The 72089-nt window shown below is 38.1% G+C and overlaps 1 protein-coding gene, 1 long non-coding RNA gene and 1 pseudogene across 2 annotated transcripts; all 3 read left to right on the top strand.

Moving 5' to 3' along the window:
• The first annotated feature begins 27884 nt into the window (after positions 1 to 27884).
• Positions 27885 to 31122, top strand: LOC105223004 (uncharacterized). The gene is made up of 4 exons (XM_011200588.3): positions 27885 to 28714; positions 29404 to 30455; positions 30511 to 30665; positions 30763 to 31122. Exons 1-4 carry the CDS (start codon positions 28324 to 28326, stop codon positions 30821 to 30823), a joined length of 1659 nt encoding a protein of 552 aa, XP_011198890.3. The 5' UTR covers positions 27885 to 28323; the 3' UTR covers positions 30824 to 31122.
• Positions 31123 to 31630: 508 nt separating this feature from the next.
• On the top strand, positions 31631 to 33331 carry LOC105223037 (uncharacterized). Its single transcript, XR_007422504.1, has 2 exons — positions 31631 to 32941; positions 33024 to 33331. It is a non-coding gene; the product is annotated as an uncharacterized LOC105223037 (long non-coding RNA).
• Positions 33332 to 45231: 11900 nt separating this feature from the next.
• On the top strand, positions 45232 to 50150 carry LOC105223039 (uncharacterized; annotated as a pseudogene).
• Positions 50151 to 72089: the final 21939 nt, after the last annotated feature.

The raw sequence follows: 72089 nt of genomic DNA, 5'->3' as shown, positions 1-72089 counted from the left end.
AGGCTCTGATGTCCATCACGACGAAGGATTTTTCCAAGTGTCATGATCACTGGTAAACTCGTTGACATAAGTGTATTGCAGAGGGAGAAGATTTCTTTGAAGGAGATGAAATGAAAAAAATTCACCTTTCAATTTGACAGTAGTATATATTATATAACCTTATCAAAAACAAAAAAAGTCCACATTCCATAAGTCTGACACTTTTTCCCCAAGTGTTAGTGCAAACTTTTAAGTCACTTCGCATGCAAAGTAGTTAGTAACTTACAAAAACAATTTAATTAGCCAGTTGAATTCGTTTATTGCCCAAGGTCATTCAAGGAAAATCATCAAATAAACTTGTTTACAAATGTTTACCGTTATTTCGCTTAAAACTAACCTAGACAAGCGCATGAACGTGCTTTTGATGCAAGATGTGCCAATAACAAAAACAACCAGGCAGCAACAATTGCAGTGCGCTTTCAACACTTTCGCTTCCATTTGTTGGGAAAAAACACAGAAACGCAGCTGACACACAAAGAGCGTCCAACATGCCTTAAACAGATGAAGTGCTGCCATCCGCAGCCAATGGGGTCACAACAATTATAGTTGCCGTTACATATTAACGGCATATATGAGCATGTAAATTGGCGTTGCGGGAAATGGCATTTGACAATACAAAACCGAAAAGGCAAGCGACGCATTTTGAGTTATGAAAAGTTTCGGTTGACCCGCAAATTCAATTGTTAGATAATCGCCGCGCTTTTGGGTAGGTAAAAAGCAATTAAACCGTTGCAATGTGCGTTACCTTAATCGATCAATCATAAGCGCCACTGAATATGGCTTATTGCGATTATACAATTCGGCTAACCGGCTGTCCGGCTGTCAATGAATGGCAGAAAATTCGGCGCTGTCAATTGATTGCACGTATCGCCGAAGTCAACAATAATAACAATAACAACAATGTAATGAAGCAAATAATTGCACAAAAGCTGATTTGGCGCGAGATTTAGCAAACAAAAGACTTAAGGCACAAACCGCATCCTCATCAGCGCATCGCAGCCCAGCAGCAGCGCAAACACACACAGCAACACACTCACACGCAACGGCGGCAACACATGACCTTTATCATAATTTCAGCGCGAGTTGATTGTAAATCAGCCGTCGCTGCGCTGGCAGTTTGCCGCTTTATGAGCGCCGCGTCGGCGCTTGGTTTTTGTCTTCCTCTTCTCTGCTGCTTCGGCACGTTTGCTTGGAAATGTAAGTAGTAGTTGTTGTTGTACATGCATGAGTGGCGCGTCTTTTAGCATGTAAACCGCTAGGCTAGCACTTTGTTGCTTATCAAGTCACAGACACCAATCAATCAAGTGTTGTGTTTTGCATTCGCAATGACGCTGCCAACAACAACAAACATAACAGCGAAAAGGTGTTTACATGCTTGTTCAAAGGTTACGGAATGAAGTCTTGATTACCATTTGTTTTAGAATGCGAATATTTCGGTCGGCGGCTGAGTCTTTTGAATTTGGACCGAGGTTAGCGAAAAAATCGAAGAAATGCAAATGAAGTAGCCGAGCAAAATTCGTAGTTGCACCAAAAGCCACGAAATACTTGTCAAATTTGCAATTTTACCTTAACCCTTTCGCGGACACACAAAATTTAGTAAATGTTATCAGAATGACACATGCATTTATTTGGCTTATAAAACCGATAATTGAATTCCGATTTCAGTTTTGGGTTTGTGGTTTATTGAATATTTAATTAACAAAAAAACAAATCGAATTGGGACACTAACTTAAATCTGATTGCTTCTACAGTGGCACACAATAAGCTACTACATATAAAACCAATGCAGTAGACGGCGCCTATGTCCGACGTGTTTAGATACGATTTTTTTTCTATGTCGGCATACACCGACGTGTCCCCATTTAAGCCACTCGTTGTGCCGGATTATGCCGACGTGTCCGCGAAAGGGTTAAGTTGTCTATATTATCTTATGTACATAGAGATTTATGTATATGAAAATGTCTTAAGCAAGCAAATTTGATTTTAACCATAAAAAATGTCTAAAAAGATGCTTTTACGGCACAGCAAGAAACGTTGGAGACCTTATAAATTATACATATATATAAACTAGCAGCCCGCCTAGGCTTCACACGGGTATTAAACAATCATTTCAAAAGTTACGAGTATAATTTTGTACACACTCTCCCGCACATACTTTCTCGTTCTTGCGTGGGGTCATTAAAAATAAGTAAAATAAAGGAAACTGGAGCATTGGTATTGTTATATATATTTTACTTTCTCTGCTCCTGAAAAATAATTTATTGAATAAGAGCTTCCTTGTAAACGATATTTAATATTAATGTATTTTGTGGCAGCAATATAAATTGATTTTCCGGACCTCCGACCTGCGACAGACCAACATACCGTTGGCCACGAGTAATACATACTTTTCGTTGGTCCTAATAATTCGAAAGTTTGGCCTTGGATTGTAGTTAGAGCGAAAGATGTTTTCACTGGAAATTGAAGCCGTTTAAATGGGATTGTCAGATTACTTGGGATTATCGGAATCCTCGGTGTACGGCTAGTTGCTCGGTTGATGACAATGGTTAAAATTTAGTTGCATATGCTTGATGGACTTATATTCCTCTAAAACGTAATTGGATTTCCAATTTTTAAAGCCAATTCATTTGGTGTCAGTCCAGAAGGGTTTAATGAATTTAAATACTCTTGGGGATAATGGACTGCGTCCTCGATATTAGTCCCGGTGTCTATCGATTTGTATTTTTTTATTTCTCTGTGAACTTTTTCGTTCGTTTTGCTCTTTTTCTTTCGTTGACACCGTTGTTCCTGGGTGACACTATTGCCCAGAACACAACCAATGAAATTTCATCTCGTGCAAGTTATCGATGTCAGGGTATGCTGCATCTATTAAAATTTCTAATCTTTCTTTCAGAAGAATATTACAATTACTGCTTAAATTTGGAGTGGGAAAAATTCCTTCTTAAAGTTTAAGCAGTTGTTGTAGAAAATCACTATCAGTGATTCCATGAAGATGAGCTCTCATATTCGTCCGTAATTTTAATCGAAGTCCATAAGGGCGACGATATTATTGAATTGATGATACCACTGTTAATGACAGGAAAATTCTGTCACAAATCTCCAGCAAATACGAAAGTTATGCCGCTCATGAGAGCAAATGAGTTTCTTTTTAATGTTCTGTCTACGGCCTCTGTATGTGCTTTATGGCTCATGGTGGGATGACATAATCAATGAATCGTATTGTAATACAAAACAAAGAAACCCATTTTTGCGGATAGAACATACTGTTGTTCAAGATTTATGGATAACCGAAGTTTAAATAACATTATCTGTCATCCGTCTGCTTGTGCATATATGCGAACTAGTCCCCTAGTTTGAGACATCGATCTGAAAATTTCCTCACGTTCTTTCCTTACCATACAATTATTTTTTGGAACCGTCGATATCGGACCACTGTAGCATATAACTGCCATACAAACTGAAAAATCGTAATCAAATGTTTGTTATTGGAAACTTTTTCAGTTATAGAGACAACAGGTCAATTGAAAAGACCCCGTGCTAATACAAAGATGACACTATTAGAATTAAATACATATGATTAGTTCAAAAGTTGTTGTTAGCGACGACAACATCAAAAAAGTCCGCGAAATAATTTTGGATGACCATATAAGCTGAACGTATATGTCATATCATTCAGTAATATTTGGGCATGAGAAAGCTCTGCGGTGGGTGATTCGAAGTTGTTTTTGGAGATGTTTAAGCGTAAAACACCCGAGTTTTCGCCTCTAGTATATGTGGAAATTGGTGAAACATAATTTCATTCCGATGTCCAATCGACAGTCATCCGAGTGGACTGCATACGATCAACCCTCTCCAAACCGTGGAAAAACGAAACGTCTGTATTTCGGAATGCACTTGGAATAATAATTTCCTGAAACAATAATACATTCTTTGAAGAAATTCTTCAGATCGGATCAATATAGCATTTAGCTGCCATACAAATTGACTGATCAAAATCAATTTCTTGCAAGAAATATTTTGTATTTGTGAGGGGCATTATGGCTTCCGTGCAATTGAAGTTAAGGGATCGTCTCAGTGTGAAATTTTTGAAAAATCGATTTTTTTGTTGCATTATGGAATAGTATAGTTTTGCATTTTAGGTGACGATATACTATATAGTAATAAACATTCTCTCAAATTTTGAAATCAAAATTATAATTATTATGATCGCTACAGCGTTTCTTGTAGAAAATAAACAGACTGGGGACCGGAGCGAGACAATTTTTAAACGCGTTTTTCTCAGAATGGTATTTTTCAAAACGGTTTCCACTCTGGAAGGAAAAAATTTGAAGATATCTAGTTCCAATTTGGAGGGAACATTTTTAACATCATTCTCTATCGCGCTATGGAATCTTAATATTTATTTGTAATCCCCGAAAAACTGTCGAAAAAAGCTCTCCATAGCGACTTTCCTACAAATTAATAATCTCATTTTTGTTTTAGATCAAATTGCGGCCGCAATCGTGGACATGGTGCAGGACCTTTTTTTAAGTACCATTTCAACAATTTATTTAACTGTACACTCAATTAATCAACATAAAAACAATCATTTTGTACTCGTCATGAATGTATTTATTTATAAAAAAAAAACGCGGAAATCTGTGATTTTTCGGAGGGTCACACTGAGACAAACCCTTAAGATTTTTCGTGGTTTTTATTGTTGAAGGTACTACTGCGATGAAAGATTTTTTTTCCTGTCTAGAGATTATAAATTGGCAACAATTTAATTGCTTTCGATGCATTTGCATTTTTGTCAATAAATTGATTTTAAATTCTTTGAGGGCTTTCTTTCAAAGAGCAGAAATTCTGCGGCTACACTGCATCAAATACTTTCGCGTTCCCACAAATGAAATAAAAAAATATTTTTCTTTTAAGGTTGATAAGAAATTTACGACGAGCGATAACACTACCTTACAAATTACAAGGAAAAATTTGCGCCTGATGTGCTAAGAGATCTGTGGGATATTCGAGGTGTCTTGATTACGAATTCGAGTGGTGGTTTGACCCCAATACCCTTTCGCTATTACACAAAAACTCCTACCTATTAGGAATGTTCAACTATCATTTTTTGTTTTAGCAACCCAAAATTAGCAGGAATCAGCCTCTAGCATCACAGTCACAAAACGAACATAAACTGGTGTAATTAATGTAGTCAGTGAAACTTGAAAACCAACCTCTGTTGAGGCTATGAGCTAAATGAGTTAAAAATATCCGCAATTCGAGTAGAGTTTTAAAAATAAAATGTGATATACATATAAATATGTCTAAGCAAATTTATAGCGACTCCGAAGTTCAGGTGGCATTTTTTCTTTCTCCCATTTGAGTCAAGTTCAAGTTTCTTAATTTATGCATTAACACCACCCTTTCTTTTTCATAAACTTAACTCACCTTTCAACTAAAATTATTATTTACCGCCCAAAAGTATACAATAAAAAATCACTGCTCTCCAAAACCTGCTCACATAACTGAGACTGGGTGAGCGAATTCGATGCTCATTTCAACGATTGTTTTGCTTATTCAAGCGCATACAATGGCACTCAAAGCCGATAATCGCTCATTGCTGCCGCTTTGTTTAATTGCTTGTGTTTTTGTTCTTTTTTCTTTGCATTAATTCGATATTGCTTTTGTTGTAGAGATTACAAGCTTGACAAAATGCAAGCGGATTAAAGCAATGTGTGCGCCTAAAAGCACATTAAACGCCAGCAATCGGCTTGTGCCATTACCATTTCAATTGCAGACACACACACACCCACGCGCCCAGAAGCAAACACATTTGCATGCACATTAATACACACATACACATAAAGGTGGCTAAGCGCTCACTTCTCTCACATTACTTAATTCAATTGCCTGCGTTTCTGCTGTTTATGGCGTCACTTTGATTGTTCGCCACCCGCATGGCTCACCATCATACAAGTACATACGAAGCCACATTCAAATTCACACATACCCACGTACACAGTCGCTTAGCCGGGCTCATTAGCGTAAATACATTTGTGTTAGCTTATTGCCTAGACAAATGTGTTAAGAGCATAACGGAAGATTGTGCCAGTTGAGAAGTGGTGTAAAAGTGGTTACTTTGGGTATGGTTACTGGAACCCTTTTAATCAGAGATTTTTTGTTAGAGAATCCGTAATAGTGGTTTCTGTAACTCGTTTGCTGTGTACGAGTTGTTGTAATTTTCATTTAATTCCAAAAACGATAATTTTGTTGAAAATATTTGGGAGACTTAGGGATAGTAATTTATTTTAGAAACATTTTAGTAATATTTGGGAATTTTTATTGAAGAATCTACCACATACACATATATACATATATATAATATATAGTATATTCTCTCTTTTACTAAGTAAAATATTTTTCTCTAGACTTATCAGTCACCTAGTCAAGGAGGCGGCTGATTTCGTACGCATGCATTTCTCAGCAGCTGACATTCAATTATTTTCTTTGGTATTCATTCACACTGAGTTACATACAAACATACAAATGCAGTTGATGATGTCGGTAAGTTCGCTCTTGAATTTTTGTTGTAAATGTACGTAGCGTATGCGTGTATTCTGTATTAAGTGTGAGACAATTTCCTTTCTCGCTTGTTGCTAATCCAATATTAGCTGATGACCTTTTTGCATATTGAGCACACATACGCTAAAACCGAAAAATTTTTCTTACATTCATTACTTTGATAAAAGATTTATTAATTCCTCAATAAAATATGATTATAGGGAGACTTATGTGTTATTAGAATTCTCCTAAGGAAAATGCTTCAGAAATTATCAAAAATTGTATAACCATAGGATTTTTTGAAAACAAGTACAGTAGCCTTTGAGACTATCTTTTCTATCTATCTATTGTCGCTAAATGTATTTTCGTTGAATATTCTCTTGTGCTTTGATAACAGAAAAGAGTCACTAGGACCAGGGAGGATGTTTTTCCTACAGTTTATTGTACGGTTTGTTTTATTTTTCAAGGCGTTGTGACACTGTGCATTGCCTCTAAGAAAGAGCACATTTCTCTGTTTCAAACAGTGTTTTTACTCGATCTCGCTCTTTAATTGTTCTCTAAACTCAATATCAATGCGTTGATGGGTTTTCGCATGTTAAGATATTCAGTGAAATTATAATCCCAAAATTTATACACCTCAATTTTTCCAGCTGATTGCTTCCTCCTCGAAAACTCGGAGTTAGGTCGATGTCAGAGTGAAAGCGAGCCGCGATATGAAGACTGAAGCGATAATAGTCAAGCGAAGACCCATGCTATACGATGTCAAAATGAAGGCTATAAGGCGAGACGAGCTGTTAGATGGCTTTTTGAGATGAAGTTCTATATTTCAAACGGTGGTTAACAATGCTTTGGAATACATTCAATTATTGAGCAAACGAATTTAACATCTTATCTCTAAAGTTGCGCCAATATTCAGATAGAAGAAAGTATAAACAGTTTCTTTTTTACAAAGGGCTCAAATTGCTACAATGAAAAAAATAAGTATATTAATCCAGACGCGGGTCGCTGGCAGCTTGTTGCTTAATCTTATAGTTCAGAGAAGCACAAAAACTATATAAATTTATATATGTATGTACATACTTATATGCGTGTTGAATTGCGACACTACTTTTCACTCCCACTTTTCTCTTTACAGTATATGAGTACCACACACATATGCACATACGAGTATAGAACTGCAAGCATATGCACAAAAACGCCGCGGCACCGGCAGGCGCTCACACACAATTGACCAAACTGCCATTTTGTTTTTATCCATGCGTTGACTGCATTGCCCCCGCTCTCTTTGTTACATCCTTTGCGGACAGCTTGCTTTATGTGTGTTTTAAACAGCGCATGTGAATGCGTGTGTGTGTGTGCGAGAACAATAAGCAGGATAACAAAAAAATCGCAACAAAATTTGCGCACGAAATTTACTTCGCACTTAAACTGGACACTGCAAACAATTTACTCGCCGAGTTGTGTCCAACTTGCGCCTCACACGCTCCCCCTCACCCAACGCAGTCCGCACACGACGCTGCGAACGCTCAACCGACATCATTTTACTTTACAGCTATTTTTCGTGTGGCGTGCGGAGGTTTTTTTTCGCGCGCCAGCAAATGTTGCACAGATTTAGTTTGTTATTGCCACGAATGTTGTTGTTGTTGTTTGCTGTTGGGTTTTTTCGTTGTTGTTGCGCCTGTAGTTCGTGTAATTTAATGAATTTTAAATAAGCGTGAGTTATTGTGTGGGCGTCGCAAGCAACTCACTGCGTGCAACACGACTTTCGCTGCTTTTTTGGCGCGTGGGGAGGGGCGTTGTAATGTGCGCGGGTGCATTGTGGGTGCACTGTGCATATGCGTGCGTAGTTGCCGCAGCACTTGGTCGAGGCGTAGTGGTTTTTCGTGTCGGCGATTTTTGTGTGAATTATAAGTCAACTGAAACGTCAGAGTTCTTCTGTGCAAAAAGCAAAGGGCAAAGCAAAAAGCGCAAAGGGTACGGGGTAAAGGGCACTGGGTGGAAATAAGCGCTCAGATTCTTGTAACAAGTGCCAGCTTTTGTTGTTGCTTATATAATTAGTGTCTTACGGGTTCATATGTAAGGTGATGTAAGCATTTCCTCTCTGAAATTAAGTCATGATCTAAACGGACTAGTTTTTAGAAGTTTTTCCTAAGTATTTTAATAAAGAAATACCATATCGTTTGTATGTTAGTGTACAATTTATAAAGTTCTTATAGTTCTAGGAAAATATGTGCGAATTAATTTTCGTTTTTTTCAAAAATTCTTTGCCTCTATTCACTTAGACCTTTCCACTAATCATCAATGTTAAATAATTTCTTAATTCTTTTTATCTAATGATAAAAATGTAATAATAAAAAAAATATTATAAGTACTTTTAACATTTCCATAAAAAAATTGATAGGATTTACTATTCGCTGTTTCCAACTCATGCCTCTTGTACTAAAATTCTGTTACAATTGCTGTAGAGACAGAGTAGTGTTACAATTACAGTACAGAGCACTGTAGGCAACATAACATTTTTCACACAGCTGAGAGACATAACTCTATTCAGCTCTTTCGCTTAGAGCGCGCTGAATGAGAGCGAGAGCAAGTTAATATGCAATATGTTGCGTTAAAATAATCTGGCAGCATCGTCCATTCGATACTACTTTGACTTGTGAGGAATCACTACGCAGAAGCATTAAAATTGTAAATAAATGCTCTTGTGAACTGTTATTTTGACCGGCAACTTTAGTGAGCTTGAAGCGGTGCGACTCACGTGTTGTGGTTACGCTGACAATTTTTAATTTCTCTAAAGCAGGCGTATTAAGTAGCATAAATTACGTTTTCTTTTCGTATTTTTTTATTATTTATAAATTTAGAAAGCGAATTTGCTTAAAAAGAAAGCCCTTTTCTCACAGTATCTCTTCATTGGGAACGAGTCTGATTATCGTCTTCTGGCAGGTTGCTGCTGAACAACTGACGCTGGTTTGATCTTGTCGATTAGTTGTCTATTGTTAGTAGTACCGACATCACAAGGGTTTTCTGTTAGAGATCTAAGGACGGAAGGTTAAGCTTTTTTTAGTTCCAACCGAGCATGGTCCAATGATTGTTAATATATTGAGGCTCTAAGCATTCCGAATGGTATTTATTGTAGTTTTTTGGAAGAAGACGGGATGCGATTATGATGCTCTGCCTTCTCCATTTAGTTTTTGATAGACAAGGGTTCAACCTCTTAGGATCTTAGTACGTGTTAATGGTGTTAATGGGATAAGCAGGTTTATGATAAAGCTAAGGTCTTTGTGGCTTTCAGGTTCCCAAGTGTGAACTCGTATTCCGGATCCGTTAGAACTTAACTCAAGTAATATTTTACTATAAAAAAATTAAATAAGACAGATGTTATGAAATGCTGCACTGCTCACTAAAATAGGCTTCATGAAGTTCAACTAGCAAGCATACAAATATGAAACCACCGTTCCTTCTCATGACTCGTTACTTACTTATGAAATTCTCAAAATATTGGTCATCACTAGCCATCTTTTTCCCATCTGTGTGAGAGCTTCTGAATTCCTCGTCGAAAAAATTGTTTGTCTTTTGATGCGATTGATTCAAGTTTTGACCTCTTTGTAAGAACGAGAGCGCTGTTCGGGCAGGTCATGCGTCATTAATCGGGATAAGTAGAAATCAGAAAATATGATGTAAGGCGAGTACGGCGGGTAGTGTGGAATGTTCCATTTAAAAGTTTCCAAGTATGTTTTCACAAGCTTGGAAATATGTGGCCGAGCATTGTCATGTATTATCTTGTTGTGTGGTTTCGAATATTGTCGACTTTTGACAATACAACAACGACAATGCCTCAAATGTTTCAGTTTCATCCGAAAGAGCGCTCCTGTAATGCTTTCGTCTGGTTGCAACCGTTCATAGTACCCTACGTCCAGCAGAGTTCGAGACGTTCCTTGTCTTCGACGTCATATTTGGAGTACATATGAAAAATCTATATCCTATATCTCCGAAAATAATTTGAATTTTGAAAAATCCTCTTGTACACATATTCTTGAATAGTTAAACTTTGAAAATATAAACAAAAAAATTTCGATTTTTTTAAATTTCTAGACCAGAATATCCCCTTAAACTAATTTCATTGTCAAAGGTTAATCATATTTTTTATCACTGTCTCCTTTACCTGATAGCAATGCAGTCCTTGATCACTAAAAAAACAATAATAACAATAAATTAATTAATCGGATTAATCTTACAGGAATTAAAATTAATATATTAAATATCATAAGAACACTTCGATTCAGCACTCCATCGTCCAAGTGGCGCGCAAATGAATTAATTGGAAAATGCGGATGAAAAAGTGTTCGAAATTCAATTGTTATTCGAGGGATAAACGCGCTAAAGCATATAAAAGTGAACGAGTTCACGATTACAACAAAAAGCACTGGATTAAACTGGACAAAAAAAGCGAAATGAAATAAAAATAAATTGCAAACTACAATTGAAAACACAAGAGCTTAACGTTTTCAGCGGCATTCAAAAGCAATTGCAGCGCGCGCGCGGAAGCGTAAATGTCCATGAAAGCAGCGAAAAAGTTCGCACAATGAATTTTGCATTTCGGGAAATTTCCCCTTTCGTCCAGCTTTTCGTGTATTCAATTTGTGTTAATTTTATTTTTATGTTTTGCCGCCGCTTTTATTTGCGAAGAAAATAAAAATTGTTTTCGAAGCGTTTGTAATCCATGGCGATCAATAGCAAGCATCGATTGCACACTTTTTCAGCGCTACTGTCCGTGCAGGCTTGTGTGTGTATGCGTGTGTTTGGTTAGGTAATGGTTGCTGTAGCCGAAATTCGATTAAAAGTGAAGGTTGTTTGCTAGGTTATTTGGTTACAGGCTTTTTGCTTCCTTTGTTTTTTAATTTTTTTTTTGATACACAAACTTCAAATTTAATGGGGAATGTTTATTATCATTCGAAGGAACATTCTTTAGCATTTGTTTTTTGAAGATTATCTCTTCCAAACGTTGGCCGCGGCTACATCTCACATGGTCCATCCGTTGAGTACAATTTTCAATGACTCTTTCGAGCATTTCGACTGGTAACTGCCGCATGACCCGCGTGATGTTTTGCTCCAAGGCCTGAATTGAAGCGGTATTGTCCGCATAGATTTTAGACTTTACATATTCCAACACGAAAATGCCTGACGATGTGATATCACACGATCTTGGTGATCAATCGAGCGGCCCAAAACGTGAAATTATCTGCTCACCGAAGTTTTCTCTTAATAAATCCATCGATTGATGAGATGTGTCGGAAGTGGCGCAATTTTGTTGAAACCTAATGTCACCGAGGTCACGTTCTTCAATTTGGAGAAGCAAATAGTCGGTTATCACGGTGCCATAACGGTCGCCATTGAGGGTTAGGTTGCCATTTTCGATGAAATATGAACCGATGATTCCACCGGCCCACAAAACACACCAAATCGTTGTTTTTTCTGGATGAAATGGCAGCACTTGAATCTCTTCAAGTTGGTCTTCGTCCCAAATGCGGCAATGTTGCTTGTTTACATACCCATTGAGCCAGAAATGGACCTCATCGCTGAACAAAATTTGGCTCGAAAATGTCGGATCTTCTTAGAACTTTTCAAGAGCCTATAGAGCGGAGCTATGTCGCTTAGGAAGATCGAGCGGCTTCAGTTCTTACACAAGCTGTACTTTGTAAGCTATATATAAGAATTCGATGGAAAATGTCGACCAATATGTCAGACCGAGTTGCTGCGAACGGCACCGAATCAACTCTCCATGGTGTTTGTGTATACTCTCTGCTACGGCTGCTACATTTTCTTCACTGAGTACTGCAGGTGGTCTATGCGGTAGAATATTATTCAATAATGAATACTGGGTCTCAAGATGTTAATGTTGTTGCCAATATTACGCTCAGTAGGCCAGTTATTTTGACCATAAGTTGAGCAAAGCTCACAGAACACATTGTTTACATGACGTGGATTTTCGTATTAAAGTTAAACTATTTGTAAACGTGTTTCAGGCGTATGTCTCTCCAAAAAAAAGCTAATGGAAAAAACTACTTGAAGCACCCGTTAGATATGGACGTTAACCTCTTCGTATCAGAAACAACGATTTTCATATTTCTATCTTTTATACATATATCTGGAAGAGTATCTAAATTTTCGGTTTCATCGGAACTCAAATCCTCCTTTTTATTTCCTTTCATTATTAGATCTTTTAGTACTTATGAATGCTTTTCAGATTTAGAAATGACTACCAACCATTATTTTTAAAAGACAACTTTCAAAGCCTCCGCTGTGTTGCATACGTGCAGGCGCGTAATTCACACAAAAAGGCCTTCGCAGCGATGAATTTCTGAACATTTTGCTTCTTTCATTTCCAGTAAATTCCCCACGCTTCATGTGCGCTTTTCTTTGGCTTCTTGCAACAACTTATGAACAGGGTGATTTACCTAACGTGAAAAGCCCGTGGCGACAAACCTCAGCCTACAACACAAAAGCACACACCCACCCGAACACACACACATAGACTTTGAATTTATGTGAACACATTCGTTTTCAATGAGCGCTGCAAGCAACAGGACTCCAGATAGACTCACATGCCAGCCCCCCTCATCGCCAACGGCACGCGCCACGTTGCTGCCACTCACCGGCAAAATTGCGCATGCATTAATGCTCGGTTGCTTAGCAAAAGGCGGCGGCGGCCCTGTTGCCAGTTGCTGCTGATGAGCGCATACTTTTAGGCATTCACATGACACTGCTTGTCAGTCGCTGACGAGTCACGTGATGCACAGCTCTCCCACGCACCCCTCCCCACAGTCATTCACTCAATCAGCGGCGTTTAGAACGGAGCTTTTGCTTTTGTAACTTTTGCATATTTTCTTTAGCGTTTTCAGACTTGGCGACCACTTTACTTAATGCATTTACATTTTCTACTCTCCTTTTGACTTTGTTCAACTTTTTTTTATGTCAATCGACGTAAACGCAATTTATGTTAATTATACACTTGTTAATTTCAGGCCGTGGGGGAATGCTGCGATCTCCGCCGCTGTTGGTGCACCAAATGAAAGCGACAATGGCTTTGATAAGAATACAATTTTTAGCTTTGAACGGCTGACAGATCTGCTTTTAGATATGAAGTTAATAAAAGTAACAATGTTGCCATCTGTTTCAAGATTTATATCAAAAAAAAATAAAAGTGTTTGAATTACTAAGGAAATCTTTAAGTGAAATATTTTTTGAGAAGAATTGCCATTGAAAGTAAGAGATACATAAATTTTACAATAGGATATTCCCTTTTCTTCATATTGGTGTCTGCCTGCGATTGAAGGGAATTTTAACAGATTCTGCGGCCTCACTAGCGATACCTCTTCCAGTGTATCATATTATCATACCGTGAGAACGCCAGATGCTTACAGCATAGTCTTGCCAATGCGTTACAAATGCGCAAGAGATACTCCGTTGTTTCCCTGATGCCCTGTTCTAGACATTTCCTGAAGTATTCTCGACCTGTCAGTCCCATCTTCCATGCGTATGTCGCCACCAGACATTGAACAGTTAGTATTCCCATCAAGTTCCTACAGGCACTCCCATCGAGTGCCAATAGGAATTTTGTGTACTTCCGATCTACCGTTTTGCACATGATTTTTACAGTTATGGACCCAGCTAGCTCCTTCCATTGGGTTTTGATTTTCTTTACCATGCTTCTGTTGAGTTCGTCGTATAGACAATGCATGGGTTTGCCGATGTTGATCACTTTTTGGCCGTATGTTGGCCGTACATCATTCGTGGCAATCTCGTTGACTATTGCATTGCCCTCGATGTCTTTGTGGTCTGGCATCCTGCCTGCAGGTGCATTAGAGGCCAGCTCTTCGGTCGGTTCGCGTTCGATCCTAATATTTAATAATTTAAACAAGATGGCAACGTTATAAAAAATAATTGTGATGCCATTTATTTATTTATTTCATTTTACATATATTCCTTCAATTTGTTAATTTTTTTTTTATGTATAAGTATGCATTTGGAAATTACATTAAGGTGGCAACATCGTTATAATGCATACTTTTTCTCAATCGGTTTTCAAAGCTTTAAGTTCCATATGGACACCTAATTCAAAATTTGCAATAAATTATTTTACTTCTAGCAATTTTTTCAACAACAGTTGGCAACTCCATTCACTGATATTTTTTTTAAAGCTTTTGTATTTGCATCAATATGATCTTGGCGAAGCTCTTTAATTTGTTTCTTTCATTGAATTTCTGAAATAGCGATATGTGGCTACCTTTTTCTCTCATATTTTCGTCTTTCAAGACATTCTAGTTGTTATCATTTTGATAATTTTCTAAATACATATATTATAATAATTCAGTAAAAAAATATAATATCGAAAAATGCAACAATAATTTTAAACAAAAAATGCTCTTTTAAATAAATGGAAAACTAAACACATTTTTTCTCTGGAACAAACATATTCACATAAGCACATCGCAGCTTTATAACAGTTTGTTGCTCTCCCTAAGGGCTGCCGTTAGATCAAAGAACTTTCGGCGCTACAAAAGCTAAAACACACATATGTATGTATGTATGCGTGTTCGTTTGCATTGCCGAATATTGGCATTGTCGTTTAAACAGATTTTCCAATCGGATTTGTTTGATTTTAGTCAAAAGCTGCAAGTAGCAAGCGATATTGCTTTTTACAACGGCGCCGCCAGGCAAGCAAGCAATATTGAAAGTGTCATTTCCACCAGATTACTTACGAACCATAATTTTTTATCGCTCTCCCGCAATGCGAGCTCGATTAAGCGCGGCGCTCGCTTCCATGCTTTCATACAAAAAATGCAAAAAAAAATGTAATATTTTTTTAACTTTTAACTCTTCTATTTGATGCGGATTCCGCACATATTTACATGCAAGGGGGATGGGACTCTTGCTCGTATGTGAAGAGAGTGTAAGGAGGCAATGGAGAGACCGTTCCGTTTGCGGCTTAGCTGATTTCTATTAAAACCGTTGACAGTTGATGCCCTGAAGCCACGCTTTTTGCTTTTAATTTAATTTTATAGAGAGTTTGCTCAACAGCTGGGGTTAACATATTTTATTTATATAAAAGAGTGTGAGCAACCAATCCGTTTTAAAAGTACAAGTACATATATGGTTTAGATTTACAATACTTAAATATGTACGAGTATGTAGTATATCGAAGGGTTTTTGCTTAATGAGTCACTCATGTTTTGATTTGGATCTGCATGAATGTTAAACAAATTAGTTACTCTTCCTGAGGGCTGTGGAGCGGTCCATATTAAAAAGGTATTTGAAAATTTTCCTCAATCTAGAGGTAAAACGTTTCACCAAAATCATAATATTGTGATTTTAGTCATTAATTCCAACACAATGTCCCTTGTAATATCCATTCGTGCATAAAATTTGCAAGTAATGGTAAATTGGTTTTGAGAAAAATTTGTACTCATGCGCCATTTGAGTATATAGGAATTATTTTCGACGAAATTCAATATGCCATATCAAAATTTTATCTTTAGATCCAAATACGAACTAAAGGAATATTAGGTATGATTTTGAATATTTTCTTTCCAGACCTACATACGTCCAAAATTGTTTGAAATTAATTCAGACTCCGATCTAGACCTTGGTCATGAATACCTAAATTAAATTTTAAATTGACCACTCTTTTCTGTTCTATTGCTGAATATGTTATATGAATAAAGTTTTCCAATAAAAGGGATATAATTTTTTAAAGACAAAAATACGCTAATGGTTAGGGAAATTCAAAAACTTTTAATTTAATATGAATTACAATCGATACAGTTAAGTTTTGACATCATTCAAATGGCCTCCACGATTTCTTTTGCAGGAACGAATTCGAAGAACCCAATATTCGAGTACTTTTTCTGCTAAATCAAGTCGTACTACTGTGATCAAATTGAAAGGTGAATCTTTAATTTATACTTCGCGTGTGTTCCTGTAAGTTGGTAGTACTGCTAGTGACATCTATGCTAAATGTCACGTCAAAATATTTATTAATATTTGAAATACGCGTCGGTTTGTGAGACTCTAATAGTGATTTCTTCGATTTTTAGTATGACTATGTGTGAATTTATTGCATTACATATACACATTTTCAACTAATATCGTGATGCAGCCACTCCGAGGACACCGTTTTGACTCAATTGAGGATATAAAAGCTGATTCGATGAAGGCGCTGGTGGACATCACGACGGAGGATTTTCTAAGTGATATGATGACTTCGTCGTTCGTTGGCATAAGTGTATTGAAGCGGGAGGGGATTACTTTGAAGGAGATGAGATGGACAAAATTCACCTTTCAACTTGATCACAGTAGTATGTCATGAATACCATGTTTAATATTGACTTCTAAAACTTGAAAAAAGTCTGGTTTATTGCTCAAGACCATTGACTTCAAATAAACCTGCAAGAAGTATTCTAATGGTGCTAAATTACAACTTTTTGGAGGTCATTCAATGTCAAAATTTCTTGACAAAATTGGATGTCCAAACTTTTCTTGCAATAATTCGATTGTTACACGTGCTGTGTGGCACGTTGTCCCGTCTTGTTGGAACTAGATGTTGTCAAGATCAACTTTTTTCAATTGCGAACATCGATCTATACTTCACTCCATCGATAACGTTGTCACCAGCTTCATTTTGAAAGAAGTACGAAGCGATGATGCCACCAGATCGACCACCACCGCTTACGCGATTATAGCCGAGTTAACAACCGCGCGCCAGTCGTTTCTTCTCTTTGCTACGTGGCGCCAATTGGATATTCCAAGCGAAGTGGAGGTCTTCCTCTTCCTCTGCTACCCGCGGCGGGAACTTTCAGAGCGGGAGTGTTTTCATCCATCCGTACAACATGACCTAGCCAGCGTAGCCGCTGTCTTTTAATTCGCTGAGCAATGTCAATGTCGTCGTATATCTCGTACAGCTCATCGTTCCATCGAATGCGATATTCACCGTTGCCAATGCGAAAAGGACCATAAATCTTCCGCAGAACCTTTCTCTGGAAAACTCGTAACGTCGACTCATCAGCTGTTGTCATCGCCCAGGCCTCTGCACCATATATGCGTTGGATTTCGAGGCTGACATTGTTATTGGTGTTAAAACTGGTTCCAAAGTATACGCAACTATCTACGACTTCGAAGTTAAACTATCAACAGTAACGTGAGAGCCAAGTCGCGAGTGTGACGACTGTTTGTTTGATGACAGGAGATATTTCGTCTTGCTCTCGTTCACTGTCAGACCCATTTGCGTTGCTTCCTTGTTCAGTCTGGAGAAATCAGAACTAACGGCGCGGGTGTTGTGGCCGATGATATCAATATCATCAGCATAGGCCATAGATTGTACCTACTCAATTAAGTTCTGCAGATCGATTTATTTTCTCCAGCAGCAGATTGAAGAAGTCGCACGATAGGGAGTCGCCTTGTCTGAAACATCGTTTGGTATTGAACGGCCCGATCCTGACCGAGCTTTTGGTATTGCTCAATGTCAGTTTACACAGCCGCATTAGTTTTGCGGGGATACCAAATTCAGACATCGCGGCAAAAAAGCAGCTTGTTGTCGTGCTGTTGAAAGCAGCTTTAAAATCGACGAAGAGGTGATGTGTGAAGATCCTCTTTTTATGGGTCTTTTTCAAGATTTGGCGCATGGTGAATATCTGGTCAGTTATTGATTTGCCAGGTCTAAAGCCACACTGATAAGGCCCAATCAGTTTGTTGACGGTGGGCTTTAATCTTTCACACAATACGCTCGATAGAGCCTTATACGCGATGTTGAGGAGGCTTAACCCACGATAGTTGGCGCAGATTGTGGGGTCTCCGTTTTAATGGATTGGGCATAGCACACTTAAATTCCAATCGTTGGACATACTTTCGTCCGACCATATTTTGCAAAGAAGCTGATGAATGCTCCTTATCAGTTCTTCGCCGCCGTGTTTGAATAGTTGCTCTGCCGGCAATCCATCGGCCCCGCCGCTTTGTTGTTCTTCAGACGGGTAATTGCTATTCGAACTTCTTCATAGTCGGGCAATGGAACGATTTCTAATTAGCAGATAAAATTATTCAAATCTCGCTTCCTACTGCTTCAGAATAAGATCGTTTCATAGTTTTCATAGGACATTGAATGCTTTAAACAATTGTTTATAATGATTTTTTTTTGATAAACCTGACCTTTTGAAAGATATTAACGGTTGAACTTTGATTATTTTAAGGCAACATTTTTTTTTTATAAATTTTTTAAAAGAGGTATTTCTTTAATTATTTTCTATTATTATTTATGATTTTGATCGATTTTTGACGGTGGATATCTCGTTGACGCTTCACTTAATCGAACAATTTTAGAAAACCATTTTTGTACAACCATAAATTTCCTAAGAAACTATGAGCTTTGCAATTTAAAATATTTTTTCCCATTGAGTTATAAAATTGATCGGAATCTAGAAATTCCAGAGTATAAAATTCTCGCCAGCATGCTCTCGCCTGTTATTTGCTATTTTAGTTATTGTGTGTGTGAAAAGGTATAATGACGATTCAGTTTAAAAATTCGCTTCTGATCGCACTGACTCAGTGTGTAAGCATGCCATGAAGTTGCATCGTTTTATTTTTAGTTACTACAAATATACTTGTATATCAATAATGTTGATAATTACAATCACCATGACAACGTAAAAATGAGATTAAATGATATCAAGCGCCTCTACGCTCTCGTTAGCTATAAATTCATTACATAATTTCTGTGGCGAATTGAACGATCGATTATCGCATCATGGGGGGGTAAGAAGCGAATTTGATGAGAACATTTACACTTCGTGAATGGGTTACTCTGAATATTCCAACATAACAATAACATTTTAATACAGTATAATAACAATGTAAGCAAATAATAGTAAGACCTTTAAATTCAGATTTCGCGTGAAAAGCCATTCGTCGATATATTCTTTTTCTAGGTTGGTTGTGACATCTGCGCCAATGAAGAAGTTCCATTAAATTTTATATGTGGAATCAAATTTCTGGTGCCGAAACGCTCAGAATGTTAGAAAAGACTTTCGGTGATAATTATTTGACGCGAGTAAGTGTTTTTGATTGGTAAAAATTATTCAAAGAGGGTCGAGAACGCATTTACTGACGAACTACGTCCAGTACGGCCATAAACATCAACTGATTATCAACACGTCAATAAAATAAAGGAAATGGTGCTTGAGAATCGACGACTAACAGTCAGAATTCTTACTGGCATCGTTGGAATATCAGAAAGATCAGTGAAAACTATTTTAAGAGGTCATCTGGACTTAAGAAATGGTAAAGCACGGTTGGCTCCAAAATCGCTACATTTTTCTAGAAACAGGGTCGGGTTAATGCCTGTGGAAAAATGCTTTCCGACTACCAGGACCCAGAAACAGATGATCAATCGGTCAAATGTCGTAATAAAGGTGAACCGAAGCTGAAAAAACCACCTCAAAACAGGTCAAAAATTAAGGTTATATTGAGGGTTTTCTTCGCTTATGGAGGTGAGGAATAATCCTAATTTCTTCCGTTTAAACTGTCAACAGGGAATACTTTTTTAGTGTTATGCGTCGTTTGAGCGAAGACCACTGCGTCAATTGAATTCTGTAAACGTGAATTGCTACGTGCATTGGGGGCTATTATGTTTCAAGGATTTGAAAAAACGTTTGGCACATATGTATTGTGGCCAAGGCGGATTACTTTGAGGGGATGCAACTTTAAAATTATGATTAAACTCTTACTACTTATAGTTTATAGTAATAAACCCAGACACCTATAATATCTATGTTTCGCCGGAATTACGAATAATCTTTAGCTTTTCACATCAACTCTGGTTCCTTGCGCGAAAGCGAATTCGTTGATTAAAGCAAAATTACTTCGAGTCCTACGTTGGGTGGGTCCTCAAACGGTTTTCCTGATGTTTATTGTTACTGTTTTTGCTTCTGTGAGTGTGACATATTTGAGTCCTTTGCCGAAAATTATATGTGAAACAAACGAAAGCTTCTGGAATCCACATCCAAACTTCCTTTTCTAACGTCTAGTTTAAGCTGAAAGCACTCACACGCATGAAAAGCTTCTAAGTAATGTGACCGGATTTTATTAAACCTGCCAGCAGCTAAACTAATTAAAATTTCAACACCAATTTCTGGCCTCAGCTCGGCTCAGCAGCTCAGCAGCTTTCACAGTTTTAACAAACACATTTCGTAGAGCTTAAACCCCGAATGACGATGACAACGACTATTGTTTAAGGAGTTCAAGTCAGTGTGTGCCTATATGTGTGTATGTATGTGTGAAGTTGCTTTGCTGATGTATGAGTGTTGGCATAAGTGACGTTCTTTATTTCCTTTTGTGGCTGCAAAGTGATGTATATGCTTTTATGTGTGTGTGTGTGTGTGCAAGTTATTTCAATGTTTGTTGAGTGCTGCCCCATTGTTCGACACTAACATTTTAAATTAAGTTGGAGTGCTCTCTGGAGTGGGCATTTTAGTGGCATTTTTAATTCATTCTTTTTCTACTTTGTTTCACCGAGCCGGAGTGGTGATAAAACCTCTCAATTCTAAACACATCACATACACACACTCCGAAAATGCCTGCGAGTATGCGCTTGTGCGCATATGTGTTAGTTACATTCATTATAATTCTCCTGATGGCGGTAGTAAAGTTGCTAGTGTTAATATGGGACCCACAGGAAGTTGTGGCGGCACAAGCATTGTCTCGCCATCGCAGGCAGCGGGTGCTGAGGCTTCTGCGAGTTTTAGGCTTCCGTGCTGAATTTTTGAGCCATATTTACTTTCGGTGCTGTGGGCGAACGCTTTGTGGAACGGTACGTGCCTGCAGAAAATCAAAAAGAGTTGAAAATTAAAATGATTGGATTTGGCTGTCGTCCGGATTTTTAAAAAAATATGGGATTTCTAATCCAATACATGAACAATGAGGGTTCCCTTGGAGCGTTACTGCTAATTTTTGTTTTTACTTTATATATCTTTGTTCTTTATTCCTAAGTAAAAGTAATATTTGAAAAACTATGATAATCGAGATGACATTGTTATTGTTTTTTATTTTTATTTAAAATGTAAATATTTATAAATTATTTAAAAGATAAAATTGAATTTTAATATAAAATTGGTGATTTCTCCCAAATAAATTTTTGAAAAAAAAAATAAAACATAAAATATAATTTTTTTTAAATAATTAAAATAGTAGCAATAGTACGTGATAAATATAAACGATATAATTAAAACAAATTACGTTTATAGTTATTTAAAATCAGTTAAAATGATTTCATCAGATGTAAATGGCAGATAGAAGTCTTTTGTCTCAATAAATGAATAAAAAAAGCAAAGATAAATTAAATTAATAGAACAAAAAGCCATTAATTATAAATATGTATAAACGATATGAGCGACGTCCATTTCACACAGCAGACACACCAGTTTGTTAAAACTCATCTTAAGGCCAGTGGGTAGACTTCCAGATGGCTTCAATGAGTTTAAAAATTCAACTGTGTCAAAAAAAATTTCTTGGTTATTAAACAATAGAATATGGTCATAGTAAATAATAACTGTATTTGGCAGTTTAAAAAAAAATGTGCTCCGATCGTCGCCAAACTTTAAAGGATTACTCGTCAGACCTATCTAAAGATTTCCTGCAAGTTTCATTGAAATTGGTCCAGCCGTTTCGGAGCCTATCCGGAACATACATACATACTTTCATTTTTATATATTATATGTGGATTATTTCTTATGCATAAATTATAAACGACAATGCCATCAATACTATTTAATATGGAAATCATATATTGGTAGTCGAAAAAGTCATTTGAATTTTGCCAATAGATGTCGTTACAGTCGTATATCTCCAGTGCTACCAATCACATTGCGTCATACCGTATAGTACTGAAAAGGTGATATTTAAAACTTCACTAAATCAAAAATTAAATTCGGGGAAGTTGAAAAAAAGTTACAGCTATTCAAAAATGAGTGAAAATAATAAAGAAATTTGCTATATTTTGAAGTTCTTGTAGAAAACAGGTAAAATGCTATGAAAACTATGTGAAAATCATGGAAATTTCGACGTGAAAGATGGTCGCAGACATCATTGATGACTCGGCAAAAATTGGAAGAGCTTGGCTAGAAAGTTTTGCAACCACCATATAGCCCTGACCCTGCACCATCGGATTATCATTTGTTTCGGACAATTCAGAACTTCCTTAAGTTCGCTTTAATAGAAGCCAAGGAAAATTACTTTTCGCAGTTTTTCGCCGAGAAACCAGAAAATTTTTACACTGATGGAATAATGTCTCGAGAAGAAAAATGGCAAAAAGTGGTCGACCGAAATGGTACATATTTTTATTCATTAAAGTTCATTATAAATAAAAAAAAGAAGAAGTTGAAGTTTGATTAGAAATACGAAAATATTTTTTCGACAACCCAATATTATGATATGATTATAGCCACACAATTTCTCACCTTTTTTATACTCTCGCAACAAAGTTGCTAAAGAGAGTATTATAGTTTTGTTCACATAACGGTTGTTTGTAAGTCCTAAAACTAAAAGAGTCAGATATAGGGTTATATATACCAAAGTGATCAGGGTGACGGGTAGAGTTGAAATCCGGATGTCTGTCTGTCCGTCCGTCCGTCCGTCTGTCCGTTCGTCCGTCCGTCCGTGCAAGCTGTAACTTTAGTAAAAATTGAGATATCATGATGAAACTTGGTACACGTATTTCTTGGCTCCATAAGAAGGTTAAGTTCGAAGATGGGCAAAATCGGCCCACTGCCACGCCCACAAAATGGCGGAAACCGAAAACTTATAAAGTGTCATAACTAAGCCATAAATAAAGATATTAAAGTGAAATTTGGCACAAAGGATCGCATTAGGAAGGGGCATATTTTGACGTAATATGACGTAAAGTGGGCGTGGCCCCGCCCCTTTCTAAGTTTTTTGTACATATCTCGGAAACTACTACAGCTATGTCAACCAAACTCTACAGAGTCGTTTCCTTCAGGTATTTCCATATACAGTTCAAAAATGGAAGAAATCGGATAATAACCACGCCCACCTCCCATACAAAGGTTATGTTGAAAATCACTAAAAGTGCGTTAACCGACTAACAAAAAACGTCAGAAACACTAAATTTTACGGAAAAAATGGCAGAAGGAAGCTGCACCCAGGCTTTTTTTAAAAATTGAAAATGGGCGTGGCGTCGCCCACTTATGGACCAAAAACCATATCTCAGGAAGTACTCGACCGATCTCAATGAAATTTGGTATATAATATTTTCTTAACACCCTGATGATATGTACGAAATATGGGCGAAATCGGTTCACAACCACGCCTTCTTCCGATATAACGCTATTTTGAATTCCATCTGATTCCTTCTCTGTATAATACAATATATACATTATGAACCAAAATAAACAAATATGTAAATGACGGATAATTAAATCTCGATTATCACTTTATCATGCGAGAGTATAAAATGTTCGGTGACACCCGAACTTAGCCCTTCCTTACTTGTTTTTTTTAATGACGACACTTGAACAACACTCAGATTTTAGGCTTTATGCATTTGTGTGCGATACTGTCAACTTTTACTTCTTGAACACGGGAGCAATTCGAAGCCCAATTCATGGATTTTTATCATGATTTTAATTGAATTAGACTTAATAGCACTGTTTTTACTTCACATTCGGCCTTTTTCGGTGATTTCTTCCTTCAAACGGTCCAATAATGCTATGTAATAATAGCTATTGATGGTCCTTCTTTTTTCAAGGAACTGTACTCAATAAAAATTATTTCATGCTCATCCCAGGATACAAACGCCATAACCTTGAGATGGAACTGTTGCCTTTTCCCATTTTTTAGAGGATGTTCATAGAGTCCAGTCCACTCGAATGATTGATGATTGGACTTCGCAGTGAAAGGAAGGAGTCAAATTTTATTTTACATTATCGCTTATCGATGAAATACTTGGGTTTATTACGCTGGAACTCCTTGAATCTCCAAACAATGGTCTGAATCATCAACACGTCGTTGGTTTTGAACAAAAGTGAGCTCACGTGGCACCTACTTTGCGCCGAGTTTTTTCCAGCCCAAATATTCGTGAATGATGTAATAAACACATTCAGTTGATATCTTAGGAGTTCCTGCAATCTCAAACAACTTCAATTTACGGTCATTTAAAACTATTTTGTGGACATTTTTGATGTTTCTGTCGTTACCAACTTTTTTTGGGCGTCCACCGCGTTCATCGTTTTGGTGCTCATTTTGTCGCGTTTAAACTTAGCAATCCAGTTTTCAACAGTTGATTTCTCTGGAGTAGTGTCCAATTAATGTTTATCAGTCCAAGTCTTGGCTTAAATAGTATTTTTGTCCATAAAAGCAAGGCTTTATTTACATGCGAAATTACTTTTTATCCATTTTTTCACAATAATGAAAGTTGCTTCGCTCAAAATGAGAGAATTCACAAACCATTGATCCGACAGATGTCAAATTAATGAATATGCCTTTGAAAGGTAAGGGATAAATAAAAATAATATGGATTCAATTTTAGTAGCTATGTATTAGGCCGTTGCCTCGTTTTAAATTCACCTGTACGGTGTAGCTTTCACCATGTCAAATTTACTGACATTCGCAACGAAGTCGATGAAAACGTGTCAGGGTCAGTTCATCTTTATTGAATATCTGACAGAAATTGGGAAATTGGTGAAAAAAATCAGATTTTGTCGCTACGGATACCTGTGTCATTTGTGCTTTGCTGTTTTCATTTTAGCGTCATTGAATTTGACAAAACGAAAGTGATTTAGTCTGAGGTGTATTCAGTATCCAGTACTTTATAGTTACGAGTATTTGTGTTGTTTTTAGACCTTTGGCTTTTTCTAAGCACAAGTTAAACTTTTTTCGACAAAATACTAGGTCTTGTTAATATTTTCCATAAATCGTCAAAAGTTTTTAGTGTCAGTAATGATTTTTACCTTATGATATAAACTCAGGATTTGGCACAGATTTCAGCATCCATGTGGTAAGGTTAAGAATCTTGTCTAACACTAGTTTCCAAAGCTGTATGGAAGAGAGTAAGGTGGAAATATCTAGGCACTTTCTCCACCATAGTCCACCGTCTCAACAAGTTTGTGATAAGCTCACTGCGATTATTGGATATCACCATAAAACCCTTAAATGAGGAATACACCGCGATCTTAAGTCCATTGTGCCCGCTTAGATAGAGTACATAAGATCCATAAACCCAGTATATAGGAGTTTTCGGGTACCACAACATACCAGGGTTGAAAGCGGTTCAAGTGAGATTCCTGTTCGGATCGACCTCGTAAATTAACCTGACTTAAGTAAAATTGGAGATAAATAAGGTCGTTTCCAATTCATATTAGCATCAGTATCTCTTATCGGTTTTTACGTATTTTAGCAATTCAACCACCGAACTTCGTTTTCGTTCCACGATACCAGAAGAGTTGAATTTACGCAATCGTAGGATCCTTTATATATTTAGTTTGGTAACTATCTACTTTCTGTCATGAATCAGTTTATACTGAAGTCATTTAAATCATTCGGAATAATCACTTTGAATATCTGTAATCCATAATCTTCTTTGTCGCTGATTTATCTAAACAGATTTATTTAAAAAATCCGTTAGAAGTTCAATTAAGCTTTTGATCTGTAACATATAAATAGAAATTGATGTTTTTAACCCAATTTCTTGAAGCACTATGAAGCAGTCACGCAACCAGTTAGCTGAGATCCGTGCCTTACCTAACATTAATTCCCATAACACATCAATCTGAGTTATTCTGCTTTCAAAGAATTTTACTCGCAGCTATGATAAAGGTGTTTCTTGGGAAATCCACTAGTTAGAAGAAGAGGAAATTGGCAAGCATATAGTATAGTATTTTCACATAAATGTTTGTTGGAAGGGAGATCGGCATAATGCAAGCGAAAATTTAGAGTTGATTTTGACAACGACTTTTCGAAGGGCTACAGCCACTCGCGTACTATTCAATATGTGTTATGGAAATTCGCAACAACCTACTGAGAATAATGCTGCTCTCCGTTCAGTGCTGCTCTCATAGGGTGTTGCATCGGAATAATCACAACAAAAAGCTCTACAAGCGCTGCATCATTAATGATAGGTTTGTGTATATTGCTGATGGAAGTGACAGGCGAATCATCTACGAGAGTACTGTGAGTCTTATAGCAGAACCCGTTAAAAACGCTACTGCCTTCCTTCCTTTTCCTTCCACAACGGCAAAATGTGTGCACAGTGAAAAACGTGGTAAAAACGCAGAAATCAGCCATCTTTGTTTGTTTTCATTTGAACAACGTTGCCATTGCCCAATACGCATATATAGTTTTGAGCACATCTATGTTTTCAATTACAATTTTTTACAATATAAAATATTAAAACTGAACACAAACTATTAAAAATAGTTTATATATTTATAAATAATAGCATTCCACTCTGATTTTGAGTTATTTTAAGAAAATTTCAAACATACGAACATCGTATTGAACAGATTGAATTATAAAAGTTGATAATTACTGCAGTATATCGATATTGGCAACCCTGCGTTGTGAGAGAGCAATCAGCTGCGCCGTTTCTGCGGCAAAAATCCAAATGTCGTGAATTGTCACGTCATCCCACGTCAAAGAGAGAAGGGAGTAGCGTTTTTCACTGTTCAGTTACATTGCGCGCCCATAAGATAGATCGTGCCAGTTGTCTCGGGCCACGATTTTGCATTTTTCACTGGTTCTGCTAATAATGCGAGTCTCACTACAAAGCGCTGTGAGTCTCAGTGAGAGCCTCACCTCAAAGCGCTCTCCCAGATGATTCGTTGGTCACTTCAAAAAACTGATAACGTCTGCTTAAGTTAGCTTCTGTATGTGCAACTAGCTTTAGCATGGATAATATGATACGAGACTCTTTGATTCGAAAGAGTGCTGTCAAAACTCGCATTTTTTATAACATTTGCCAATGATGCCACTGCTGAAAAATATTAGATTGGGTATATAATAAATTATACAAAACACTGAATTAAACACTTTGAAAATGCATACATATATAATTCTAAAATGCAAAATCATTAGTTAATTTACATAAACATTTATTTTGCCAAAATATGTTCGCACAGTTCAATGAAATTTTATTTCCCACTAATTTCGTCAAGTAATTATAGCGCTGCCCTTCTGGCATCCCGCCTTTTTCACTAACTGCTGGGTGACGGCACCCTGATAGTGTTTTGTTGCCAGCACAGGGTGCCCTGCCAGCTGACAAGCGAGAGAGCAAGATAAGAAATTCTGATCAAGTTATTTATGGCTTTAGTTCTTGAAGCAAAGCCAATAGTGTAAGCAGCTTTTTGTTGCACTTTAATTAATTCTCAATATTAAGAGTAGTGCATTGAAAGTTCGAAATGTGAAAGTGTATTTAATTGTAGTGTTTTATCGGTGACCTATTAACTATACCGTCAAGCAAGTTGACAAATATTATTGGGCTGTGATGATAAAGTCCAACTCTTGTAAACAAACACGCGATTTCCAACGGAGCATAATATTTGAGTGAGAGCGCTCAAGCGGTAGCTCATTTCCCAACACACAGACTTGATTTTGAAACATTTCGCCATAAATGCCAATAGCACAGAGTTTGATGATATTTTATCAGTAAATGCTGCTCAGCTTTTAAGGAAACAAAATTAAGATATCCTAATGGATTCCATACTTAAACTACCGGATGAGGTCTTGATACGGATTTGCAAAATGTTGGACCGCGATGTGCAGGAATACCGCTGGGCTAATGTTTGTAAACGTTTTCAGTATATCTACTTTCAATTCTTCCACAATTGGGCTGAATTAAATGACAATTTGGCGCAAAATTTCGGTCACCTCATCGGCACCGACGAGTTTCCGCTGAGCATCATAAAGACACTCAATTTGTCGAAGTCCAAATGTACGAAAGTCTTTTTAAACAAACTACGTGATTGCCATAAGGAGATTGAAGAGGCGAAGCTCTTTTCATTCACCGACGAGTTCTTGGCTGAACTTTTACCATTGCCAAATCTGAAGAAGCTGATCTGCATCGGCACTAATGATTTGAGAGGTAAGCTCCATATTAAGTAACATATATAAGATTTTGAAGGAGAGATCGAACTATAGTTTTGAAGTTTATGCCTGTCGTTGGGTCTTATTGCTATATCTTTAATGAGAGGGGACGAATGGATTCTTATAAAGGTCGACTTTTAAGCCCACGAGTGAAAAGAAGAAAAGTGGAGCATCAGACCATACAATAAGGTCAAATTTTTTTATCGCGTGCGGACTGACTGCTCTTCGGTAACTTAGGATATTTTGTCCTAAATTAATTTGTAACCATAGCCGTTCGGTTCGATTCTTCATCCAATATGGAGAGCTGGACGTTAGAGGAAGTTTGGTTGTTTAGTCCAATGATTTCGGTGTCTACTGCTGCCTTACTATTTTTTTAGAGATAGTGGTCTCTTGAAGGGATATTTGTCACTCACTCCAGACTGAGTCCTTAGATATTATTAAGGTAGTAGTGTACTGTTGAGTTCTTAGGTATACATAATAAAATAAGTTTCTAAGTGGGATGAGCCGGGTGCTAAGAAACATAAAAGAGGTAAGAAGATGAATGATTTTTGATTACGAAAGGTAGAAGTTGCTTGTAAGTCTAAGTTATTTGTATTTAATACAAGCGACAGCTCTAGTCTAACATATGGAAACAAAATAGCAGCGCTTAACAGCTCGTCTAACGGGACAACTGTTGAAATTTTTCAGGCAGCAGCTTGATAGATCTCAACAGTCTCACGGAGCTACACATACACACTAACAAATTCTTCGATCCGGAAAATCTGCTGCAAATAGCCTACCACAATCCACTGAAGACGCTCGTAATGCCCAATGATCCACAGATGTTTTCAAATAGGTATGCCTTTGAATTGGTCGAAAATCTGAAAAACGTCGAAGAGCTTGTGACTGAGTTTAATCCCTGTAAATCTTGGCAACTGATCGGCACGTTACCGAAACTGAAAAAGCTCGAACTCTGGGATTTCCACAGTTGTGAGTGTGAGCTGTGTTTGGAGGACCCCAATTCATGCGAAGTATGCGGAAGCCAATATCCCATGCCCTCCTTTGACGAGTTGTACAAGAGGAATCAGCTAGAAGAATTGGTGATTTGGCAGAGGAAAGTGTCTGAGCTACATCAGAAAATCAACAGAAATTCGAAGCTGACAAATTTGCAGCGTTTGAATTCATACAAAGCATACGGCAGCCAACATGCCATCTTCTTTGACGAATTGTGCAAGAGGAATCAGCCAGAAAAATTGTGGAGTTTCGACAGGAAAGTGACTGAGCAACATCTCTTAAGAATTTCGGAGCTGACAAATTTGCCGGGTTTGAATTCACACAAAGCATGCCGCAGCCAACATGCCATGCTCTTCTTTGACGAATTGTGCAAGAGGAATCAGCTAGAAGAATTGGTGTTTGGGGAAAGTAAAGTGTCTGAGCAACATCTCTTAAGAATTTCGGAGCTGACAAATTTGCAGCGTTTGAAGTTCTGCATAACCTCTATGCCAAAACCCCTATCATTAGATGGTTTCAAAGATTTGGTTAATTTGGAAGAGCTACAACTCGTTGCCTGTTATGAAGTGAATACGGAGGGGTCACTTGAGCTAATAAGGAGATGTCAGAAACTGAAAATACTGAACTTTTGCTTTGCTTTCGGCATAACTGTGAACTTTCTTACGGAGGCAAATGATATCTTAAGCCAAAGACAACCGCCATCAACGGAACCTTTGACCTTGACATTCCACAGTCCTGAGATCTTTCAGGTGAGTTTGCTGTAGTATTACATTCGGAATAACACTAATTAATTTTTGTTTTTAGACATTTCAAACTCTTGAAAAACCGCTTCCATTTCTAAAATTTATAACGGTAACAAGAAAGTATGTAGAGGCCGAAGAAGATTATTTGAAAAGAGAGGAGGATATTGTGAGTCAAACGGATGTTGAGGGCGACTCCTTGAATAGGAAATTCCGTGTGTGAGCATTCAATGACTATATAAGTATATATTCGGACACCCTTTAAATAATTTAATACTTTCACATTTTCATTTGGTGTGACGCAAATTAAATTTAGCATGAACATGGGCTCGGATCAAACGGAATTTGAATTCAAAGTTAAATGCACGTCAAACTAAAGCTGAGGCAAAATGTAACGGTTGACACTTGCGGTATAACTGAAATTATGCTTCAAAAGAAATGGTTGAAAAATTAAAGAATATATTTTTATAATCACTTAGTGCCTTCTTTTGGCTTAAATGAACTATTTTTGTTATTTCTTGTTGATTTGAATAACCCTTCAATGGCTACCTGTGATCTGAGCGACCGATACGAATTTGGTGTTTACAACCCTTGATGTTTTCCATAATATATATGGTGTCGAGTGTAGATTAAACACGACTATGTTATTGAACACGACTATATTACTGAACACGACTATGTTACTGAACACGACGAAGAGAAAAATACAACCATGGACTGGAACAAAAAACTCAACGAAGCGTTAGGATGCTTGCGTTGAGTTCTTAGAAGCGTTATAACGCTAGGCGACAAGAAAGAACCATTCGAGAACGGACAGCCAAGCGAACAACAACCCATCGGTATAAAATCATAAAAGTGTATCTGAAATAATTTGTAATATCTAAAATTTATACAATATTTAAATAAAATCCGTTACATCCTACAAATTGGGGACTCAACCAGGAATCGGAAAAAGTTTAAATAAAGGTGGTGCTGACCGTCATCGTGGAGTTTTACGTGATAGCATCAAGGGATCATCTAAGCCTGTTATTAGACACGTCGTGGAGGCGTAAGGCGTATATCTGGGTTGATATATGAAGAAAAATCTTAATAGAGCGTGCAGTGTTTGGAACGAAGTAAAAAGTAAATAAAGGTGGTGCTGACCGTCATCGTGGAGTTTCACGTGATAGCATCAAGGGAAAAGAAGATGTAAAAATTTTTAAATTATCAGAAGAATATTTTCAAAGAAAAGAAGTAATATAAAGAAGGATAAAAAAATGTTTGAATCATAAAGAGAATAATTTAATCAAAAGAAGTTTTTAAAAAAAGAAAATGTAAAAACTTTTTCCAGAAGAATAATTTCAAAGAAACAATTTGCTAAGAAGAATTTGAACCAAATTAAAATTAATCTAAAAGAACAAACAAAACGAATTTGTAAAGAAAAAGAGAAGTACAGCATTGTAAAAGTAAAAATAATTTGCTAAGGAAAACTCGAATCAAATCTATAATTAAAATTAATATAAATACTACTTCTAAGATAATTTTATATTGCCAAAGTTATAAGTATACCCTTACATAATGTTAATACTAAGATGGACTTAAACGAAATAACGACTTTAACTGTCACCGGACTGAGAGAAAAGTTGAGGGAATTGGGTATTTCGGCTACAGGTCAAAAACGTGATCTTCAGGAAAGACTTATCCAACACTACGACTTATCGGGAAATAGGGCTAGTGACGAAGAGTTCAACCAGTCAGTTTACGAAGACGTAGGTGGAACCACCAACTTACGGTCCTCACCGTTTATCGTGCAACAACAACAGTTTACTCTAAAAGATTTAGGAGATTGTGTTAACGTGTTTTCAGGAAAAGGGTCTGTAGATATTCGAGGGAGGGTAAGCGAATTTGAAAATAATGCAGAAATAGTAAAATGGAATGATCTTCAGAGATTTGTTTATGGCAAACAGCTTCTTCGTGGTGCCGCTAAGCTTTTTGTTAGGAGTCAGAATAATTTAAATAGTTGGGCCTATTCTGTATCTCGATTCGAAAATGAATTTGCTCGAATTCGAATTTTTTGTATTCGGTAACTCTATTTTCGGATTTTCAATCTGTATTTCGAAAAGTGAATCCGAATTAAGAAAATTTGCAACTATGTAATTCGAATTTGATTGTCAAATGTATTCGAGTTTCGTATAAAATATTCGTTAGCTTATGAGTTGTAGGATAAAGACGTTTTAAAAAATGTAAGTATTTTAATAAGTTTTATTGCATATTATACTATAGATAAGTTTAAAAAAAATATAATTTTTAATAGGGACTCGGTTTGCAAAAGTCAGCACACTAAACAAAGCCAATTTGAAATAATGGTGGAGTGTGTGGAAGCACATCCAAACTTGGCCAAAGACTACGTAAAATGTGCCGACGCTAAACAAACAAGTAAACATTTGTGGGAGCGGTTGAGTGAAAAATTAAATGGAGATGGACCACCCATACGGGACATGCTTTCGTGGAAAAAGGTAAATTTCTGTGTGAACAAAATTATTTTGCTACTATACGTTACCTGTGCTTTGATTTCTATTTAGTTTTTTTGCATTTAAGGTTTGGGCAGATTACAAAACCAACATTAAGGCCAAAGCTCGAAAAAATAAGTTGCATATGTCGGGGACAGGTGGTGGGCCTGCAAAAGTTTATTCATTCAATGCAGTTGAATTAGGAGCATTTGATTTACTGCAGATAAACCAAGCGGTAGATGGGATGGTAGATGCTCAAAAGTTCGGTGCGGGAACAAGTGAAGTCACACAAAGCTACCATTGTGAAACCACGGATCCAAGCACTCATAATAACATAAGTGATTTACAAAATTTAGAGGAACTGCCACCTTTTACACCACCTTATCGCCCCAAACGTCACCAAAATGTAGCACTGCGCGCTCACGTACAGCAAGTAAAAAAAATCTATTGAAAAAGCAAGTAGACGGGCAAATGAAGTTTCACAATGATTGTACAAAGATTTTACAAGACGTGAATTACAATTTAAAATCTTTAGTTCAATATAATAAAAAACTTGTTGAACAAAATGAAGAAAAAATAGAACTAGAAAGACAAAAACTAAAGTTTGCAAAGTTAAAGCATGAATACAAAATTAAAAGCGACAGGGAAAGGAACAATATAAGAATTGCAAAACTTAAAATCAAGGAACAAATATTAAATGTTAATATCCGTTAATTTTACTTATTGAAATGAATGAATATTTGAAAGAAATGAAATAAATGGATTGCTTTTTAGTTACTTTATTTAAATTATGAACGCAAGCTTATTTTAATTCGGTTTCGTATTGTTTGCGCAATTCGTGAAAACTCGTTTTGATCACCGTTGGGTAAAGCAAAATTAGATCGTTCTTCATTAGTTTCAATTACTGTTGGTGCTTCAATGTTGTATATGAGGCAAATGTTATGCAGGGCACAACAAACATTCAAAATTTTAACAACTTTTTTAGGACAACAGGCATCGAAAACGACTTTTTAAAATTCCAAATACACGCTCGATTATTGATCTTGCTTTTGTAAATTTTTCATTGTACAAACTTTCTAGTGAATTTTCTTCTGCATTGCGGTAAGGCGTAAGGAGCCATGGCTCTAATGGATATCCAGAATCACCTTAGACTATATATAAATGCAAGTAACGGGTGATTTTTTTGAGGTTAGGATTTTCATGCATTAGTATTTGACAGATCACGTGGGATTTCAGACATGGTGTCAAAGAGAAAGATGCTCAGTATGCTTTGACATTTCATCATGAATAGACTTACTAACGAGCAACGCTTGCAAATCATTGAATTTTATTACCAAAATCAGTGTTCGGTTCGAAATGTGTTTCGCGCTTTACGTCCGACAAATTTTGTTCAGCGATGAGGCTCATTTCTGGTTGAATGGCTACGTAAATAAGCAAAATTGCCGCATTTGGGGTGAAGAGCAACCAGAAGCCGTTCAAGAACTGCCCATGCATCCCGAAAAATGCACTGTTTGGTGTGGTTTGTACGCTGGTGGAATCATTGGACCGTATTTTTTCAAAGATGCTGTTGGACGCAACGTTACGGTGAATGGCGATCGCTATCGTTCGATGCTAACAAACTTTTTGTTGCCAAAAATGGAAGAACTGAACTTGGTTGACATGTGGTTTCAACAAGATGGCGCTACATGCCACACAGCTCGCGATTCTATGGCCATTTTGAGGGAAAACTTCGGACAACAATTCATCTCAAGAAATGGACCCGTAAGTTGGCCACCAAGATCATGCGATTTAACGCCTTTAGACTATTTTTTGTGGGGCTACGTCAAGTCTAAAGTCTACAGAAATAAGCCAGCAACTATTCCAGCTTTGGAAGACAACATTTCCGAAGAAATTCGGGCTATTCCGGCCGAAATGCTCGAAAAAGTTGCCCAAAATTGGACTTTCCGAATGGACCACCTAAGACGCAGCCGCGGTCAACATTTAAATGAAATTATCTTCAAAAAGTAAATGTCATGAACCAATCTAACGTTTCAAATAAAGAACCGATGAGATTTTGCAAATTTTATGCGTTTTTTTTTAAAAAAAAAGTTATCAAGCTCTTAAAAAATCACCCTTTACAAGCTCTTCTTCTTTTTTACTGGCGTAGACACCGCTTACGCGATTATAGCCGTGTCAACAACAGCGCGCCAGTCGTTCCTTCTCTTCGCTACCTGGCGCCAATTGGGTATTCCAAGCGAAGCCAGGTCCTTCTCCACTTGGTCCTTCCAACGGAGTGGAGGTCTTCCTCTTCCTCTGCTTCCCGCGGTGGGTACTGCTTCGAATACTTTCAGAGCTGGAGTGTTTTCATCCATCCGGACAACATGACCTAGCCAGCGTAGCCGCTGTTTTTTAATTCGCTGAACTATGTCAATGTCGTCGTATATCTCGACATACCTGTAGGCAAGAGTAATCCTGCGTTGGATTTCCAGGCTGACATTGTTGGTGGTGTTGATGCTGGTTCCTAAATAGACGAAATTATTTACAACCTCAAAGTTATGACTGTCAACAGTGACGTGAGAGCCAAGTCGCGAGTGCGACGACTGTTTGTTTGATGACAGGAGATATTTCGTCTTGCCCTCGTTCACCTCCAGACCCATTTGCGTTGCTTCCTTGTTCAGTCTGGAAAAGGCAGTACTAACGGCGCGGGTGTTGAGGCCAATGATATCAATATCATCGGCATACGCCAGGAGTTGTACACTCTTATAGAAGATGTTACCTTCTCTATTTAGTTCTGCAGCTCGAATTATTTTCTCCAGCAGCAGATTGAAGAAGTCGCACGATAGGGAGGCGCCTTGTCTGAAACCTCGTTTGGTATCGAACGGCTCGGAGAGGTCCTTCCCGATCCTGACGGAGCTTCTGATGCTGCTCAACGTCAGTTTACACGTATTAGTTTTGCGGGGATACCAAATTCAGACATCGCGGCATAGAGGCAGCTCCTTTTCGTGCTGTCGAAAGCAGCTTTGAAATCGACGAAGAGGTGGTGTGTGTCGATTCTCCTTTCACGGGTCTTTTCCAAGATTTGGCGCATGGTGAATATCTGGTCGGTTGTTGATTTACCAGGTCTAAAGCCGCACTGATAAGGTCCAATCAGTTTGTTGACGGTGGGCTTTAATCTTTCACACAATACGCTCGACAGAACCTTATATGCGATGCTAAGGAGGCTAATCCCACGGTAGTTGGCGCAGATTGTGGGGTCTCCTTTTTTAAGGATTGGGCAGAGCACACTTAGATTCCAATCGTTGGGCATGCTTTCGTCCGACCATATTTTGCAAAGAAGCTGATGCATGCACCTTATCAGCTCTTCGCCGCCGTGTTTGAATAGCTCGGCCGGCAATCCATCGGCCCCTGCCGCTTTGTTGTTTTTCAGGCGGGCAATTGCTATTCGAACTTCTTCATGGTCGGGCAATGGAACGTCTGCTCCATCGTCATCGATTGGGGTATCGGGTTCGCCTTCTCCTGGTGTTGTGCGTTCACTGCCATTCAGCAGGCTGGCGAAGTGTTCCCTCCATAATTTAAGTATGCTCTGGGCATCGGTTACTAGATCACCTTGGGGGGTTCTACAAGAGTATGCTCCGGTCTTGAAACCTTCTGTAAGCCGCCGCATCTTTTCGTAGAATTTTCGAGCATTACCCCTGTCGGCCAGCTCATCAAGCTCTTCGTACTCACGCATTTCGGCCTCTTTCTTTTTCCGTCTAAAAATGCGTCTCGCTTCCCTCTTCAACTCTCGGTATCTATCCCATCCCGCACGTGTTGTGGTCGAACGTAACGTTGCGAGGTAGGCAGCCTGTTTTCTCTCCGCTGCGACACGGCACTCCTCGTCGTACCAGCTGTTCTTTGGCGCTTTCCGAAAACCAATGGTTTCGGTTGCAGCTGTACGTAAGGAGTTTGAAATGCCGTCCCACAGTTCCCTTATACCAAGTTGTTGACGAGTGCTCTCAGAGAGCAGGAGTGCAAGCCGAGCAGAAAATCGTTCGGCTGTCTGTTGTGATTGCAGCTTCTCGACGTCGAACCTTCCTTGTGTTTGTTGGCGTGCGTTTTTTGCTGCACAGAGGCGGGTGCGAATTTTGGCTGCAACAATATAGTGGTCCGAGTCGATGTTAGGACCTCGGAGCGTACGCACATCTAAAACACTGGAGACGTGTCTTCCGTCTATCACAACATGATCGATCTGGTTGGTGGTTCTTCGATCCGGAGACAGCCAGGTAGCTTGATGAATCTTCTTATGCTGGAATCTAGTACTACAAATAACCATATTTCGGGCCCCGGCGAAGTCGATCAGCCTCAGCCCATTTGGGGATGTTTCCTCGTGGATGCTGAATTTACCGACCGTAGTGCCAAAGATACCTTCTTTGCCCACCCTGGCGTTGAAGTCGCCAAGCACGATTTTGACATCGTGGCGGGGGCATCTCTCATAAGTGCGCTCCAAGCACTCATAAAAGGCATCTTTGGTCACATCGTCCTTCTCTTCCGTCGGGGCGTGGGCGCAAATCAGCGATATGTTGAAGAACCTCGCTTTGATGCGGATTGTGGCTAGACGTTCATTCTCCGGAGTGAATGATAGTACTCGGCGACGGAGTCTCTCTCCCACCACGAATCCAACACCAAACTTGCGCTCCTTTATATGGCCACTGTAGTAAATGTCACAAGGACCTACTTGTCTCTGTCCTTGTCCCGTCCATCGCATTTCTTGGACGGCGGTGATGTCAGCCTTTATTTTCACGAGGACATCAACCAGCTGGGCAGCGGCACCTTCCCAATTAAGGGACCGGACATTCCAGGTGCATGCCCTCAATTCGTAGTCCTTATTTCGTTTGCCATGGTCGTCATCAAAAGGGGGGTTTCTCATCCGAGGCTGTTGTTTCCTGTTCATTGGGGGTGTTTTTTTTTTTACGTGGCTGGGTCCCAAACCCAGCGCACAACCCTAACTAGGGAATATTTCGCCTTCTCACGCTAGCTCGCCTTCAAACGGATGTTCTTAGGCTACCCAGAGGATACTTGGTCAAAGACCGGAAGTCGTGAGCTGCTTGAGTCATATGTAAAAGAATCGTTTCTGGCCACTCCCAAGTGAATGGCGATCAGAGAACTTTCCTCACTTGCGTGAACTTCTACACATGACTCCATCCTCCGTACAAGCGGTTTGAATAAAATCACCGACCAATTAACCATGAAGATTTATCTCCATTTTGGTAGTTGGATAGCATATATTGTCGTTCGTTTGAAAGGCTCCATACGTGGGCATCATGCGCTCCTCCACCATAAACTACATTTACAGCTCTTATATACATGTTATGGTCACAAATATAATTATAAAGTATAAGTATAAGTCTGAATAAAATGTCGTAATATACACTTACCACCATAGCATTGACGCTATGCTTTAGCTTTCGATTAAAAAAGAGATGTTCATCTTTTACTGGTCTAACCATCTGGATGTGAGTTCCATCAACAGAACCTATTATTCCTGGTAATCCAAATTTTGAATAAAATAATTTTTAGTTTCACGCTTTTCTTGTGAGCTCATTTCAAATTTTATGTGTTTCGGACACATTGTTTTTTCAATAGCGTTCAAAACTTCTGCAATACATTTAGATGTAGTGGACTGTGCTAACCCTGCAAACCGGTCTTGCCCTATTTGATGTTGATAGCCCCCTTGACCAAGGAATTTTAGAGTAGCAGCAAGTTTTATAGCTGGATTTATTGCCGTGGATCTTATAGGTACCGTTAGTTCTTCAGTTATGCCTCTTAAGACATAATCAAAGGCTTCCTTAGAAAGTCTAAAGTTTTGTATGAAGCTATAATCCCAAATGTAAAAACAGTTTATAACCGATTATAACACATACATATGTAACAAGTAAGGAAGGGCTAAGTTCGGGTGTCACCGAACATTTTATACTCTCGCATGATAAAGTGATAATCGAGATTTCATTATCCGTGAGATTTACCGATATTTTCGGTGAAAAATTAGGTTAGGTTAGGTTAGGCACTGAGTTCTTCGTGGTCGATATCAGGGACCTTGAAAAGTTATAGTCCGATCACGACAATTTTTCCACAAGGGATACCTCTGCTCAAATACCGTACTTGTGTAAAGTTTTATTCCGCTATCATCATTGGTTCCTAATATATATATATTATACAGAGAAGGTATCAGATGGAATTCAAAAAAGCGTAATATTGGAAGAAGGCGTGGTTGTGAACCGATTTAATCCATATTTCGTACATGTCATTAGGGTGTTAAGAAAATATTATGTACCGAATTTCATTGAAATCCGTCGTATAGTTCCTGAGTTATGGTTTTTGGTCCATAAGTGGGCGACGCCACGCCCATTTTCAATTTTTAAAAAAAGCTTGCGTGCAGCCATTTCTTCCGTAAAATTTAGTGTTTCTGACGTTTCTTGTTAGTCGGTTAACGTACTTTTAGTGATTTTCAACACAACCTTTGTATGGGAGGTGGGCGTGGTTATTATCCGATTTCTTCCATTTTCGAACTGTATATAGAAATACCTGCAAAAAACGACTCTATAGAGTTTGGTTGACATAGCTATAGTAGTTTCCGATATATGTACAAAAAACTTATTAGGGGACGGGGCCACGCCCACTTTTCCAAAAAAATTACGTCCAAATATGACCCTTCCTAATGCGATCCTTTGTGCCAAATTTCACTTTAATACCTTTATTTATGGCTTAGTTATGACACTTTATAGGTTTTCGGTTGCCGCCATTTTGTGGGCGTGGCAGTGGGCCATCTTCGAACTTAACCTTCTTATGGAGCCAAGAAATACGTGTACCAAGTTTCATCACGATATCTCAATTTTTACTCAAGTTACAGCTTGCACAAACGGACGGACAGGCGGACGGACGGACAGACAGACATCCGGATTTCAATTCTACTCGTCACCCTGATCACTTTAGTATATATAACTCTATATCTGACTCTTTTAGTTTTAGGACTTACAAACAACCGTTATGTGAACAAAACTATAATACTCTCTTTAGCAACTTTGTTGCGAGAGTATAAAAATAAATTACCTCTTTTGCGATAATTCCATAATATTAAATTCATTTCTTATATATCTTCTCGTAATTCTTTCCTCAATAATTTCCTCGTCCTCCATCCACAATGCAAGGGAATCCATATTTTTCAAATAAATTTAAACTTTATTTCATTTTATTTTGACATGTAGCATTCGAAAGTACTGGCACAGGGTGGTACAACTTTCGCATATTTATGTATAAACTGAATTCGACTTTTTTTACAGAATGCTAAAACACATTCGAGTCGAATGTCAAATTCGAATAGAATTTACTTTCGAATCGAGATACAGAATAGGCCCCTTGGTCTGAAACACACCTAAAGTTTTGATTGAATAATCTTATATATAAAAATGAATCGCAAAATGTGTTGGTAAGCGCATAACTCAACAACGCCTGGACCAATTTTGCCAATTCTTTTTTTAAAATGTTCGTTGAGGCTCAAGGATGGTTTTTACGGCAAGAAAATTTCGAATAATTGCCGGAAAACCCCTAAAAAGAGCCCTTTTCTTTTTCCCATACAAACGAATGAATGTTTGTTCGTTAGTAACGCTGAGAGAACGACTGAACCAATCTTGATGAAATTTTCAGAGAATGTTCTGTGTGGATCGGGGAAGGTTTAGAAATAAAAAAAACCTGTATGCTTTCCTTGAGGAAAAGTCGGAAAATTGGACAATTCCAAAATATGAATTTTTTTCCATACAAATTTTTTGTTTTAATTTTTTTGTTTTGTTTTTCAAGTATTTGAATCGTTCAAATTTGTCGTTTGCTTCAAAATTTTTTGAAAATTATTCAGTGAAAATGTTATGTGGGCTGCACACAAAGTCATTAATTATAGATTGAAATTTGTTACAATGCCACGAAGAGGTCGCGCTAATATCGGTCGACGTTCTTTTTTGGTATCAACATACGATTACATTAGCAGCCCAAGGCACATGACCGAGTACTCCCAGGATGCGATGATATACGTGCGGTATTATGGATCGCGGTCAATCAACAAGCGATCGTCACGATGTCACAGCAAGACTTTTCAAGCTATGGCTTCGATGGACTTTATCTTGAAGAAACGTATATATGGTGCTGTTAGATGCTAGATGTACTCAGTTGAGTGGCAAAAGAGAGGTTTGTCGCACGTACACATTCTTCTTTGGACGGTGGATGGTTTTTACACCAGATCAAATTAATGAACTCATTTCTGCGGAAATTCCTGATGCAGAGAAAGATCCAGTATTATACGAAGTGATGAAAACTAATATGGTTCATGGACCTTGCGGACACCAGAATCCCACTTCGGTTTGTATGTCTGACAATAAATGCACGAAACACTATCCACGTTTCTTTCGGAAACACAAACTAGAAATGATGGAAAGTGGATATCGGCGTCGCTCACCAGACGACAAGGGCAGAACATTCAGCACTCAATTTAGAAGAGTGAATATCGATGTCGACAACACATGGATCGTACTATATATTCACCATTATTGTCTTTTTCCCATTCAAAACTCATATCAATATTAAGTATTGCAGATTGGTGTAATCGATGGATGATACGATCGCTACGTGAACTGCAATAAAGCGCTTTGTAGGATATTTACTTTTGCAATTCATGAACGTTTTCCGACTGTTGTGCGTCTTGCAGTTAATATGGAGAATGACCAAAGGGTCTATTTCAACCCAGAGAATACAGTGGAAACACCGCCAACAACAAAATTAACATTTACGAGTTTATTCTCAACTTTCGTCAGTGAACCGTTTGTGAGAACTTCCTCTATTCGGAAATGTCTTGATGTTATAAATAAAATGCATCGTCGAAGAAATAGTTACGCAGAAAGCAAGGCCAACCAGTAGATGGGCGTCCAGGTGTGTTCTCAACTAATGCATTAGGACGAATTTACACAATCCACCCGAAATACGACGATTGTTTCTATCATCGGTTGCTATTGATTAATGTACGCGGTTAAAATTCATTTCAGTCATTGGTACGGTGTGTGCAACTTTTTGAGAATCATGCCAGTAATTACAATTGCTAAAACATGATAATCTGAAGTTCGCACACTTTTCGCGATGATCAGCCTGCAAATCCGCATCTATTATGGGATACGACCAAAAATTACATTGCCGAAGACATTTTACATCTAAGAATTGGAAATGGGGCAATACCGGTTGATACTTCCGGTGGTTTGACATCAATTCCATATGCCGTTTATCAATTCACGAAAAATGGACTCATCACGAATGTTTATACGAACATTGGCCAAATTATCGTAAGTACGATTCCTTGAGTGCACGAGCAATGTTAGCTGCCAAAATACCGATGTTTGACCTTAACTGGAAGATTCAAAGTCAAATTCCGGGAGACTTGCGGTCATAAAAATCGATCGATCGTCTTGACAATGAAGACGACACCGTGAATTATCCAGTTGAATTTCGAAATTCTTTGGAGAGGCTTGGTGTGCCACCGCATCATTTGCGTCTCAAAGTTGGATCTGTCGTTATGATGTTACGCAATCTAATTGTGTCGCACCTATCAAATATAAGAAGCAGAATACTACGGATTTTTTTGAGTTCTAACGATTGGCCATTTCAGTTCAACAACGGGATAGTCTTATAGTGGGTGGCATAAATTTAGAAATGCTATGTTTTTCACACGGCCAGATATACGTGGCGTTCTGACGAGTTGGAAAACCGTCTTCTCTGTAAATTTACGCACCGGAACAGAAACCAAAAAATGTTGTTTATCAAGCTGCGTTACATTGAAAATATATTTAAAAAATCGCAAATATGTTATTATCAACACAATATGAATTTTTTTCTTTTCATTTCAAAACACATAATTTCACGCAGGACAACGGCTGCGGGGTCAGCTAGTTTTCAATAATTTTTCTTTTAAATAGCCGGAATGAAAAAGCTAGCGACCGAAATTGAACGATTCAAATAATTTACAAATCAAAATATTGAAAAACAAAAGAAAAAAAATTGTTTGGAAAAAAGTTACTTTTTGGAAAATTCCAATTTTTCGACTTTTTCTTATGAAAAGTATAAGGTTTTTTTTTATTTCTAAACCTTTCCAGATCCATATCGAACAACTTCTGAAAATTTCATAAAGATTGGTCCATCCGTTCTCGAGCCTTAGCGTTACTAACAAATAAACATTTATTTTTACTTATACATACATATGTACATATGTATATGTACAAAATAAACGTTTGTATGGGAAAAAGAAAAGGGCTAGTTTTGGGGATTTTCCGGCAACTTTCGTAATTTTTTCTTTCATAAGAACCTAATAATAACAAATACAAAAACAAGAATTAGTGAAATCGGTCCAGCCATTCACTCGTGATGCCCTGACCAAGGGAAAAAGGGATTCATTTTTATATATGTATATAGATGCATATATTATATCATTCAATATGGAATTAATACTTTTTGTTATGATAGTGTTATTACTGTAAAATTTTTCACCAACTGTTTTAAAAGAGTACACTTGAAAAATATCAATATTTTAATGGAGTTTATGCATTTGTGTATGAAATACCGTAAACCTTTACTTTCCAGATGAAACGTGTTAAATAGTTTTGTCTACGCTTGCAAATAGCAGGTCAATTGAAAAGTTCCTGACCTACCATAAGGAAAAGAGCGATGTATTGATTATCCCCGTCCAACTTTTCTGAGACCGGAAAATAGTCGTTGGGAGCCAGATCTGAAGTATACGGTGGATGCGGAAGCAATTCGAAGCACAAGTCAAGGATTTTTGCCGATTTCGTCTTTCAAACGGAATTCATTGTCACATTATGCTTGAACATCTCCAAACACTGCTCCGAATCATCAACTCGTCGTTATTTTTGGTAAAAAGTGAGTTCGCGCGCTACCCACTTTGGACAGAACTTTCTCATACCCAAACATTGTCCAAAAACTTCACTTTACGGTCATAAAAAAATATTTTGGAATTTATTATATGTTTTCTTTGGTAACAACTTCTTTAGGGTGTCTACTGGGTGCATTGCCTTCTTTGCTCATCTTGTCTCGTTGAACCTAGCAAGCCAGTTTCCAACGGCAGACTTGTCAGGTGCAAAGTCCATGTTTATCAATCCAAACCTTGGCTTCAGTAGTATTTTTTCACGCGAAAAAGCAATGCCAAGCAAAATTTCTATTTTTCCATTTTCTCAGAATAATAACGGGTGATTCAAGTAGAGAGTCTTTTTTCAATAGCTTATTTCGACAGATCGCGCTTGAGTCGTGTCAAGCTGTCATATTATTATTGTAGAAAGACTTACGAATGAACAACGTTTACAAAACGTCCAGCACGCAGTGAATAAAATATAGCTCCCGTAGCTGAGGGTATACATGAGGACCTTGGTGATTTTTTGGTTCAGCGATGAGGCCCATTTAAGGCTCAATGGGTATGTAAACAAGCAAAATTGCCGCATATGGGACGAAGAGCAATCTCAATAGATTTAAGAGCAGTCCTTTCATCTTGAAAAAATATCGGTTTGGTGTGGTTTGGGGAACGGCGCAATCATAGGTCCATATTTCTTCAAAAATGATGGCGGAGAGAATGTAACCATCAATGGCGCCCGACATTTCGTTTCAACAAGACGGCGCCACTTTCCACACAAAGCCACCAAGATTGTGTGATTTGCGCAATTAAGCTTTTGAGTTGTAACATATCAATAGAAATGGACATTTTTATAATTTTCCTAACCCACTATGAAGCAGTCACGCAACCAGTTTGCTGGGGTATGCGCCTTACCTAACATTAATTCCCATAAAACATCAATCTGAGTCATTCTACTCTCATAGAATTTTACTAGCAGCTATGATAAAGGTGTTTCTTGGGAAATCCACTGGTTAGAGGAGGAGGAAAATGGCAAACATATATAAATAGTATATTCACATAAATGTTTGTTAGAAGGGAGAAACTGCGTTCAGTCGGCATAATTCCAGCGAAAATTGAGAGTTGAGTTTGACCACGACTTTTCGAAGGGCTGACGGCCACTCGCGTATTATTCAATATGTGGTATGGAAATTCGCAATAACCTACTGAGAATAATGCTACTCTCCGCTCAGTGCTTCTCTCATAGCGTGTTGCATCGGAATAATTACAACAAAAAGCTCAACAAGCGCTGCATCATTAATGATTTGTGAATATTGGTTTGTGCATATTGCTGATCACAGTGACCGGCGAGCCTTCTATGAGAGCGCTTTGAGGTGAGCTGCACACTAAAACTCATAGCTCTCTCGTAGTTGAATCGCCGTTCGCTTCGATCAGCAAAAACTAGTAAAGTCTGCTTAAGTTAGCTTCTGTATGTGCAACTTGATTTAGTTCTTGAAAGAAAGCCAAGGGTGTAAGTAGCGTTTTGTTGCACTTTGATTAATTCTCAATATAAAGAACAGAGCATTGAAAGTTTGAAATGTGAAAGTGTATCAAATTGTGGTGTTTTATCGGTGATCTAATAACTATACCGGGAAGCAAGTTGACAGATATTATTGAGCTGTGTTTTAGTGACACGATAAAGTCCAACTCTTGTAAATAAACACGCGATTTCCAACAGAGCGTGATATTTGAGTGAGAGCACTCAAGCGGTAGCTCATTTCCCACCACACAGATTTGATCTTGAAACATTGCGCCATAAATGCCAATAACATAAAGTTTGACGATATTTTATCAGTAAATGCTGCGCAGCTTTTAGGGACACAAAATTAAGATATCCAAATGGATTCCATACTTAAACTACCGGATGAGGTCTTGATACGGATTTGCAAAATGTTGGACCGCGATGTGCAGGAATACCGCTGGGCTAATGTTTGTAAACGTTTTCAGTATATCTACTTTCGATACTTCCACAATTGGGCTGAAGTAAACGACAATTTGGCGCAAAATTTTGGTCATCTCGTCGGCACCGGCGAGTTTCCGCTGAGCATCATAAAGACACTCAATTTGTCGAAATCAAAATGTACGAAAGTCTTTTTAAACAAACTACGTGATTGCCATAAGGAGATTGAAGAGGCGAAGCTCTTTTCATTCACCGACGAGTTCTTGGCTGAACTTTTACCATTGCCAAATCTGAAGAAACTGATCTGTATAGGCACTTATAACTTGAGAGGTAAGCTCCATATTATGTATAAGATTTGGAAGAAGATATCGAATTATTTGAGGTATATTGAGCTTAGTTGTGAAGTTAATGTCTGTAGTTGGGTCTTACTGCTACATATGTAATGAGAGGGGAGGAGTGGATTCTTATAAGGGTCGACTATTAAACCCTTAAGTGAACAGGAGAAAAGTGGAGCATCAGACCATACAATAAAGTCAAATTTTTTATCGCGTGCGGACTGACTGCTCTTCAATAACTTAGGATATTTCGTCCTAAATTAATTGTAACCAGATCCATTAGGTTCGATTCTTTATCCAATCTGGAGAGCTCGACCTTAAAGGTTCGGTTCGGTTTCGATGTCAGCTGCTGCATTACTAGTTTTCAAAAGATAGGGATCTTTTGCGGTGATTTTTGTCAACTACTTCAGGTTGAGTCTTTATGTACAAGGTGCGTTCCAAGGTAAACAGGACTTTTTGAATCTAGCGCCCCTGGTGGCGCCATTTACATATATGTCGACCGGTGCGTTAGAATCTGCTATCTTTATCGAGTTATCCATTGAGAATTTCATGACATTTCAGTGTCAGTATATTTGTGTTATCGGTGCGAAAGTGAGCTTCGAACAGAGAACCATCATTAAATTTGGTTTTAAAATTGGTAAAACTTTTACTGTTTTAATTGATGAAACAAATTTATGGCGATGATTGCCTATCCCGTAGCAGAGCGCAAGAGTGGTTTCAACGTTTTCAAAGTGGTTGTGAGGACATAAATGACGATCAACATGTGGGCCAATCAAAATCCGTGATCACCGGAACTTCCATCGAACTGTGCGTGAATTCATCAAAAATCAACCGAAATCATCATTGAAATTCATGGAAATGGAATTGAACATCTAAAAACATCGATTCATAGCATTTCGACCGTACATTTGGGCTTACGAAAGCCAACGAGCTAAAACACTCGCCGACATGCTTTTGGACCGTGAAAAAAGCTGTATTGAAGCAGAAGGAGACTATTTTGAATGAAATAAATAGATTTAGCCGAAAAAACCATTTTTTCTGTTTTTTTTTATACTCTCGCAACAAAGTTGCTAAGGAGAGTATTATAGTTTTGTTCACATAACGGTTGTTTGTAAGTCCTAAAACTAAAAAAGTCAGATATAGGGTTATATATACCAAAGTCAGGGATCAGGGACCAAGATCAGGGTGACGAGTAGAGTTGAAATCCGGATGTCTGTCTGTCCGTCCGTCCGTCCGTCCGTCTGTCCGTCCGTCCGTGCAAGCTGTAACTTGAGTCAAAATTGAGATATCATGATGAAACTTGGTGCATGTATTTCTTGGCTCCAGAAGAAGGTTAAGTTCGAAGATGGGCAAAATCGGCCCACTGCCCCGCCCACAAAATGGCGGAAACCGAAAACCAATAAAGTGTCATAACTAAGCCATAAATAAAGATATTAAAGTGAAATTTAGCACAAAGGATCGCATTTGAGAGGGGCATGTTTGGACGTAATTTTTTTGGAAAAGTGGGCGTGGCCACGCCCCCTACTAAGTTTTTTGTACATATCTCGGAAACTACTATAGCTATGTCAACCAAACTGTATTGAGTCGTTTCCTTCAGACATTTCCATATACAGTTCAAAAATGGAAAAAATCGGATAATAACCACGCCCACCTCCCATACAAAGGTTATGTTGAAAATCACTAAAAGTGCGTTAACCGACTAACAAAAAACGTCAGAAACACTAAATTTTACGGAAGAAATAGCAGAAGGAAGCTGCACCCAGGCTTTTTTTAAAAATTGAAAATGGGCGTGGCGTCGCCCACTTATGGACCAAAAACCATATCTCAGGAACTACTCCACCGATTCCAATGAAATTCGGTATATAATATTTTCTTAGTACCCTGATGACATGTACGAAATATGGGTGAAATCGGTTCACAACCACGCCTTCTTCCAATATAACGCTACTTTGAATTCCATCTGATGAATTCTCTGTATAATATATACATTAGGAACCAATGATGATAGCGGAATAAAACTTTACACAAAGACAGTATTGGAGCTGAGGTATCCCTTGTGGAAAAATTGTCGTGATCGGACTATAACTTTTCAAGGTCCCTGATATCGAACACGAAGAACTCAGTTCCTAACCTAATTTTTCACCGAAAATATCGGTAAATCTCTCAGAATCTCGATTATCACTTTATCATGCGAGAGTATAAAATGTTCGGAGACACCCGAACTTAGCCCTTCCTTACTTGTTTTAGTCTTGTTTACTTTGGAACACACCTTGTATTATTAAGTTAACGGTGTACTGTTGAGCTCTTTGGTATACATGATAAAATAAGTTTTTAAGTAGGATGAGTCAAGTGCTAAGAAACATAAAAGCGGTGAGTAGCTAAGAAGGTGAATGATTTTTGATCACGAAAGAAAGAAGTTGCCTGTAAGTCCAAGTTATTTTTATTTAATACAAGCTACAGTTCCAGTTTAATATATGGAACCAAAATAGGAGACCTTACAAGCTCGTTTAATGGCACAGTTGTTGAAATTTTCTAGGCAGCAGTCTGATAGATCTCAACAGTCTTACGGAGCTACACATACACACTAACAAATTCTTCGATCCGGAAAATCTGCTGCAAATAGCCTACCACAATTCACTGAAGACGCTCGTAATGCCCAACGACCCACGAACGCTTTCGAATAGGTATGCCTTTGAGTTGGTCGAAAATCTGAAAAACGTCGAGAAGCTTGTAACTGAGTTTAATCCCTGTAAATCTTGGCAACTGATCGGCACGCTGCCGAAACTGAAAAAGCTCGAGCTCTGGGATTTTGTCAGTCATGAGTGTGAGCTGTGTTTGGAGGACCCCAATTCATACGAAGCATGCGGAAACCAACATGCCATGCTGTTCTTTGACGAATTGTGCAAGAGGAATCAGCTGGAAGAATTGGTGTTTTGCGACGGTTACGTGTCTGAGCAACATCTCTTAAGAATTTCGGAGCTGACAAATTTGCAGCGTTTGAAGTTCTGCAGAGCCTCTATGCCAGGCTTTCTATCATTAGATGTTTTCAAAGATTTGGTTAATTTGGAAGAGCTACAACTCGACGGCTGCCGACAAGTGAATGTGGAGGGGTCACTTGAGCTAATAAGGCGTTGCCAGAAACTGAAAATACTGAACTTTTGGTTTTCTTTCGGCTTAAATTTATAACGGTAACAAGAAAGTATGTAGAGGCCGAAGAAGATTACTTGAAAAAAGAGGAGGACATTGTGAGTCAAACGGATGTTCAGGGCGACTCGCTGAAAAGGAAATTTTCCGTGTGAGCATTCAATGACTACAAACATATTCGGACACCCTTTAATTAATTTAATACCTTCTCATTTTCATTTGGTGTGATGCAAATTAAATTTAGCATGAACATGGTCCCGGATCAAACGGAATTTGAAATCAAAGTTAAATGCGCGTCAAACTAAAGCTGCCATTGCGGAGGCAAAATGTAACGGTTCACACTTCCGGTATAAATTAAATTATGCCTTAGAAGTTGTGGTTAAAAAATTTCAGAATATATTTTTATAAACACTTAGTGCCTGAATTTGCTTTAAATGAACTATTTTTGTTATTTCTTGTTGATTTGACTAACCCTTCAATGGCTACGTGCGATCTGAGCGACCTGTACGAATTTGGTGTGCACAACCCTTGATGCCAGCAAGCCAGCACATCGCCATCAGCGGGCGTTCGCGCTGCTTTAGGCTTACAATTCAATACGAAAGAGAGCCGCAGTGCAACCCTGGTCCACTCTAGTGTGTGTAGCGTGTAGTTCATGTGGCCGCTTGCCCAAATTCGACAGGTATTTGAAGTGTAAACAAATTTGGTAAGCAATTTCCTGTTTATTTTCGTAATCAAACCGAGCTCGGCAAATAACGGAAGCTGTCGCTACGTGACAAGCGGTGCAGTTTGTTGTTGTCCCTGCGGTGGCTGTAATCGATTTGCGATGTAATACTCAATGCAGAATGAATTCAGTTTTTCAAATCAGCATATGGTTAGTGGCAAGGATTTTGAAAGGGAAATTTGATATGCCAAAATTCAGATTAAATGAGAAATCGAAACTTTTCTATAAAAGTTGTGGTTTATTAGTAGAAATAAAATCGGAAGAGCACAACGGGCATTTCATTTAATAAAGGTTGTTCGCTAGGAGCTAAAACTTTAAGGGACACCTGAAAGTAGAAATATTTTGTTTTTGCATTTGAAAGAAAATATATATTGTTTTAAAAGGCTTGATTTCTATAATCCGAAAAAAGTCCATGAAGTTTGTAACACCCAGACGGCAACATCGGAGACTCTGATGACTTTTTGAATGATATGCGTTAGGAGCTGTGTGGAATTAACAACATTCGCCTGTCCTTCCGTGTGTCTTCCTGTGCGTGCGCCTATTCCTCTATCCGTCTGTATGTATGTATAGGAACTAGTCCCTCAGTTTTCGCGATATCGATCAGAAATTTTGCAAACGCTCTTTCTTTTCCCAAAAAGCTGCTCATTTGTCCAAACTGCAAACCTCGGACCACTATAGGAGATAGCCGTCACACAAAGCGATCGATCAAACTGAACTCCTGTTTGGAAAACCTTTTCTTTTGACGAGATATCTTCATGAAACTTTGCATAGATAATTATCTTAGCATAACTAAAAATTTTGAATAAGTTAACCGGGTCAGCCTACTATAGTATATACATACAAGCTGCCATACAAAGTACCCAATCAACTTTCGTAAAAGATCTTCATAAAATAACCTTTTTTTCTTATTAAGTAATCTATATAGTTTTTTGATGACAATGGGATGGTAAATGCTTTTCGCATAATCAGTACTGTCGGCACAGCAGCAGTATGTGTCTACCAGTGAACCATATTTTAATTTCTTCAGGGTGGCGTTCCATTTTTCTCATTGGTCCTGCTTTTTGCTGCGAGTTTCTGGATAATCCTCCAGTTTGCTTCACTCTTCAGCATGACACTGATTAAATTGTCCGCGTTTATTTGGTCAACCGCCGTTTTCCGTTTTCTTTAGCTCCCAAAGCTTTTTCCCTTCGTGTGCTAGAAGGCTAATCTGAGCATTACCTCTTATGACTGATATTGCATGTTGTTCGGTAGGCTAAAATTCAGAGGGCTGCGGTGCGATGTATTCTGACCACTACTTTACGCCGGTTTTCCTTTTTAAGCACGTCTGTCCTTATCTCAGCTCTGTAGAGTAATACGCTGGTTGTCGTCGATTAGGGGTTTTCTCTTTTCTTGACTGTATCCCCCTATGTTGGCCATTAGTCTGCTAATTTTAGAGGTGATTTTCGCTGCCTTCCCTACGGCGTGCTGGATTTGTACCCAGAAAGTTAGTCTGCGGTCCAGTCTTAAGCCTAGGTAGTTTACGAGCCATGCTTGCGGGCGTATGACGTCCTGATTAACCTTTCTTCGCTGTTCTCTCTATTTCTTGCTGTATTACTGCTGCAATATCACCCGCGTGGCCAATTGAGTAGGACTCTTGTGTCTTTTTGAGTTTTAGTATAGCGGCGTAGCTAATGTTCTACAAGTCTGGGTATAGAATAGATCCCTGAGCTAGCCCTGATGTGTTAGTTATCTGTCGTGATTCCTTTCTAGTTTGATACAGCAGTTTTGTTTTACTAATTTAGCTCCACACCACAGCTCTGAGGTAATCTCAATATGACTGGAAGAATCTGTATACATATCAAACAATGGCTAAAACGAATTAGCAAATCATTTTCGGATTTAGTTATGTATGTATGTATATAACTGCTTTAAGAAATTCAACTGTGAAGGATTTTTTGAATTTGATGAAGTCAAATGCAACGTTTATTCTTGCTTTTTAATATTCTTGGGATATTACTTCCATAGTGTATGTTGTTAGCTGAAATCTTCAAAATCGGAAAATAACAAAGAAAATTTTTTTATGTTAGTAAAGCTTTATTAGAGGATAAATGTAATCTTGATAGGCAAGAGACCTGATATTTGTATAATGAATACTTAGTAAATTTGTAAAAGAGAAATTCGGAATGTTATAAGGAAGCTCTTGAGGACCCTATAGTCTTGAAATGTGCACAATTCTCGGAATTACTTTGTATGAAAGGCAACCTAAATAATACTACGGTTTATTTTGATACACGGAAAATATAAATAATATTACCTTTCCCTTATATACAGAAACCAGCCTAACTCCTCTGCAATGCTTTTCATACTCCGCTAATTGTCACCTAACCTTACCAACATCTCCCCCCAGCTCTCGGGCGAATTTGTTTTGCAACTGTTACGTAATGTGAACAAAGTGTCGCCGCAGGCAGCAATGTTGAAGCTAATGTCTACAGCTTGTAATCGCCAATACCGCTCGACGACGGGGCGGCCCATGAACATAAGCTTTGTTAATAATTTTTCGAGTGTCTGTATTTTGTTGTGCGCTTTGTGGTTCGTCTCGTTTGCGCCGCGAGTAGGACATTTGTTCCAATTTCCTTGCCGCTAAGTGTAGTGGGTGCTTAAGGCATTTAGCCATAATTGCGAAACAACAAAAGCGAAACGGGAACTAAGTCGGTGGAAGGTCGTTGGTTACACAAAAGCGATACTTTGTGCTACTTTGTGTTCGGTCGCGTGGAGGCTTCACTTCGCGAAGTGATGGAAGTATGAATGGCGAGAAAGCAAAGTGAAGCGAAGTGAAGTGAGAGCAGCGCATTGAATGGCACAATATTGTTGTTGTTGATGCAATGAGGCATAATAGATGAAAAGAAAAAAATCAACGCGAGCACTTTGAACAAAGCCGGGAATGAAAACCAAAAAAGGAAGCGACGTTCGAATTTTTGTTGGCTATTCTTTTGGTGCCTAAATTTTTATGAGTGAAAGGTTTGGTTGCTGTTTCATCAGAGTCAAATTACTATGTTACAGTAGTTCATCAATAAATGGACTAAGAGGGGCTGAGTTGGGTGCGTTTGATTTTATAGTCAATATGAAGAGTAGATCCTTTGACTGTGGCAGAACTCCGCTTTTTTACGCAACTAAAATTTTTTAACCTGACACCGAAAGTAGTCATGTATTTTGCTAACCAAATTTAGTTTAATCTTATGTTAACTGCAAAAATCGATATTTTTAATAAAGCTCGTCACTAGAAACTCATTGTGCTGCACTGCGTATACGTAACTCTCTTCATGATTTTCGCTGCTTGCGCATAGACTTTTGTCTGAAAAATAGCTGGCTCCCCATATACACACATACATAAGCACCAATACCTTAACTGTTAGCGTCCTTTCAACTACCGCTTACAATAGCTATGATAACGGCAACTGCATACAAAGTAAAGTAAAATGCGCTGTGTGTGTTGGTGCGGATTGCATTGCAACTTTCTTCTCTTTATCTTGGCTTCCGAATTTTGTTAGTAACAACTTTATATTTTACGTGGCCCTTAAGCGCTCGCACATACACACACGCACACACACATACAGGCGCATAAACTTGGAACTTTCTTCAGCGCACTTGTCTAGACAGCCCGTTATCTTGGCATATGCTGGGGCAGTATATATTTTACGAGTGCACTGCCACAAAAAGTGAGTGCGGATTTTGGCGATTGAATTATTACTTTCACTTTTGACATATAACGGTATAAACTACTGCAAAATGAGCGAATGTAAATTTAATTGTGTGGCCAGGAAGGAGGGCGCAACTTTTTAGCGGAAATGCGAAAGAAAAGGCGGAGTTGTGTTTTTATATTTTAAGAACGTGACTTTTAGACCGCCGAAGTGAGCGAAAAATATTGGAAAATAAATATGCGAAAAAAATTATTGAAAGTTTGAATTTATGTTGATTTGGCACTGAGTTAATTGTTTTGAATTACTTAGTAAAATCCATCAAGTGCAACGAATTTGTGTTGCGACACAAAAGTCCGTCACGTGTGCTGTAATTGAACTGGGGGTTGAATAGATTTAAATATTTTTAGATTTCTTGTATGAAACATTTTGATTTTTAAAAATAAAAAGTTAGAAAGTTGCCACCTGTTTGAAATTTCTTAGAAAAAAATTATCAGACAAAGAAACTTTGCAGTAAGAGATAATAAATTTAAGACAAGTTGGTAAGCATCACACAAACAATATTTTGGCGCGAGTTGCCACCTATTTAAAAATTGTGATTCTTTAGAGTTTATTATATACACGTATAATTTTGATAAGGTTATCAAAATGAAGGAGTTTAACAAAGAATAGAGTTGAAAGTATTTTGCATCAGGGTAAAAGTGTTCTTCTTCTTTATTATCGTAGACACCGCTTACGCAGTTATAGCCGAGTTTAGAACAGGGCGCCAGCCGTTCTTCTTTTTCGCCGCTTGGCGCCAATTAAAGGTACCAAGCGAGGCCAGGTGCTTCTCCACCTGATATTTGCAAAGGAGTGGAGGTGTTTATGTTCCTCTGCTTCTCCCGTCGGGTACTGCGTCGATAACTTTCGGAGCTGGAGTGTTTTCATGCATCTGAACGACATGATCTAGCCAGCGAATCCACCGTTTCTTAATTCGCTGAACTATCTTAAAGCCGTCGTATATCTCGTACAGCTCATCGACCCATTATTCGCCGTGGCCGACGCGCAAAGGGCCATAAATCTTCCGCAGAACCTTTCTTTCGAAAACTCGTAGCGCCGACTCATCAGATGTTATCATCGTCCATGCCTCTGCACCATATGGGGATGATGAGTGACTTGTAGAATTTAATTCTCAATTGCCATCTCAGTCCGAAGTAGCACCAGTTAGCAATTATTTTTTCCCGAAGTAGGTTGAAAAAGTCACACGATAGAGAGTCGCCTTGTTTGAATCCTTCTTTAGTATCGAACGACTTGGAGAGGTCCTTCCCGATCCTGATAGAGCATTTGGTAGCGTTCAACGTCAGTTTTGCGGCGATATCAAATGAAAGGTTTCTCATCCGAGGCTGTTTTCTACTTTTGTTTGGGGTGTTTTTTTCACGTGACGAATCCGAACCGCGGCACATAAGGGAGGGATTATTCGTTTATACCTCACTTCAGGTCGCCTTCAAACATATGTTATTTGGCTACCCAGAGAATACTTGGTCTAAGACTACAATTCGTGAGCTGCTCGAGTCATATATAAAATAATAATTTCTAGCCACTTCAAAGTAAATGATATTCAGAGAACTTTATTCCCTTGATCAGAAAGCCAAAAACTCTATGAAGAGAAGATTTAAATGAAAATAGGACTTCCAAAAAGTCAAGGATTTGCTTATAATGGTGAACGAATACCGAATTCACTGTATATTTATATTCCCTTACAATTAAAGCCTTTTAAAATATAGTTTCGAAAAAACAACCAGCTTTTCTTTCATGGCAAAAAAAAAATAATTACCAGATTTTAGCTGGTTAAATCGAGTGCTTCGGGTGCTAAACTAAAATCCAATTTAACGGTTTATCTGTATAATTGAAAGCGCAAAAGTAAATACGGGTATAACGAAGTGTATGATTTCAAAAGCGTTCGCAATATAAAAAAATAAAAATATTTCCTGAAATTTTTCCATGAAAGTGTAAAAACCTCACAGCAATAATTTGCCATTTCGACAGTCTGGATCTCGCTAGTAAAGTGGAATTTTAAGGCGACGAGGTGGAGCGAGAAATATATTCGTGATGAGAGAGGGAGAACTGTGGCATGAAATGGAATATTTTTACCTGCAAAACCCGCATATTTCGTTGCTTTCACAGGCACTTAGTAGTGGTGTAAGGGGGCTCATACGCTTGTCCATGCCAAAAGCGGCGATTTTAATAAATTCATATCTCAAATGGAAATTCATTTTTACGCTGCAACGAAATTGGAATTGTGCGGTCGCCCGTCAGTCGCTACCTTGCCGAGACCGATCACATATGCATGTGCATGAGTGTGTGTGTGAACAACAATTGCATTTCCATTATTGCCTTTTGATTGCGAAGAAGGGCGAAGAATAAAGTGTTGCAAAGCCACCAACAGCGGCAGAAGGACAAAAGAAGCATTTTTTACGAAATTTATATTGAATGCGGCAATTTTCGGGCTCTACTCTTTCGCCGAAACGCCTTGCCGTTCTTTATGCTTTACGGTTTGGTCTTCTCGCAGCTGCGGACGTGTGTGTCGCAAGCTTAATCCTCAAATGCAAAGCGTTAAGGCAACAGAGATTAAATCTTATGAATACAATGGCTGAATGGAATGAAAATATGTTGTTGTTGTTGTAGTAAAGTGTGACTAAAAATATTGAAATACATGCATATGAGTTCATACTCAATTACAGTGCGAGGACCATTTGAGTAAACCGCAGAAACCTGTGAGCCTCCACCTGCTTGCAACATTCAAATGTGCACACATGCCTGTGGCGCAAGCTCCCACGCAGAGTTCAATAATCCATATGTTTTAAAAATGTATGGCCTTTTAATAGCAGCTGAACCGACGGCGTTGCTTTTGCCTCTTTGGTTCTGCCGGCTGTATTGCTGCTGCTCTCTGCTGCTTTGATGCCATGGCATGGCCTAAAAGCTTATTAAACTGTCCTATCACTGTGGAGGCGGGCTTCACAGGCTCTCCTGCTGCCATTTGCTGCTCCGCTTCTTCTTTGAAGTTGCATTTCGAATATTTCATGTCATTAATTTTGCAATATTCTCTGGGAAGGCAATAAATTTTTCCACTTTTCATTCTGCGAAATTCCAATTTGAATGAATCCATTTTGCTGCTGATTTCTGAGTGATTTTAAAGTTGTCCTTACAGTGGCGTTTTTTCTATAGGCGCACACGGGTGGTTGTGCAGGTAATGGAGTGGGTGAATGAAACTTCCTAGGAAGATTATATTTAAAAGAGTACATTTGTGTTTTAATTGGAATCTACGAATATCGGATTTCATTGGTAAATGTACAAAATACTTTGGCTTGTACGATGAGAGAAGATTAAGATTATTATGAGTATTTCGATTAAGTTAAATTATGTTAGGTTAAAAGTTCGATCCTCTTAAGAGATCTCAGCTTCGATCGGCGGTTTGTTATGTTACCTAAATCCATATATAACGGATCATAAGACACCTATAAATCCACAAAGTGCCTTAAGCCTATCACACATTTGTTGAGACGATTTTTATCAGTTGCTACTGTCTCCTGCTTTGCCAAAGCTAAGACTAAGGAGATGCTTTAACCTTAATTTTGATGAAAGAGAAAGTGACTGGATGTTTCCATCTCACACAATAATTCCATAGAATTTGCGTCCTTCAAAATTTTTAGCCTTAGCGAATTAATGCTTACTGAACATTGGCCAATGGTAGAGATTCCATTGCCGCAAGATAAACTTTGCAATGGCAAGTGGTTCAAAAGATTTCCTGCGTTCTAATCTCGGCCAAAAGACCTTGCAGTCTAATTGAAGCCATTTATATATCACGTATTTCTTGTCGGTATACGTGCAGAGAAAATGCCACAACGAGAGGTCTCTGCGACACAGTGATCCAAGTATTCAGGAATGCAGTTGAAGGAGTAAAGAATTTCGGTGTGTTCTTGTTGGGAGCCGTTGAGAGCTTTAGAGCATGGTCCCCAGCTACGTAAATTAGATAAGAAAGGTATATTGGGCTTTCTCCTAAATGACAACGACTCACCTAGCCACAGATGCTATTGAGACGATGTGATCCCTATTTGGAAACATGAATCTAAGGAACTTTTTCCTGTGCAGGTGTTTTAGACTCCAAGCTGCAGAAGCGGTAGTTCGGACAAGAAGCTAGACTCATATTATATAAATGCTTCTTGACTATTACTTAGTATAGCTATACGCGCTATATTCATTGCGATAGTTGCGTTGGAGGATTATCTCTACGCACCGACTTATTACAAAGATCTCTGCTTGGAAAATTACCCATAGGTTTGGAGAGTTTTGTGCCTGACCCTGCGAACCCTGCGCCAATTTCCTCTGACGTTTTCAAGCCGTCGGTATACCAGTCGAGATCGAAATCATTCCATTCAGTCTTTCTGTTGAGGGTGACCTTAAACTTCCTGTTGAAGTTAATACTTTTGGCAATGCTATCCCTTAGGAGAAGAGCCAGTGGTATTTCGAAACTTAGATCCATCATGTGTTGGCAAGAAATTACCTTTGGCAAAGTCTTCTGCTGTCATTTGGAGTAGTATTTGGAAACTTGACCGATTACTACGATCTAGATCTCTTTAGATATCTATATCTCTGACGCCAAGGGTAAAGTATCTGAGGCCAGGCAGAGACCTGCGTCTCGTAAAAGGGATAGGGTTGATGTTCAGTCCAGCCCTTCTGTATCATCCCTTGGGTAGGCCAAGTCCCCTTTGTACGGTATCGGAGAGTTTGTCCTCATGTTTTCCTCTGGCTATGGCATTTCGGCCTCTATCTATCTGCGCACCGGAGCCGCTACATTCCTTTCCTCTAAGAAAGCGCATAACATGATACCCCTTTTTTTCAGCGAACTCTGTATATCCGAGGTTAGCTGATACAGAGCAATAATAGCTCTGTAATCATGCTGGTTCACATGCAGGGCTACCATTTTCCACGCTTTCGACCTTATTTCGAAGTCCAAGATCTTTTCAATACTCTTTAGACAGTGAAGAGTGCTTCGGTATAATGATCACTTTCGCGATCTTTCGTGGTTCAGCGATATATGTCAGCGTCAGGCTATTAGGCGAGCAGTAGAACCTGCTCTCCCTGTGGCAATAGTGCTGAAAAGTTGCCGTCGCCTCCGGAGAATTGAATTTTGCGAACGAAGCCGTAGCCCATCTTACTAAATCTGCAGAAAGCGCCAAAAAACAAAATATATTCTTTTGGATGAATTAATAGTTGTTTTTAAGTAAATAGAATTGTTGCAAATTAAGAAATTTCATTAACATGAAAATTGAAAATTGTTAATTTTCAAGCACAAGTGAATATCAATGACTGCAAAGTTTTCAGTGCTGCGAGGTGCCATTTGTTGCTTCTGTGAAAATTCACTACAATTTTTATTATTAAAATTGCTTATTAACCACATCCTGCCACATAACTCCCGCTGTCGTTTAATGTCCTGCGAAAGGACTGGTTCATGGAATCGTTTTCTTAAATTGTAATTATGCCACCGTCTGCTGCCTTAACTTAAAATATACCGTTTCACACACATTTACATAATGACGTAGCCTAGAAAATATCCCTGCAACAGCTGTGGCTTTCCCACAATTTCTGGTTGCTCAAATGGAGAAAAAGAGTGGAAGCGGTAAAATTTGTTAGCTGAGCTGTTAAGTTTATGGGGATAATTATGTGGGAAACGCCGAGAACTAAAAATTTTGCTGGCTTAAGCATTCCAACCAGCAAACAAACATATTTACGCATTATGTGCGTCGGCGGTTTAAGTGGCTTCGGTAATTTGGAGTGCGTCAGTGTCATTTAAGCGCAGCTGCTTAAATATTTGATGTTTTCGTGTGTGGCAACAGCTGCGGTTTTGAGAGATTTTCTGCCTTCAGATGCGTGAGCGCGTTCTCATTTGGCGCTTCACTCAAACAATTTATGTTCAAGTTGAGGCTTACACTTTACCCCATTCTGAAGTTGACTTGTGGCTTGTGTCAAGTTGAAGTCAACTCCAGCCGCGCGCACACACTGTTTTCGGTGTTAAGTGTTGCAAATGATTCCAAATGCCAAGCGAAGTACTCAGCACTCAAATGCATAAAAATATTTAAGCAATTGTGTGCGTGTGTGTGTTTCAGAGAGTGTGGAACCCACATGTATGCCGCAGCACTGTCAGTTAGACTGACTGCCCGATTCGATGACTCAATGACTGAATGATTTGCTCCACTGCGGGCCTGAGGGTCACGCGGGGAATTCTGCTGGCTGTCAACAAGTTTCGCTCGACGTTGATTGGCGGTCGGCTAAGTGTGCTTAACACTTTCTGCTGATGCGGCTGTTCGAGCCGTTTTTTCCGCCAACTCCTTGGTGTATAATTTTCTTGCGATCCATGTAAGCGGCACTTTAATTAATGGGCGAGTCAGCGCGCCCTGCGAGCTAATGCGGTTTCACTGATGTGTGTGAATGTATGTGTGTGTTTGAGTACTTATTGATATGTGTTGGCGGTTTCACATAAATAACGCGCATAAGTTGCGGTTGTGTGTGTGTGTCGGTTAGGGATTAGTTTGCTTCATTTGTTGATACCCTTGCTAACACTTTACATATATAATCGATCCCTTGTATACCTTAGAGCTCCCCACTGTGTCTCGGTCGTTAGAGATGCGCTCAATATTTAAATCGTTGCGGTTGCCGAGTATGTGTGAGTGTGTGTGTGGTATCTTTGGTTTCTCCACATGCCATAAATCTACCGTGCGGTTGTTCTTGTTGTTGTTGTTCTTGTAACCATTAGCATTTTAATTATTGCGCTTGTTGCGCAAAACTCTTATAAGTCTTGCATATGTGTGTGTGTGGATGATCAGAGATACTAGTTTGTGGTGCACGTTGTCACTTTTCATAATTTTTTTGTGGTTAAAGGAAAAAAATATTGATTTTCTTTCCTGTAGGACTTGAAAATATTTATGTGTTATATCTGCTGCTTCTCAGATTGTATGAAGCGTTGATGAAAAATTATCCCAAATCAACATTTGTGAACGATATTAAACTCTCGCAGCTTTCACCAAAGTAGGATTGGCTTCATTGTATGGAAATATATACTGAAGCTCGCTTACACACACACTCTCGCCCGATTTTAAGTTAACATATACCAATTTGCAGCCATTTCCTCATGCAATTGCGCGCTTCATCAGTATTCATTGTGCTTCGCTGTCAATTATCCAGCTCATTCTCGTGCTCATTCAAGATGCAGCAGTAGCCGTGCACATCCTTCACATCCTTCCGTCATTCAGCGCTCTGACGAAGGAGTCGAGCGTGTGACACTTGCACCATCAATTAATTTCACTCATTGTCCTGTCTCATTGCGCACGGACAAAGGATGTGTCATGCATAGTCGACAACTGGCAGTTATGTAATAGTGATAGTCGGTAATATCTGCAATAAGACTGCTAATCACGCTGGTACGCGAGAGGTTTCATGTGGTGGCGGGGCGTATGAGTAACATAATACTAAGTTATTGAGGAGACTCAAAACTGAAATACATATGCGTTATTAGAACTATAAATTAGCATTATTTGGCTGAATTTTAACTAATTGGGTGAAATAAATGTTATTCGATGAAAATATTTCCTAATTTTTTTATTGGATTTCGAATTTTTTCGGAATTAAATTTTGATTTATTTCTTTAAATCGATTAAAAAAATATATATATTTGGTTCTGTATATTTATTTTGATTAACTCGGTAACAATAGACTGCTCTTCACTTTCAAAATTTCATTTATATGGGCTAGTCGAAAAAGTCTTTTCGTATTTCTAATAATGAGTCGACGTTGCGAGTTTTCGAGGAAATTTTCTGCGGAAGATTTATGGTTCTTTGCGCATTGGCAACGGCGAATACCGCAGTCGATGGAACGATGAGCTGTACGAGATATACGACGACATTGACATAGTTCAGCGAATTAAAAGGCAGCGGCTACGCTGGCTAGGTCATGTTGTCCGGATGGATGAAAACAGTCCAGCTCTGAAAGTATTCGACGCAGTACCCGCCGCGGGAAGCAGAGGAAGAGGAAGACCTCCACTCCGTTGGAAGGACCAAGTGTAGAAGGACTTGGCATCGCTTGTTTTATCCATTTGGGGCAACGTTGCGAAGATAAGAAACGACTGGCGCGCTGTTGTTGACTCGGCTATAATCGCGTAAGCGGTGTCTACGCCAGTAAAGAAGAAGAAGTTCTAATCAAACTTCAACTTATTTTTTTTATATTTATATATAATCAACCAATATGTATATTTATAATGAACTATAATCAACCAAATATGTACCATTTTGGTCAACCACTTTTCGCCATTTTTCCGCTAGAATCATTATTTCATCAATGTAATACTATTCTGGTTTATAGGCGATTTCAAAGGTTTCCTTGAAGCCAACTTTACTCCATTAAGGGAGTTCTGCATTGACCCAAACAAAAGGTCCATCGGACTACTATAAGGTCAGGGCTATATGGTGGATGCATCAAAACTTTCCAGCCAAGCTTTTCTATTTTTTGCTTGGTCATCAACGATGTGTGTGGTCTAGCGTTGCCTTGATGGAAGACGAAGTCCTTTCTGTTGATCAGTTTTGATAGTTTTTTTTTCGATTGCTTACTTCAATCTCATCAGTAATTGACAGTAAAATGTAGAATCAATCGTTCGACCAGACTGGAGGGGCTCAAAGTGCATGACTCCTTTCCAATCCCATCAAACACTCAGCATAACCTTTCGAGGTCTCAATCCTGGCTTTGCGACTATTTGTTGAGACTTACCACGCTTGGACCTTGATTTTTTTCGTACATTATTGTCGTATTTGATTCTTTTTTTATATAAGGTGAACGCTATTATACAACTTAGGTTACGGTATGGTACATAAGGCTGGGCTTACAAAGAAAAATTTAAAAAAACTTAGAATAGACGAATTGAAAACTTCAAAAAAAGTTTTTAATGCTAATATACCACTTCAGTGAATACTAAAATTTGAATGAATATGTATCAAATAGGCTAAAATAAAGTTGTTTTGTTTAAAAATATCTGCAAATAAAGTAAAGCTAAGATGGAAATTATAATTGAATGGATTTTCGAACCTAAAAAAATATTATTCGCAAATTCATAAGTTTCGAAATTAGTTTATTTGGGTCATCACTTGGCACAAGAAGGCAAAGCCTTGCAATTTCTGTTGTATTTTTTTCCTCAAACAAAAAAAATGTTCTCATGAATTAATTAAATACAAAGCTATGTTGCAGCATTTGAATCCGAAACATACTTACTTCAAAATATTCGATTACATTTCTGTTTGTATTTGCAACAGAGACAAGACAAGAGAATTTCATCAAACCTTCTGCATTGAACACACACGCCAATCTATTTCTTTTGCTTCTCAAAATCGCAAACAGATGACTTAAGCATAACTTAAACACAAACAAAAACAAGGTGCTCTGCAAATTTTTGGCAGCCAACAGCGATAACACACTACCGTTATGCTCATATGTGCACAAATACAATGTTATTGTTAACAATGCTATCAGCTTTAAAACATCGCCTTTTTGTGAAGTGAAACGCATTCCAACAAAGCCAACTAATGACTGAAAGTCCTGCAACGCTCTTGCTTAAACACAATGTATTGCCAGACTTTGTAGCAACAATGAACTTCGGAACACTTTTCTTGCTTGCTTACTTCATTTATTTCAGCAAACATAGCCCCACTGCTGCTGCCACGAAATGTTGCAGCAATTATTCGCATGTGCGACCGATACACAGGCGTTATTTACATACCGTTAGGGGCGCCACTTGCGTGTGAGTGTGCGCTCTAATGACTGAAGACTAGTTGCTTATTTACCAACATTGCTGTTATTTAAAGTAGTTAGCCAAACAAAAGCTTTGCAATGCTCCCACTTTCCATTTGCTCAACGCTTCATTGTTGCAACTCTTATCTGAGGCTTGCTTCGCTTGCGGTCCCCAGGCAGCAATGTAATTTATTAAATTGCCACTACCTGCATTATGCATATCTGCACAAATATCCACATTTTCATGTATTTGTGTGCGCTTATGAACACTGTAATTATGAAAGTCTGTGCGGTTGCTTAGCAACACATTCCGAAATAATTATATGGTTAGCAAGTGTGGGTGGCATAAAAATAGTTTTGGTATTCAAGTTTAGAAGAGCAGGTTTTGATATTTATTGGCATTAAAATTTCGAATCCACATATATTGAAAGCCTCAAACTCGACAGCCAGATTTTGGGCAAAATTATCTAGTCTTCCGTCAGAGTCATCGAATCATAGAATAACATCATATTTATATTTCACCACGAAAGACGGAATTTGACCGTGTGTGAAGATTGAAAAACCTTGAGCTGTAGAGCAAAAATCTTTACCTGAGAATAGTATCTATAACTGAAGATAATTAAAAGTGATATCTTTCTCTAATTGAGAGAAGACGATCTCGTTTTCTTAATGCTGAGAATCAGAAATAACAAATATACCGAATGAAAATTAAAATTCTGTCCTGAAATTTAGTATCTCATGTGACTAAGTCAAAACGTCAGAATTTCAGAAAGAAAGCGTTGATTTGCGTTTTTTTTTATCATAGTTGAAGGTACCACTACATACTGCTATTTAGGTCTGATCGAGAGATCTAGAATTTATAAGACTTAAAACTATTCCCGAACATACAAGTCCGTGAAAGTCTCTATCTACCACGAGCAACTCCTGCTGCAATATCTAACCGATGTATGTAACTAAGTACTTGGTCTGGTATACATACATTGACATTAGATGAAGTTCGTTTGAGCGCAAGTCTATTATACTCTTAGGTTAGAGGTTAGATGGCGGATCAAAGATCGCATGCGGACTACTGTTTTGACTCAATTGAGGATATAAAAGCTGAATCGAAGAAGTCTCTGATGGCCATCACAACACTAAGTACCCAATACATATTAGTATAGGCGTTTTATTTCCATTCCCAGCTCAGTTCGATGTCTAAGGTATGTGCTCCCAAGTGCTTAAGTCTTGACTTCCCAACCGCGGGATAGTCAAGAAGGAAGTGTGGTGTCGTTTCCACCTCGTCTTCTTCCATACAGCTGCTGCAGATGGCAGATGGTAGGACTCCTAGCCTTACTGCGTGGATGCCAATACTCAACTATAAGTAATCGCGGTTAAGATGAAGAACTGAAAAGTAAATGAGTTTGGAAATCGGGTTCTTAGTAATGGAATGGAGAATACTCTTAGAAATAAGATACAATTTCCGAACATTTCAAACGGGGCGTATACGAAATTCACCTAAGATTTTCGTAGGTTGTCTTTTTTGTTTCGAGATGGGTAATCATAGTGTCGCAAACTTGCAACTCGCCACTTTATCGAAAAGCTTGACATTTCTGATGCTATAAATACTCAGATTGTTTTGTTATATAAGCGCTTTCTGTCTTGCCTACCGTAACTCAAAATATTCATCTCGGCCAAAAGTTGGAGTTAAATCTCGAATATTTTTTCGATCTTTTTTACAACCTTCAAAGTGAATTTACTCATTCAGAGTGCATCGGTCAACTTAATTAAATTTTTGTTGATGAAGCTTCATCAAGGATCAGGGTTTACCGGGGGTACAGTGAATATAAGCAAGGTCGTAGATCGCGCCAAGACGAATTTCGTGAAGAACGTTCAAAATCAGTTTTTTTTTTTTAAAGTATTGTTGCTGTGCGCAAACTGATATTCCAAGATCTTCATGTGACATATCGTGGGATTGAGACAATTTTAGGCAGAATTTGTTCGCATAACAAGCACTTCCAAGCAAATGGAATACTTTTTTGTGGAAAAACTGGACATATCGCAATTATACCACCAGAATAATTCTGAGAGGTACACAACCAATTGTTTGTTAGTTGTCTTTCATGTAATCAGGAAAACTAATCGCCGAAGACGTATCACTCTTCATCACTACAATGCGAGTTCTCCCACACCGACTCCATTGTTAAGCACACAAAAAAAACAGTTTTCTGAGTCATCCACTGTATTATCCTGACTTAGTATCGCGAGACTTCTTTTTTTTCCGTACTTAAAAACTAAACTAAGACAATAACGTGTTTTGCCACCTGAAAAGACGGCTGATGCGTTTAAAACGAATGAGTTGACCTCATCTTGAGTGGCAAAAGTGCTTCGAAAGTTTGCTTAAACTCATGCAAGAGGCCGTACTCGTTGATTTTAATGAAGAATTAATATTTGGTTTTGGTCTTAAATCCCAGAATATAAAGGGCAACCAGCCAAGTTGACCGATTTGTAATTATTTTTGTTTTTCATTGAGTTATAAAATGCAAAAGGAACAAAGTTTTTCCTTAATAGAACTTTAGCAGTCAATTTCTTTTAAGTGGATAGATTTACGAAATACTAAACTAAGAGTCTCATTCGTAGAGCAATTCTTTAAAATGAGATATTTTTTCATGCAGTTGGAAGCGAGATTTGACAATAAGAAAAAATTATAAAATTAAGAGGTTTTACTTCTAGTGATTTCTTCGATGTCTATGAACCAACTTTTAATATATAATTTGGGTGTAGAAATACTTGCAGTAAACTATAAAACACTGTTCATTATAATTCTTATAAAACTGTGAAATTTTAAATGAGCTTCTAAAACCGCAGCCAAGGTGCGTGTAAAAGAAAGCTGTGACTTATCTCAAAACTATATTAAATAAAACTTTGACTTAAATCATTGGTTGTTTTCCCCCCGCTCTGCTGTGTGAGTTTCACAAATATTGGCTTCATTGCGTGACACGCAGCCATAATCATGGAAATAATTCATAAGCCGCACAGAATTTGCGAAAGTAGGCGTAAACGTGATGTGAACACATGTCAGCAGACAGTTCAACTGTTGCTCAATATTCATGCCTACAAATTACGCTCACTTATTGTTGTACTGCAGTACTGCTTGCAACAGACGACAATTTGTTGTTTTCTGAAAGTCATGCCCCAAAATTGCATGAACTAAACCAACACGTAGCGGCAGCGCCAGAGCAAACTATAAATTTATTGCACCAACACATTCGCAACTAAATTTGGGAGTCCTTTGTGCGGCTAAATTGATGAACTTACTCCAACACAACAAAAGAAAGTGCGACGCACACACAATTTTCATATGTTGCAGCGTGAAAGTCCCGGCATGCAAATGCCCAGTGGGGGCACACGCAATTCAGCCAGTTGCACTAGGCGTATACGTAATTGCCGACAATGCACTTTTACATGTACCTTTACACACATATAAATACAAACCTAGGCATATGCATGTGCATGGCAATATTGATTATCGCACATTTCTTTTGTTGAGCTTCGTTTAACCGGCTTTTGTGTTATGAATGCCCCTTCGCCGTGTGTTATCACTGCCGCTCGGCCATATTGTTTGTCCGGCGCCCGCATATGTCAGCCGCACCGGATCAGTTATCATTGTGCTCGCTCGCTGATAAAGCTGCTTGGCTTTCTTTGTTGCGCACACACACATACATATATGTATGGTATGAATATATATGTATGTGTATGCAGCTTTTTTGGCGATTCCAGCGTTTTTTCTGTTGAATTTTTTGTTTGATTGCGATTTCTCTTATCTTTTGGGGTCTGCTTCTCAGTTTTTTATCGTTCAAAAAAGCCACGAAAGATAAAGCAGTTTAATGTAGTGTTAAAAGTAGTGAGCTTTCAAAGCTGAATTCGCCTTTAAACTTAACAAAGCGCTTTGATCTCAGCTGGCCTTTCGTCAGAAGTATGGAGAGGGAAGTATATGGAGTGCCTGTCAAGCAAGCAAAGAAAGCTTGCGCTGTAGGTGAGACAAAGGAAAAGTAAGTTAACTGTATTTTCAAATGAGGCAAAGACCATAATAGACTTACGTAGAAAACAAGAACTATTTTTAAGGAAAATTTGAATTTATTTAAGTTTTGGATATATTTGAACTTAAAAAATAGAGTTTAGCATGAAAAGCATTCGATTGCGTATTCTGAAATAATATTTCAATAAGACACCTCCTACGTGCCTCTCTTTAATAATTTTTAAGCTGACAATCTTTGTTTAAGAAGAGGTTATAATTTCGAAGTAAAAAAAATACTTTTGTTAATTTATTTCTTAAATATGTATAGAGTAATTTTTTCATGCAGCATCTGTCGTGACCTGACGCTCTAATCAAACATTAGTGTTTTTGAGTAGCCCATGCGAAATACTTTTGGAACGGAAGTAAGATTTTAATTGCGTAAAACATATCATTTTGCAAAGCGTAATTTCAGATTTCCCCAAGATTGATTTTTAGTAAAACCTTAAAACTTCGCTCATATTATTTCGGTTAGAACCTTGGGAGTGGAAATCTGGTGATGTTGGTATGCGTGAGGAAGGCGAGCAGAACTCAAATCGTAACTGGAAAGCTTAATTTTATTACCAACAAAACAATAATCATCAAAATATTAAATATGTAATTTTCTTAAAAAAAAATAAAATATTTTCATAAATGTGATCGTAATCTCAACACTTGAAGTTATCGAAATATTCTAAGATATACAGAGATAAAAATATTGTTTTATAGAGCGCGATCCCCGTCGGAGCTAAACGAATGTTTTCCACTGTTTCAGTGATTTTGGCCTTTGATGTGGATGAATACTAATTCTCACTAGAAGGTATTCTCTGTACAATATTCCGCGGTCAAAAGTTGAAGTTTACCCAAATTTTCGTGGTTTGGGGCCTCCTAAAATTAGGTTTTTGATCAAAACAACAAGCCAGTATGAAGAACATTTACATACAATTTATTATTGATCGAGTCACTTGTCTCCAATTAAAAAAAAGTTTGCTCGGCTGTCTTTCTCGACGTTTCTAAAGCTTTTGATAAAGTTTGCCGTGGCGGGCTTCTAAACAAAATTATTATTATTAATAATTAAATTAATAAAATATTTGTTAAGATGAATATTACATTATTCTACAATCATAATTTTGCACCTTTTTTCGAATTAAACATGGAGACACGTTCTTTGATTTAAAGGAAATAAAGGCTGGTGTTCCTCAGGCTAGTGTGTTAGGACCCATCCTTTACCTACTCTTTACACCACGATCTACGATCTACCACACGATGACAATTGTATTACAGCAACATTTGCAGATGATACTGCGGCTCTCTCTGTCGGCAAAACACAAACTGCATCAATTGCAAGATTGCAGGAACATTTAAGCAAAATATTTGAATGGACAGCTAAATGGTAAATAAAATGAAATCAGCACATACGATGTTACCAGATATATGCCTCTGCACTTAAATGGTGTATAAATACCATATCCCAATACTGTGAAATACCTAGGCATGACCTTGGACACAAAACTTAGATGGAGTGCACATGCCGAAAAGAAAAAAATAGAAATACAAATAAAATTCAGAAGCATATATTGGCTATTGGGTAGAAACTCTACAAATATACAAAGTCTTATATGGAAAGACTTTCTGAACATGTAAACACTGAAGCCTGTCGCTCAAAGTAAGTGGAAAGCAAAACGCAAAAAACCATATCACCTTATCCAGTAGTCGGACTATTTGCAATTCGTAAACAGAGCACCATTAAAGTTTTCATTATTCAATGGTTAAAATCTCAAAAATACATATAATTCAAACATTTTTATTGAAGTTACATTAAATTTACTTATTCAACATAAAAACATAATATTTTTCATGAATATCAATAATGCAATGCGAACTCACTTCTCGCTAAGTGCAATTTTATTAAAAATCAATGAGCGCATTCACGCGGTTTGACGTGTCTAACTCTCATTGAGTGCCGTGTCGCCAAAATAAATTGATCAATATCTGCCGCATAGAAGTGCCTCAAACACCGCCGATTTTATTGCATGCCAAAGCGCATTCAACCCATCAATACAACAAAAACACCAACAAGTGGATGCGCTTGAAAAAATTTAGTCAAACTGCGGCTTTACGGAAGATTAGTCAAAAGTCAAATTCATAGCCGCTGCGCTGCAAATGCAAATCAGACATGCGGTTTACTGTGTACAACAACAAGAACAACATCAACAATATTAGTTGCGCAAAGTACATGAAATTCTAACCTAGTGCCGCACATAACCACAACCGGGCATAAACAACTAAACTAATTTGCAGCTCATCCAAGCGGCTGGGCGCCGAGGTAGCAGCGGGGCAGCATCAACCGATGGCAACTTTATCATTTTCATGATTTTCTATTTTGGATTTTTTTCGGTGAAATTTCCAAACCGCCATGAAAGCAGCGTACAAGCGGAGCGCAGCTATAAATTAAATGAATTTGCATGAAAAACAATCGTGGCTGCACCGCAAACGAGGCGAGCGCTTTCAAACGAGTGGCGTCTGTGTGCTCGCAATTGACATGCGGATACGCCTAGAAGTAGGCTAGCAAACACGCCTGGGATTACAAACATGAGCTCGGTCTGCTGCACACCTGCGCCGAGCAGTTGAACAGCTGCCAGGCATTTGTAGCGAAACTGTTGTTGCGCGGCCTGCTCGACATTCGGCTATAATCGGCAGCGGACGCTGTGCAAAGGCTCTGTGGGAGCTAGTGGGGCAATCGCGCGCAAAAATTGCTACAGTACCGGTGCGTTATGGTTAGTAACGCGTTATGCGGAGTGCTTTTGGCAGCGCGCTGAGCCAAATCGAATGGTCGCATTTTGAATTTGTAATTGATTTCCTTTGACTCGAAACAGATGGGTTTTGTAGCTGGTGCGGCAAGCCGTGTACGGAAATAAACTGTTTTGTTTTCAAAACCTTTCATATTTTAGACCTTCAAGTCTTTCTTTGTTTGTGTTGGTTTTTATTATTACTGACCACTTAGTGCTCTATTCTTCTTTGAAGAGCTCTAGTGGTTTTTATGTGCTTTTGGTTTCACTTTAAAATAGAAAAAAGTGGGTATTAAAATTTCACTTGTTTTGCTTTACATGCTGTTATGGTCTCCTTGCTCAACAGCTGTTGCCTTTTCAATTTAAGTTACTCCATACTCTATAGCCAAGTCCACAACCATTGTGTTTGTTGTTTGGCTGCACGTACTGTTTTATGGTCTTTCACGCATTAATTTGTGTGTTTAAATTCAAAGTTATAAACATGTGCTCTTAATATTTATGTGCTGCTAAATGAGGCCATTAAGATTTTATTGGCTTCTTTATGTGCGCTTGCAAATCTTGCAGGGTTGTATTTGCTTTTGGAGTAAAATATCTTCTGTAATAATTTGGGTGCACAGCACAGTGATATAAGTTACTGGTACGAGAGAAGAGATATGCAAAGAAATTAACAAAACACGTTGTAATTACTTAAATTGGTCAACTACACGGTACACTTTCTTTGAAAGATAGCAGACCACACAGGCTAAAAAAGAAATTCCAGAACCTGACTATATTTAAGAATAATTTAATGTTAGAGATTATTGTGACATTATTTTTTGAAATAATATCAACCTTCTTTATAATTCCTTAACAATTCTTACCAAATTCGGAAAGCAAATATTTCATGTTTGAATCTCGTTGTTATCAGATTATTCTAGGTTGTTTAGAATATTCTTATAACTTATACTTAAAAAAAAACGCCAAATTATGCTGCAATGCATATTATACGGATCTCTTTCTTGATTTTGATCGATCGATTTGCATGGCAGCTATACTTATCTTATAGTGCTCTGATACAAGTGGTTCCGAGTAATTAGCGGTTTCATGGAAAAAAGGGTATGTGCCACTTTATTTGCACTTTAAAAGACCAATTATCTTTTGTTTGCATTTTATGACGTCAGTGACCTTTCTTTAAATGTTACTCAGCCCCTTTTTTACGTTTAGCCAAGTCAACAACCACTGTTTAGATTTAGAATCAAAGATCCGTTTTTCACATTTAATTGGATCAATGACCCATTTGTTTACATTATGAGGTCAAAGTTACTCTTGTTTACATTTTTTGAGGTCAATGTCCTCTTATATGTTCATATTATGCGAGGTCAGGGTCCTCTCTGTTTACATTTTCCTGATGGTTCAATGGTCCTATTGTTTTCATTTTGTGTATAAAACTTTTGCTTACGTTTTGTTCAGTCAACTACCTTAGTTTACGTGTTGGTTCAGTTACCCTTTTGTTCACATTCTATAGTCACATTATGAGATCAACTACCATTTGAATAACATTTTATGGGGTAAATGGTTCCTTTGTTTACATTTAGCCAAGTCTACAACCTTTGTTTAGAGCATAAAAATCAAATACAAGATATTCGATGAACTAAATCAATATCACAGTATGATATAAATGGTTTGAAAAAAATCAATTTTTTCGTTATTCATGAACCAAGTCGTCTTTGAAGAAATCAGTAAAACCAGACGCCGAAGACGGATCACTCTTCATCATGACAATGCTTGCTCTAAAAATTTGAAAAAAGTACTTTTTAATTTATATAGATCTTA

Source organism: Bactrocera dorsalis, chromosome 4 (assembly GCF_023373825.1).
Source record: "Bactrocera dorsalis isolate Fly_Bdor chromosome 4, ASM2337382v1, whole genome shotgun sequence".
NCBI classification, from domain to species: domain Eukaryota; kingdom Metazoa; phylum Arthropoda; class Insecta; order Diptera; family Tephritidae; genus Bactrocera; species Bactrocera dorsalis.
This window is presented reverse-complemented; position numbering and strand designations above follow the sequence as displayed.

Bases quoted from the DNA above. Each gene is read 5' to 3' on its own strand.
- LOC105223004 (XM_011200588.3), top strand. From the start codon at position 28,324: ATGGATTCCATACTTAAACTACCGGATGAGGTCTTGATACGGATTTGC. The intron at 28,715-29,403 runs GTAAGCTCCATA...GAAATTTTTCAG, and splicing joins CGGCACTAATGATTTGAGAG to GCAGCAGCTTGATAGATCTC. The intron at 30,456-30,510 runs GTGAGTTTGCTG...TTTTGTTTTTAG, and splicing joins ACAGTCCTGAGATCTTTCAG to ACATTTCAAACTCTTGAAAA.